This window comes from Gorilla gorilla, chromosome 14, assembly GCF_029281585.2.
Source record: "Gorilla gorilla gorilla isolate KB3781 chromosome 14, NHGRI_mGorGor1-v2.1_pri, whole genome shotgun sequence".
In the NCBI taxonomy this organism is placed as follows: Eukaryota; Metazoa; Chordata; class Mammalia; order Primates; family Hominidae; genus Gorilla; species Gorilla gorilla.
The window spans coordinates 119,386,189-119,458,277 of NC_073238.2; the positions used below are offsets into that span (position 1 = coordinate 119,386,189).

Below are 72,089 nucleotides of genomic sequence, written 5' to 3' on the forward strand. Positions count from 1 at the left end.
TTCATTCAAATATATGAATATATATCTGAATATAGGATATATAAATATAGAGACAAATACATTATCAGTACTCATTATTTTAGCTCATCTGGGATCAGAGGCTCACAATGTACAACTTCGTCGGAAGGCTTTTCAGTACATGAATTCTCTTCTGTAATTCACTCATATCAGGTACAATGTTGTACCTCCTGTTGTAGAAAGTACATCATCTCTCCCGAGAGCAGAATTTAGAAATAATTACCAATCTACCCTCAAAGACTCTCAATTGGAGATGTTTCTACATTTTTACCAAATATGATAAGGAGATAGATCTCAGAAGACCAATATTCACATTAAGAGGTGCTGAGGAAAACTGGAGAAAGTGACATTTTGTAAATACTTTTTGAAAAACTGTTAATTCAACCAGGAATGCAGTCACCAAGATCTTAGAGCTTAAAGGGGTTTTCAGAGAAGTGGGCCAACATTCTTCAAGCTGCTTTATCCTAGGGTTGCTTGTCATTTTTGTTATGGCAAGCTAAGAATTCAGGAAAAGGGTTGATGTAAACGTTTCTTGAAGTAAGCATAACCTTTAATAATTTGAAATGGAAGAGAGACAAAAGTTACAGTACGGATAAATCAAGGCAGCCAGAAATTAAGAAGCTAATATCTTAGTAAATAAGGTGGTATGCGGAAGTAAACTCTAGATTCAGCAGTTTCTTCCCTAAAGTACATAACACATTTTAAAGCTTTGTTAGTGAAGAAGCTAAGAAATTAAGCAAGACAGAAATTAAAATAGCCCAACTACCTTGTTAAATGGGGGGCCAATATCAAGTAAAACATAGACATACCTTGATCTAGCATTTCTCTCATAGCTATATGCTCAGCAACGGGGTGTATTTATGTGCATAGATAGATAATATTTAACAATATTTACAGCATCAACAGTCATAATGGCTCAAATTTGAGAATGTACCCAATGTTTCCAAATCAACAAAAAATAAATTTTGTGGTATACTCATACAGCAGTAGCAATTAGAATGAATGAACAAGTATAAAAAAGAAACTCAGAGGCTGAATCTCAGTGAGGGAAACCAAAAGAATATATACTGTGAAAAAAAGTTATATATATATGCATGCAAAACTAACATAGTGCTAGAAATTGATATAATGGTTATTAGGGGAACCCGAGTTGTGGTTTGGACAGCATAAGACAGGGGCTAATGATAATCATCTTTTCCTTGATTGATTTAAGTGATAATCGTAAAGAGAAATGTTACTGACTTTTACACTTGCGATTTGTAAACTTTACTAAATTTATGTTATACTTCAATAAAAATTTTACTTAAAACATTTTAGGGATGTTCTCTTATGAACAATAGAGATGAGGGATCCAAAAACTGTCATTGCTAACACATGACTTTAGTGCATGTATACCGGAATTCTGCTACAAGCCTCCTCCTTTTTCTCAGGCTTCCACTTAGGCTGCTCTGACTTCCATGTTAGGGTTGGCAAAGGATGCAAGATATTAAGTGACCATAATTTTATATGTAAAACAAAGTAGGAAAAACCTGTTTTGGGGATTAAAACAAATGGTGACATTTTTGGTGTACCCTAGAGCAGCATAATAAGGATAATGCCAAAGAGAGGTGGCCGGACTATTATGAAAGGGGCCCAGTATTGATATGGAAACGGAACTTGGGATAAAAGCAAAACAGCACTAGGAGTCTTTACTGTACTGGGAAGATGTAAGCATGGAAGATTATATTACAGGTGAATTCATGAGGTGCCTGGAAGAGGAGACAGAGACTTAGTTAGCAATACAGAGAATCCAACATGCCCAAAGAAATAGAAAGCATAACTGAGAGTCACATACGTGCGACACTAAAAACTCATGAATCCAAAGGATGTTGAGGTCTGAACAAAAGTTTGCAATGTTAAACGCAGTTTGGACCACATGTTCAGGTAGAAATGCAGACATCACTATGGATACCAATGTTGGTGACAGAATCATACCAAATAATTGGTATCTGTAATGTGGCCAAATGACCACCACTGGACTAGGTGCCTCACCATCATGCTTGCCCTAAAATCTAGATGCAACCACAAGGAGAAAAAAATAGGAAACACGAACTGATGTAGAAAATCTGCAATTAATGACATTTGATTTGAATCAGTAAGATTATGCTTTCCACTACTTGGTGGAATGGACCATTCAACATAGAAATAACTTTCAGGTGAAAATCAGTGTGGAAAGTCACATATTTTATAGTCTGAATCTTGCAGAATTTCACAAGGAAGAAAGATGAGCAAGTGTATCCCAGGATATCAGACAAGTCCAGGTGAACAAAACAGCAACAGTTAAGATGAAGAGTGTGTAGATGTAGGAGTGTTGGCAGATGAGGTTGGAAAGCTGTACGGTGAGAATGATCCAAAGATATTATTTGTATATATTACAGACCTAGGAATCTAATACAAGCCTTATGCTCCAATATTCGTTTTTTTTTTTTTTTTTTTGAAGATGGAGTCTCGCTCTGTCACTCAGGTTGGAGTGCTGTGGTGCGATCTTGGCTCACTGCAACCTCCTCTTCCCAGATTCAAGCAATTCTCCTGCCTTAGCCTCCAGAGTAGCTGGGACTACAGGTGCCTGCCACCACACCTGGCTATTTTTTTGTATTTTTAGTAGAGACAGGGTTTCACCATGTTAGCCAGGATGGTCTTGATCTCCTGACCTTGTGATCCGCCCGCCTCAAACTCCCAAATTGCTGGGATTACAGGCGTGAGCCACCGCACTCAGCCTCCAATGTTCTTTTAGTTATACCGTGCTGCACTAAAATATGAAAAGTGATTTTGCAATAAGCTGAAAGACACCAAAAAATAAGGATATGACTCAGACAATTCATAGTCTAATTGGAAAGATAACCTTTAGAGAGATAACCATAATACAAAGTAGTAGATAAGTGATAATGGAATATGTAACACAGGCATTGAAAACAAGAAATGAATCATGGAGAGTTGGAAAAATAAGGGAAATTTTCATGGAGCACATTTTGTGTTTCTACTTAAAAATTTTAGCATTTCAATGAGAATAACAGAAGTAGCCTTCTACACATAAGTTATGAATCCAACTATCACAGGGTGAGGAGAAAAGCAGAACTCCTATCTATGTCTAAGAACAGAGTTGCAGGGATACAGAAATCTTAATTGCCAAAATTTGGAACATTTTATCTGTATGCTGTTGATAATGAGGAGTTAGTAAAATACAACCAGCCTGTCAACACACATTTGTTTAGTGCCTACTTTTTTATCTTAGAAAAGCAGAGGTGAGATAATTTTTGGGAGTTAATTTGGTGATCATATTTATGAATCAGGAAGGAGTGGCATAAAATATTGAAAAGTTCTGGCCAAGTAATAAAGGCCCAGTAGATGGTGATGATGATTGCAATGGAAATTAAGGGAGAGACGGAAAAGTCATTAGGAGGGAGCTTCAATTACAGTTGTTGTTTGGTTGCATGCTTGTGGTTAAGATGAGAAAATTGGAGCTGAAACCAAAAATATTGACTAGAAGTGACCAAGATGACTATGAAAATATCAACAGAAAATCTTTGGGAGGAAGAAGCTGGTTATTGGGGAATTACAATAAAATTGATTTGAGGCATCCTGAGTGCAAATCTACAGAAGAGAACTGGAAATGGAGGAATGGTATGGATATGAACCACCTAGCAAAAAGTGGAAGCCATGCCAAGATAGAAAGATAGAAGGGTGTAGAAAAGGAAAAAAAATAAAAAACATTTGGAGTGCTGTCATTTGGAAGATATAGTGAAAATTTAAGTCCAAGGACAGGCTGCCAATTAGGGAGGTATAAGCAAATACTCCAAATGGTGAAGCCAAGGGCCACAAAGGTTATCAAGAGCAAATGGTCACCATTGTGTAAACTCAACGTAAAGGAGAAATGAGACTCAGAAAAACGTTCAATTTAATAGCTATGGTTTTATTAATTTTCCTCTACATAAACGAAAAATGAAAAGTGTGTTGAGTAGAAGTGATTTTCCACACATTTTTTTCTCTTGTGATTTAACTGTAAAAGTAAAAGGCAATAAATTGTTGTTTTTCTGAATTAGCAGAAATTCGACTGTGGGGAAGCTTAAAAACTCTTCTATATTTAATAGTTGTTTTTCATAAAGAAAGGAACTGATTTTCTTTCAAGCAGTGTTCATTGTTGTACACAGTAAGAAACACAAATACAGTTAAGTAACAATTATTCTACATTTTATGAGTACTTTGTTTAGAAGGAGTAATGCTGGAAGTCATTTAAAAGGCAGTAAATTCAATGTGCTTTGCTCTACTACAAATTTCATTATTAGTGAAGCTAAACCACTCTTCCTACAAAGAATGATAGTGATTACTGACTCACATGAATTTGGGAAGCCTACGTGAAAGAGTGAAGGAAGAGGGAAGCAAACGAATTTTGATCAAGAATAACAAGAGGAGGAGTGCCCTAGCTCTTATAGGAATGTAGTATAAAGTATAGTAATTTAATATATATATATATATATATATATATATATATATATATCATTGGTGAAGCATATTATAAGAGACAAGATCCAAATACAATTAATGTAAATATGGAATTTTATTAAATGATAAATGTAATATCACATAACACAAAGGAACTGATGGGTGAATTAGTAAATAGCATTGAGAATACTATCTATCCTTATGGAAACGGTAGTGATAAAAGTTCACTAACTTTACACTATGGTAATTTTAACTGAAATTTAACTATATATATATTCTATCAATATTCTATCAATCTGTCTGCCTATCAGAGATTTTATTTTCAAATGTGATAAAATTTGTAAGCATAAAATAAAACCAACATGACATTAATGAAGAGCTTGAAACACAAATAATTATTTAAAATTAAAAGCAACTGTGTTGCAAAATACAGCATATGCTTAGCTCAACGGTAGTATCAGTCCAGGGAAATAACTTATGACACAAATAACAAATAGTGTCTACATAAAATATATGAAAAACTATGAATTATTGAGAAAATGAAAACAACCATATAGAAATAGACACAAATCAGGAAGAAGTCCCAAAAATGGTTAAGAGTCAGCACAGACCTAAAAAATATATTAAACCAACATACCATATTTTTCATCCAGACTGGCATAAATTTATGGAGTTATCCTGACCAATATTGTTGAGAATATAGAGAGTCTGGCATTCTCATATACAACTGCAAGGAAAGTGATATAGTAGTAGTTCTTGGAAAAACCATGAGTAATTTTTTATTTTAAAAATGTGTATAGACTGTGTCCTAGTATTTCTACTTTCAAAAATTTGCATTTCTACAAGGATGTAGAGTTATTTGTATGAGAATTTTTTGCCATAGTGCCCAAAATAATAATGAGAACAGAATAATTATAATGAAATAATGTATATATAAACACACAGAGAAACACTAAGTATTTGAGGAGTATTTCCACTTAATAAGGTAAAAGATACATCAATTCTTATATTTAAAAAATAGCAAACGGTATGGCAATTTGGTAGAGTGCTAATTTTAAAAGAGGAAAACACTAGAGACAAGAAGAATGGGAAGTGCTGCTTTAAAACTGTTGATGTCAGATGGTTATAAAGGCTATGAGGATAAATGAAGGAGGAAAGGGGCATTGAGGGTTTGTATAGGGAGAATTGAAATTTAAATAGGGTGGCAGTAGAAGACTTTACATATAGGAGACATTTGAGCAAAAATCATACACAGTTGATGAGCAAGCCATGTGGATATCGGGGGCACTGAACACTTCCTGTCACCAAACGTTCAGGGAGGGACAATGAGGCCGTTGTGGGAGCGAGGAGAACAAGGAGAGAGGCACAAAATATGCCTTGAGACCGTTAAAGGGATGGGAATGGGGAAGATCGTTTGGTCTTGCAGGCAATTGAAAGAACGTCCCCTGAGGAAGAGGAGAAGCCACGGACACCTTTAAACAGAGCAACGAGTTGTATCATTTTAAAACATCAACTTTAATTCCCACGTTGAAAATAACTTTCAGGTGGGAACAGGGAAGCAAGAGGCTTCTCCGTAATAATCAAGGTAAGAAGTGAAGGAGACCGGGATCGGATGTAAGCGGGAAGTGTGGGGGAAGTGGTCAGATTTCCAATATCTGTTGGAGGCAGAGCCAAGAAAATGTCCTCAAGGACTGGAGGATTGGTATTAAATGAAATAGTACCATTTAGTACCCTGCCTGAGCGGCAAGGACACTGGAATTCCCATTTTCAGAGAGAGAAGAATCTGCAGAGCCAGCAAGGGAGGTATATTCCATCCCATCGTGCAGACTATGCTCTGTACAACATGTATCCACCTAGAGCAGCATGTTTGGAATACAATCTAGATCCTTTCTCTCCAGACCATACATCCTGAAGGTAATTGGGTTTGTCAGAATGCCTTAAAAAAAAAAAATCCAGTAATGCAGTATGCAGTTTGTTCCGCATCTATCCTAAGAAATCCATTTTTCTAATTCACAATCACATACAGTCCTTGTGATTTGATTGCAGTCCCCGCACGAAGGCAGAGAGAGGGAAATCAAGAGCTCAGTTTAGACACGAAATCTGAGATCTCTATTAGACACGCATGTGGAGTTGTCAAGGAGGCAACAGGTTTTGCTCATGTGGAAGGGAGGCTGGACATATAAATTATATCAATTTGGGGCTGCTCAGAATAAAGTTATGTGATTGCCTGATTTCACCAAACAAATGAATGTATAAAGAGCAAAGGGAGGCCAGAGTTAATCTCTGCGGCACGTAGATATTTGGAGTTCAGCAAATAAGGAAAAAAAAAGCATGGGAGACTGAGGAACAGTGTCCAATGAACACACAAAGCAAACTCTCATGTAAGAAATCTTCCAGACAACTTAAAGCAGCTCTCCCGCAAAATGAATTGTATCTCATGTAAGTGGTGTTTACAAGTATTAATCTTAAAATTCCTTGCATGAAATGTGAAATAATTAAGACCTTCTAGAAAATTACTTTATGAGACATAAGTTGAGAACTGGTCCATGTGAATTTTAGGTAACCCTGATATTTTTACATCTTTTACAGGATACATGCTTTGTTTTTAATGTAAAATAAGAATAATAAAAATTAGGACAAAATAATTTAAACTTTCCTGATATGAATTGGTAGCAAATAACAGATTCTTTTTGGCAGGAATGTGTATACATATATCTGTGTGTGTGCACGCACACATACACACACACACATATTGATTTTCTTTCTAAAACAATAAGTTCTAGCATTCTGCTGTTGATAGTACACAGCATACTAAGATTTGTAAAGTAAGATGTAGAATAAATATAGAGACATGATATATGAAAATATGAAGACACAATTTTCCACAAAATGATATGTCAAACAGAACTTCTCATATCTCCTGGGAACCAGCGTAAACATTATATATAGACTGAAGGATAAATTATATTGAGACAGATCTGGAAACGAAAATGACATTTGACAACTATCACGATCAAAAGTCAAAAAGAAGGAAATTAATGTTCTCTGTAGAGTTATCTCCACAGAAGTAAAAGTTTATTCAGAAAAAAATGCAGTCCATACTTATCATTATTCCTATAGACTTCTGACAATTGCCTTCCAAAAATACATGATGATTGTTTTATATACATAAGTATATATTTTAAAAACATTTTTTGGTAGAAAAAATAGTTATAAATTTCATATCTAATATAGAAAGTAGGTTATCAATATCTCATAGCTACTTAGATGTAAAATGTATTAAATGAGAAAAATCAGAGTCCTACCACATATAAAATCAAGACTGAAAGAATATTCTCTGCTTAAACACACATTAATATTAGAAGTATTACAGTTGAATATTTGAATTTTAGAAAATATAGGGTTATAAATTAACCTTATATTTATACTTTCATTATACGTTTTTAGCAAACAAGTATTTCCTATGATGTTGCTTTATTCATATGAGAAACTATGAATGTCAAAAATGCCCCCACTGCCCAAGTTACTATTATAGAATCTACAACAGAAACAAGAACGCTAACTTGATATAACAGTGATTGACCACAAACTCTGTGAGAAAAGGGAATTAAATACTATTACTAGTTTAAGGTGATAAAACAGAGGTTAAACATTCTTAAGAGGTTTCTCTAAAATTTGCAATAGTTGGCACAGGTATTGTAACTAAGTTCCAAGCTCCCAAGTAAAATTATTGCCTTTATATTATGTATCTCGTGATATTTGACCAAAAACATTGCTGTACAACTTCATCAGATACTGAAGCACCACACTTAACTTTGAATGACATGTGTCTAATCTCTAAAATCAAATGTATTCCCAAAGAGCAAGATTTCTCACAAATGATACTATGTCAGCATTTATGAAAACAACTACAATAAGAGACTTGGGGTTATTTGGATGAACATAAGTATGGCAAAATAAAATATTTATGTCCAAAATTAAAATATGGGAAGGTCCCCAATCTTTTGACCTTATGTGTTTTGATATACTTCTTTAAAAACTGAATAGTAAAGTAAAAGTGTACAGTTGTCATTTGTATTAGTTCACATTTATTGTAGTTTCTTACACTTTCAGGAATAGAGCAGAGCACTGAATGATATCCAAGTGGTCCATAAGTTAATTTATCTACATTAGTGTCTATCTTAAAACCAGAAAATGATTTACAGTTTGACAAGAATAAAGACCTATATGCACTCTATATATCAAGTCACTACAACTCTAACTAAATGCAATTCCTCATTCCTTTACAAGTGTATATAGCAACTATTTTTTCTGATTATAAAGGAATATGAAAACTCCAAAATTAGAATAAACATTTTAATTGTCAAGTATTGGAACTATATGGACATAACCACGATTAACATTTTAGTGTGTTTGTCTTATAAAATTTATCATATGACTTTGTTCTAATTGATGTAAAAACTCCTCATTTATTTTTGGTCATTTTTTGTTTCCTTTTGCCAATTATGTTATCTGGAAATAACATTTTTTAACTGCTCAATATCAAAGTTTATTTTACTCTTTTGTTATAGTTTTTTGTTGCAGAATTGATAGGAGCTTCTGGATCATACCACAGATCTGTGGTAGACTTCATACTTTAAAATAAATTCATTTTAATTTAAATGTCAATGACTGTTTGCAATAGAGGTGTTTTCCTTAATATGATCATCTCCTTGTAGCAAAAAAAGTTTTTCTTCAGAAACAGAAGTTATCTCTTCAGTATCTCCTAAATTACCATATTTACTTAACTCTCCCTTAACCTATTAACGTAAAAAATTTATATTAATAGCTATCCTTTATCAAATTGTGTGTTAATTATATAGAATAAGCAACACCTAGTAATAGATTTTTTTTCTTTTTTCTTTTTCTTTTTTTTAGACAGAGTCTCTCTCTGTTGCCCAGGCTGGGGTGCTGTGGCACGATCTTGGCTTATTGCAACCTCCATCTCCCGGGTTCAGGCGATTCTCCTGCCTCAGCCTCCTGAGTAGCTAGGATTACAGGCACCCACCACCACGCCTGGCTAATTTTTGTATTTTTATTAAAGACAGGGTTTCACCATGTTGGCCAGGCTGATCTTGAACTCCGGACTTCAAGTGATCCACCTCAGCCCCCCAAAGTGCTGGGATTACACATACGAGCCACTGTGCCCGGCCAATAGCTTTCATTATTAAATGAATTCTGGAATTATTCTATGTGCCAATATTGTGTTTAAGATCTTGCATTCATATTGTTAAGTAAAACCAGCCTATGGCTTTCTGATTTATTTTTCTTCTTATGAATTTATCATAGTTGAATATTTCCCTAGGATACTCTTTTTCTCCAATTTATGATGGTGATTTTCTTATCTACCTAATGGAAACAGTTAAAGAGTGGAGTTATGGAGTGGAGAATTGTTCCTCCTTTTCCCCTCCTTTTTTCAATTTGTTTTATACATACAGATAATTGAACACATTGTTGGAACAGGTGGCACAGAAATGAGGAGGAAAATACGTGGAGCCTGGTTCAGGGATCAAACACAGTCATCACAGAAATAAACATGAAGTGTTCTCCTGGCCAGGAAGACAAGGGAGATCTCTGAGGAAGTAACAGTAGAGTTAAAATTTGAAGGTAGGCTGAAGACAGTTAAATGAACTTGGGAAACAAGGGTGTTCCTGACAGAGAAAAAAACACGTTTAAAATCCTAAAAGAGAGAACCAGGAAAGAACAAGAAACAAGCAAGGCCCATGTGCCTGGAATATAGTGGGGAGGGGTGGCGGTGAAATACAACTTGTCAGCATTTACACTTAAAGGATGTTGTAGGTTATGTGTGAGTGTGACCTTTATGTAAGGGCAATGGGAAGCTGTTGAATAGGAACTATCGGGTGATCCTCTCCAATTTGCCTTTTAAGAGATAGCTCAGTGCACAGTGGTAAATTGACTGGAAGAAGCTTCAAGGCAAGTTTAGATGCAGGGACAGTGGTTTGAATGATGCCTCACTAATTGCTTCGGAGATAAATGTTACCTTGAAATCAAGTGATAGGTTGGGGGAGAAAAATTGTTGTGCAAGGATATACAGTGGGTATGGAGGCGTAGCAAAGGTGAATATTATTGCTCTGACTTGAATCACTAGAGAACTGTGGAACTGTTCACTGATACAGGCAGCACTGCAGGACCACCTAATTGGGTGTGGGCCATCATGAATTGAATTTTGGATGCTGCAGCAGAGCCTTTTGATTGGTTATCTTACGTCCTTTGTTTTACAAATAACACTTTGTTTTTGTAAAGTTGTGGCACTGTAGATAGGTAAGAACTGGATTTTCCATATTCTCCTGCATCCAGGAGTGACTTGGTCATTTCCAGACAAGGAAACTGAAATGGAAACTTTCTGGCTTGGGCTTCTAGGAAACCTATTATTCTAAATAAGTAATGACCTTTATTTGCACAGGCCTTTTGCCTTTTTCTTTTTCACTTATTCTTGCTTGAAATGAAGAGACATTCCTTAAAGAGTGGTAGCTTCTTATAACCATGGGGTGGGGGAAAGCCACACATTAAGGACAGTGCAGTGTGACTAAAAGAAGAGAATGGAGCATTGAACTATTGCTTTAGCACTGAACACATCAGCCTGGGGCTCATTATTGCCTGCAAAAAAATTACTTGTTTAACATACACTTTGTTAATTTCTGTTACATGAGACTGATAGCCATCCCAACTCCTGTTGCCCTGTTAAGTTTGCCTCTTCCAAGTAAAAGTATTTAGGAAGAAGGTAAATATTTGGTTCTGGGATCTTAAAAGACAAATCTGGCTTAGAGACCAAAACAACAACAAAACAACAACAATAACAACAAAATTGAAACCTATGAATATGTGGTAAGTCAATCCCCAAATATAGATGAGACTGCAGAAGGAGACAGAAGAAGAAAGTGAAAAGTGAGAAATGGCTATAAAGGATGATTTATTGGTTTGCAAGATTTATTGGACAGCTAGAGGAGAAATAATTTTACAGATGACAATAGACTAACAGCCAAACAATTAAGAAAAAAGTCAGTAGTTCTCATTCTGCTGGCCTTTCCCTGATTGGTCTGTCAGGCATTTCTTATGCCATGCAATGCATCTGCTTAAATGTCTATGATCCCTCATAATTTGATATTATATCATAATTTAATGAAGCTGACTGGTTTAAAGACCTCTTCATTGGGAGGCCAAGGCAGGCGGATCATGAGGTCAGGAGTTCCAGACCAGCCTCACCAACATGGTGAAACCCCGTCTCTACTAAAAATATAAAAATTAGCCAGGTGTGGTGGCACATGCCTGTAATCCCAGCTACTCAGGAAGTTGAGGCAAGAGAATCCCTTGAACCTGGGAGGCGGAGATTGCAGTGAGCCAAGATCGTGCCACTGCGCTCCAGCCTGGGCAACAGAGACTCCATCTCAAGCAAAACAAAACAAAAACCTCTTCGCTATCTGAGGACAATGAACATTTTTCAGTCTGCTTTCTTAATAATTGTACTGGCTTTTTCCGTGTCCTATAACTTAAGAGTATCTTTTCTTGCATCGTGTACATTTGGCATTGTCCTCTTTACTGGAAGTGTATTTGTCACTTTCCTTTTTGGAATACTATTCATCCATCTTTTCTCAAATCCCAGTTCCTCCATAAAACTCTCTTCAATTACTCCAACCCAGACTTCTCTCTTCTCCTAAGGCCCATGATACTAAATAGTTTCATCACACAATCAGGAGAGTTAATGATATGTGTTGTTCTCTCACGGTTTTATGAATATTTATCAGGTCTCCCAGGTAGATGTTAAGCACTCTGTCTTATATTTTTCTTTTGTATTACTAAGAGTACTTAGCAAAATTTTACCCAAGGGAGGCTTGCTCTGCTAGGTGAGAAAAATGTTGACATAGAAATTCCCCTGTTCTCCATCTCATCAAAGCTGCCCTCCCCCCATATATTCCTCTTCCCCAGATTTATTTTTCTGTGATCTACAATGTCAAGTACTTCACTAGGAATCCTGTTTCACCTGTGTAACCCGTCTCAGAGGATGGCTATGTATGTCTCACGGCGAGATAGGAAAAATTTCACACTACTAATACTTAAACTGTGCTTAGGTGTAAGACATGACTGAAATAAATTATTTTTCCTTAACAATGAGGATTAAAACTATGCTTTTTCCAGTTCCATAGGAACTAACCAAGTGTCAAGGTTTGTGCTAATACCACAGCCAGCATAGGCCGGTTGGGGTGGGGGGGAATTTGCGTTACTGCACTCCTTTATCACCCGTATGACACAGTTGGATTTTGCAGGTACAAAACAGGTTAGTTGAACCTTTTGCAATGGGAACCACCACACCTGTTATACTCTAAGTCTTTGATGTTGTGCTCATCTCTGCAGTTTTTCCTGAGATGCAGTAGATTCTATGATCTTGACTAGGGGCAGACAGCTTCAGGGATTAGCACTTGGCCTGCTTCCATATTAAGTTACTCCACAGGTCAGGGAGCCAATAGGAACACACTGGATTTTAAAGTGAGCCTCCCCAGTCAGTTGCTAAGAGTGTCTGTCACAATTGTACACTCCAGGGTCAGAGAAATGACCATAGGAATTGTCTGTTATCCCATTGGGCTTGCCGTAAATGAACTTTGGCCAGGGTTCAATGATATGACTGGCCTCCTCATTAGTGTATTCTATCTTGTCACAGTCAAGTGAGTGACTGCTGGGCCTTCAGGGAATGTAGTCAAGCAATGGGTTCTCCGGTCTCACATAAAATATCAAAACTAGTATCTCCTCCCGTGCCTCCTGAGCCATGCTAAATGTGCTAAGATGTGTCCAACATCCCTACCTCGTTTTCTGTAGGTTGCAGTCATGTCCAAGCTTCAAGAAAAGAAATGTAAGCAGTAGTAAAAAGTAGCTTCTTATCAGGAGCTACTCCAGGTGTCCTGGTTTCCAACACCTGTCTCCACCCAAATACATTCTCCTTCCAACTTTAAGTTCTGCCCTTTGCGCTTCAACACCCGGAAGAGTGACTCCTAACTGCGTCCTCTATGTCTTGCTGGTTCATAGCAGCTCTTGCCAGAAGTTGACTGCACTTTTTCCTCTGAGTACTGAGACTGTATATCCTTGCACAGGCTAAAATGTAATACTCTCAGTCTGGAGGCGTGATTTTTCCACTCAGCAGTATCAGCACCACCTGGAAACTTAATAGAAATGCAAATTATCAGCCCACCCAAGATCTAGTGAATCAGAAGCGCTGGAGTTAGGCTACAGAAATGATCCTAACAAATCCTCTAAGTGAGTCTGATGAAATTTAAAGTTGGATAACTGAGAAGTGGAGATCAGTGGTCATCAAGCTATGGTCCAAGGTCAAATTCCCACCTCTTGCCTGTTTTTGTGTGGCCTTCAACCTACAAATGGATTTATTATTTTTAAATGGTGATCTGTTCAACAGTTATATAAATGCCCACATCATGCCCTTGATTCAGATCCACAAAGCCTAAAATACCTATGATTTTGCTGTTTTCAGAAAGTTTGCCAACCCTTGGCCTAGTGCTAATGAGGGAAATTAGAACAGACTTTCGAAGGGAAGAACAAACATCATCTTGTGAGAAATCTGTCTCAGAAAATGTCTTTATATGGGCACCATCAGAGGTGAGAATGGTCTTTTCTACCAAGCGAGTGGGAGCTAGGTACCCTAGGTGACAATTGGAAGCAATTGCTGAGGATTCTCAGCTTGTCCACCCAAGTAGTGTCCCCATTGCAGGTCTCATGGCCATGGGTCTGCCTTATCACAGCCCTGAATTTAGTGAAGGTACTTACCAAGTGCTGCATTTAGTCTAATTATAGCTCTGCTAACTAATTGGGCTATATGTTGGGCCTGACTTTCAGCACAATGTGCCATGGAGCTGTAGGAGATAAGGAGGCAATAAGGGTTCCTTTGGTTGTTGCATAAAGGATTCCTGACCTTTATGGTGTACTTTGAATTGATAGCTACATTGAGCATGTCATTTTCTGTTGTCAAGGTGTCAAAAGCCATTTTAAAAAGCCAGTTCACTCTACTGTCTTTACACTTACCATTGCCTCCCTCAGTAACTTTATCTGTCAACCACCACATTAGCTCATCTCAAGTCATAATGGACATGAATCTTGCAATTGTGATGTTACTGCATTCTGGGAGATGCCCCCATTATTGTTACCACCAGCAGTGGTTCTGAAATGCTGTCAGATCAGTGAGTGATCTATTTCCAGAAATCTTCCAGTCTACCTTCTAGAAGGTACCAGCTGTCTTATGTTTGGTTCCATTCAGGTCCAGAGCTAAGGCTGGGATTATGTGAAGATTTTAGAAAATAATCTCAAGGAACAGGAGAGTAGACTGAAAAAGTAAAATGAGGAAAGAGAAGTAGCCAAAGAAAAGAACTGTTGTTGAGCTGAATTCTGCTCTAGGCATCTAGATCTCAGACCCACAGGGATCCTCCAAGGAACAATGTATACCCATAATTTTTCACTCTAAAAGTGGAAAAGCAGAGAATTTATACACTGGTTCTTGGTCACAGAGTGTCCCAGCCAGGGGCCACAAAACTTCTAGGTTTGAACAAGGGTCAAAATAACTGAGACCCTCCTGCAGGTGGAGGAGCTGCAGAAGACAGCAGATGTCGTTGAGGTGGGGCCTTCCCAGGCTACAGCAGCAGAACTTGATTCCATCAGAATAGACTTATGCGTGTGACCCCAGGGCCCTCAGCAATGTCAGGAACAGGGGTAGCTAGACAGAATGTAGATGAAGGAGAAAAATCTCTGATAAGAGATAAAGTATTTTTAGGCTCACAAAAACAGACAAAATATTTCAGAATACTGCTGTCTTTAAATGAACCCAGTGCTACACCAATACTGTCTCATTTTCTCACCTGTACTGGAGTCCTGTGGCTGCTGTAACATATTACCATGAAGTCTGTGGCTTAAATCAACAGGAATTGTTCTCTCATCCAGAAGGCCAATCAATCTCACTGGGGCAAAATCAAGGTGAGAGACCTGAGCTCCCTCTGGAGCTCCAGGGAGATTCTGTTCCTTCATCCTTCTTCCTGGGGTGACTGCCAGTATTCCTGGGCTCCTGGCCTTATCAGTCCAGTCTTCAAGGCCAGCATCTTCAAGCCTGAGCTTTGCCTTCCCGTTGATATTGTGTATGTGTGTGTGTGTGTGTGTGTGTGTGTGTGTGTGTGTGTGCATGAGATAGAACTTATGTCCTTCCACTTTCCTCTTCCAAGGGTACATGTGATTACATACAGTTGAACTCAGGAAAATCTCCCCATTTCAAGATCATTAGCTTAATTATAACTACAATCACACTTTTCTCACATAAAGTAATGTTTCCAATGATTAGAAACTGATATCTTTGAGAGTCATTTCTGTAGCCTACTACATTGTCTATTCAGAAGCAAATGCCAAGGCCTAATTTGAGATTTGAATAAAACATAGATATATTCTACTCCAAATGCCCATTCCATTATAGAAATTAAATTTAATTTTATTTTAATATTTGTTATTCACAAAGTTTTAAAAGGAAATATATCAAAATGTTCATATTTCTAGAATTCATACTTGCCCTTTATAAAACCAACTAAGAGGATGTAAGTATTGTTCTTAGCATGAGATGATGTTAGGTGAATAAAAGTGTCATGAGACGGAAATTTCATTCCCCCATTCAATTACAAATGGCCAATTAGGGGAATAAAGAAATGCTAAGAATACAAGATATGTATTGTATTTTACAGACATAGGTCTAAAAAATATTCAACCAACTACAATAGAAAATATTCTGTGATTATAGCCTATGGTAGACTTTTTAACCTGGTAAAATTATATTAGATGGTTCACCATGAGTAGTCGCATGTTTATACAGTAGAACTATTGCATAAACCTGAATGCAAAATTATACTCAAAAAAATGATGAAGGAATGTTTCCTAGTATTTAATGACAGAGACATTCAAAATGAACTAATACTGATAGTGATTTAATAGTTCTTATTCTTCTTTGAAAACCATTTTTAAGGAAATAAAAATTTCTGCTTAAAAAGTTATTTGTAATCAGAAGAATGTTATTTTCAAATACCTATTTCTCTGTTATACTTAAATTGCATATGATATATTTTGCCAATGTGTTTTTTTTATGAAGGTACCTTTTATCTGCACATAGATAATGTTAGGTATCACCGTGATTGTGATGACAGGGTTACTTTTTTAGTGAAAAGTGTGCAAAAATTCACATAAATTGTTAGCACTTAAGTTGCACTTGTCTTAAATTGTCAGTGTTCAGATTCTTACAGATTTTTCCAAGCATTATACTCCCTTTATTTTCTACATATTATAAATTTATTTATTTTCTACATCCTACGGTCTATATTATACTATGAACTTAGTGCAAAAGACAGTAAAATGAAAGATATTTGATTTGAACCATGAAGATAATTACACATTTAAATTCAAATTATAAATTAATAAGAACAAATTTCAAGTTAAATATTTAAAAAACGGTCTTTAAATTATTTTAAAATATACATTGAAAAGTCCTGAAGACAATAATAAATATTTAATGCAAATATTTCCCATATTTGGTTCAGTTGTAACTATAACTGCACAGCCTAGTTCTGTGTTTATTAGTTTAAAAGATAGTGTAGAGTAGTAATTAAAGAGTACTTATGAGGCCTGAATAATTGAACATCCAGCTGTTGAGTCTGGTGTTTGATATGGGTATAGGGAAAGGGGAGATAGTGCAATATTACAAAGGACCATCTCCAGATGGTGGGAAGGCAGCCTCCGCCCTTTGGGCATTTCCAGGACATCTGGCTTGCCATATGAATCCAGACAAGATTAAGGGAAAGATGTAAAATTCTTGAATACTAAGGATTTCTGATCAAGTCAAGACTTCCATATTAAACTCCAACATTGGCTAGAATTTAAACAAAGATGGTCTCCCCTGTTGACATGGAGAATATTGTTTATTACAAACCAGGGGCTCTTTGAAGGCAGAAATGGATCTTATTTTATAATTTATCATTAGCTCTGGAGCCAGCACATATAATAATGTATTGTGGTAATTTATCCTATTATATTTAGCTTATTTAGAATGAGCAACATACTGCCTGGCACAGAGAAAATATCCTATAATTTCATTCCAATCAACTATTTATAATTTCAGGTATGTTTTCTTGCTAAGGCTAGTCCCACATAGCCATCTATTTGTTTACCCAAGAAAAAGGCAACAAATAAGAGATACCTGAGTACCTGAGAAAAAGAGATTGTTTGCATCGGACAGAAAGAAAAACGTCCAGGCTAAAACAAAAATAATGAAAGTGATGAAGGGAAATTCTGCCTACGTTACTCTTTACAGTTGATGTAACTGAAGTTACTGATGTAACTCAAGTTAATTGTACCCCAAAATAATTTCAAATCTAGGGAACTGGGCCTGGCACAGTGGCTCACACCTATAATCTCAGCACTTTGGGAGGCTGAGGGAGGAGGATCACTTGAGCCTAGGAGCTCAAGACCTGCACAACATAGCAAGACCCCATCCCTGTTTTTAAACCTAATCAATCATTCAATAGAAATCTAGGAAGGTCAAATAGGCTCCTAATTTTTTAGACTCTTTTTGTTTTATATTCACCCAGGTAAACAGCAGTGATATCATTCCAGGAGAAGAAAGCAGATAGTGGAGGGAGCACAGGACTTGAAATGGAAGACAGATTTCAAGCCAGCATTTCCACTTGTGAGCTGTGGAATTAACTGCACTTCAGTCTCTAAAGACTGTAAGCCTGTGGGCACTGTACTTTTCTGAGCCTCAGTTTGATTTTGTTGTCTTTTGTTTGTGAGTTTATTGTTATTATAATCAAATGCATCTCATAGCAATCCTGGGAGAAATATATTCGAAAGCAGTTTAAAGCGCAAAATGCAAAATGAAAGTTAGTTATTATTGATAGCAGTAAGTAGAAAGTGAAGCTGGAGTTTGAGAGAGGAAATTGTTATATCTGTGGAGTAGATATCTTTGTTACCGTTTTGTTCAAATGAGGAAAACAGGTTTTAGAGAGGTTAAAGGTTATGCATTTAATTAGAAAACATGCAAATATCAGTAAAAGTCACCTTCGTTCATTTGGCTGCTCCAATCAAAAGACATGGACTCAACCTTGACTCTTATATACATGTATGAATATATTTAGTTTTTTATATATATAAACAAAATTTAATCCAAATCTTATAAGCTGTATCCTCAAAATATATCACACATTAACTCCCTCGCATCACCCCCATCTGCCTTATGCCCAAACCATCATTGCCTTGTTCCCTGCGGCAGCCAAAGGGATTTTTTAAAATAAAACTGACAGCCTTGCAACCATACTTGAAATTTCCAATGACTTCATCTTACACTGAGCAAAAAACGTCAATCTTAATTTTGTCCTAAAGGATTGAAAGCAAGTCTCCTCACTAACTCCCTTGTCCCTGCCCCTGATTCCCACCACTTCAGCCTCACTGGTTTCCTTGTACTGTGTACATGGCATTCTAAACTGGTCTAAAAATAATCTTTTAATTAAACCTGAGCATCCCATTAAAGACAAAACATACACTTCTGCTTTCTATATTTTTATTATTTTACTCTTCTTTTTCCTCTTAATAATGCTTTTTGCTATCTGACAATGCATTCTAATCTAATGTATGTCATTGCTAGTTCTTTCTTCCTCCCACTAGATTGTAAATACCCAGGAACAAGGAACAATTTAATCTTGGCTGGTTTTCCAGCACCTTGGAGAGCACCTACCTCATAGTAGGTATATTGGGTAAACATTCATTGAATGAACAAATTAGAAGAGCTGGATATTCAAACCCAGGTCAGTTTCACTCCAGTGCTCCTGTTCATAACCATTTTTGCACACTACTTTTAGTAGATATATCAAACTAAATAAAATAAATTAAATACAGATATTCTCAGATCTAAGGAAGTATGTACCATCTGGTATGATATGGGTGTTGCCTTGTTACAATTTCCATTTATAAACTCATCCAATTAATTACATGACAAGTTGAAGAAATGGAACTAGCCAGCTGTCTCATAAATGTGCTTCTTTCTTGGCATTGATATTCAAAACTAAAATATACCTGTCCTACCTCTATCTATGAGAGGTTTCTAAAAAGTAATTTGTGTTTAGTTTTTTTCATTATGGAGCTTTTACTTCTTCAATACTATATTAGATAACTTAACATTTTTCATATTGTTAAATAGCAAATACTATTAAATAAATTATTAATTAAACTAATTTTGTGCTTCAGAAAGAGATACAGGCGAGCTTTCCTTTATGCATTTTTAAAAGTACATGTGTTTGTAATTTTGCCAAAATACTGATATACTGAATATACAGAAATATGTCAAATGTAACTAGGTTGCTGTAACATATGCTTTCATAAAATGATTTTTACATATTATTTGTTCAGACAGCACAATACTTCTTTTAGTTAATTAATGTATGCTCACTCAGTTTAATTAAAGGACAACTGAAAGCAGGTTGGGGCAGGGGAAGAGATTATTGTTTATTTGTCAGTAAAACTGCATATATATGGAGATACTTATTAAATAGCCATTAAGTAATGTGCTTCTCAAATTAATATAGGCCATGATGTCTTACTGTTAGCAATCTCTGGTTTTAATTCAATAATGTACTTTCCTTTGTCATTATTGACCTTAAGACCCACTACTTGGGTTCAGAGTCAGTGACTATATTTGAAAAAGCAGCTAGAAAATAATGCCTTCTCATTGTAGTGATGCAATTTACCCAGAAGGAAATACACTTATTACTTTCCAAAGATGATCACAATAAAATCTGGAATCTGCACAATATGTATAAAAAAACTGTTGAATACAAGGACACCTCTTCCATTTAGAAATAAATGGGGTTCCCAAAGGCAGTTCATCTATTTCACTGGTTGCTAAATCACATATAACTATGAGGAGTTTAGGCACATCGTCACATATGCTTTTCTTTAAGCATGCCAGTCAATCCTTCAAAATACGTAAACCAAGATTATTCTTTCTTTGCTTTCATTAAGCATCTTCATTCAATATAGAATTTTGACCAGATTGTTCTATATTGAAAATCTTTTGATGGCACAAACTCTGTTTATTTCCCCAATGATATTACAACTTTGTAGATTTGTCAACATCCACGTTGTCCTTTCAAGATCTGAAAGACCCTTGCATAAAGTGAAATGATAGTTTTTATGTGAAAAGAAAAACAAAACAAACAAAAACATCATCCAGCACTTTTACTATGCACAATATGTGAGTTTTCAGCAAAATATGAGCCTTGTCTGAAATTAATTTGACAGAGACAAACATCTAGAATTGACTCTATTTTTCTAGCAAAGACTTGGAAGTTTTTCTACTTCATTAGTTGCATTCCATCTCCTTTTTGCTGATTATTAATAATTCCAACAATAGACAAAATTTACATTATTTCACATTTTGCCTTTTGGAATTTCTTGCACTTTGGATTAATTTATACTATATAGATACCAGTCTCTATAATTAATTTGTTTATTGCTTTTAACTTTTTTATGTTCATTTCCAATGTAACTCACATTTTTGTGGAGTAATGTCAACAAACATCAGTCTACACATTTGGGTGTAAATTAAGTTTAATTTGGTATACACTGATTTAGGAAATTAGATTTGCCAGAAACAATATTCAAGAAAATTTATTTGGAGGAAAACTTGTACAATATGTCATATTGTAGTATAGATTTTGATTATGTTCCAATATATCTAAGATAGACAATTATACATCAAGCAATAAAAGGTCTGTTTGCTGTTTTGCATACAAAACAAATGGCTTATCCAGTTCTCACTGGTTTGACTGATAACGAGGTTTCAAGCATTGCCAATCATATCACATGACTGAAATGTCAGGGTATGAAGGAAAAGATGTAAAGTTCTAAAATGTTATTTGTCTTTTTTCTTGTTGCTCTAATAACAATATACAAAAAAAAATAGTTAAATATTTGGGAAAACAAAATTCCCCAAATAAATAGAAAGTATATTTTATTCATAGATTTATCTATATTAAATGCTGTTTTCATATTCCTAGACTTATTAAGAAGCAAATTTTACTGATGTTGCCGAAATTATGTTAAAGCCACTAATTGAATAATGTATTTTCCTATTTGAGTAATAATACTGTGGAGAAGTTTTGACACATTTCCCGTGAGTCCCATTTTTTTCGTGCTAGCTATTTAGGCCTATACTACTTAGTGCAATAAATCACCTTCTACTAGAATAAAATCATTCTGATTACATTTGCTGATACATCATTTAAAATAGCATTTTAATGGATAAGAATGGATAAATAATGAAATATGCATTATATTTGATGCTGAGGAAACAACCTTAAAGAGGTCTCATCATGTTATTACTATAGTGTGCATGTGACTTCATCACTAACAGAGTATAAGAAATCATAAAGCAAACATACCATCTATTTCATATAGAAAAGGTCACAGCTGAGCATTGATCAAATTACTCCCTAGAGATTTACCAATGATAACTTTGTCTCTAATGCTTTAATATGAAAAATGAAAGAGGCTTCTCTATCTCTCCTCTGTCTTTGCAATTTATGCTTTGCAACTGCAGTCTCATTCTTAACAGTATCTGTTTCACTTGGAAAGCTGTCCATTACAGTCCTCCTAAGGGTGTGTAAGTGAAGCTCCCACTATCAAAACCCTCTGCTAAAGGGAATTCTTTTCCTTTGCAATATGTTCAACCTTTGCCTTTCAGAATACGCTCAATTCCCCTCACAGAACAATTTTTTTAGAACTGCATTTTGTGTTAAATTTAATACTGTTTATGTTTAACATTGATGTATCTAGTACAATGCCACAAATGGCGGCATCTGAAGATAGAGCCCCTGGTTAAGTACAGTTATGCCTGGAAACCATCACTCTTAATGATGTTCCAACATTTGCAAGTCATATTAAGGCTTTATTTGGGAGGTGCATTCACACACGCATGTTGGTTTATGGGTTTGGGACAGGTTGCTATCTGCCTCCCAGTTTCAGGCCTCTCCTTCTTCATGTGATAGGTCTAGATACCACCTGTGTACCTGGAAACTTGCAATTATATTTGTGGTTTTTGGCTGCTTTATAAGGGGACAGGCCTTGAGAATGTTCTGGCCAATGGCATGAAAATGAAAATGGTGTACCCACTTTCAGATGTGTTCTTAAGTGGGAGTCGGGGAGGGGAGGTGCTGTCCTGCTTTATTTTAAGTCTTTTATTCTCCCTTTCTCTTCTTTGGAAATTTGGTTTTATATTATTAATATGAATTCACTTTTTTGACATTTCTTAATCTAGTCTTAAGCATGAGGTTCTATTTTATGCATGCACATCTTCTCAGTTCATGCAACAAAGTATTAATTTATATAGGACTAAGAATTTGCTATTTATCTGAGATGGCTGAGACACTGCCTGCCTTATTAGCAAAGAAATGAGAATGATCTTGAGTGATCCCTCTCCTTCACCTAACTTTCTAAAAACCCTGAGTCCTCATGCCATCAAATAGAAGAGAATGGTAAAGTAGATTATGGGTTTCCCCACCCAGGTGCACATGTGGCTGGGGTTGAACCAGGCCCCTGCGGTTCTGATGGCTCTTGCCTTGCAACTTTTTTTTTTTTTTTTTTTTTTTTTTTTTTTTTTTTAATACAGGGATGCCCTCTCTCACCACTCCTATTCAACATAGTGTTGGAAGTTCTGGCCAGGGCAATCAGTCAGCAGAAGGAAATAAAGGGTATTCAATTAGGAAAAGAGGAAGTCAAATTGTCCCTGTTTGCAGATGACATGTTTGTATATCTAGAAAACCCCATCGTCTCAGCCCAAAATCTCCTTAAGCTGATAGGCGACTTCAGCAAAGTCTCAGGATACAAAATCAATGTGCAAAAATCACAAGCATTCTTATGCACCAATAACAGACAAACAGCCAAATCATGAGTGAACTCCCATTCACAATTGCTTCAAAGAGAATAAAATACCTAGGAATCCAACTTCCAAGGGACATGAAGGACCTCTTCAAGGAGAACTACAAACCATGGCTCAATGAAATAAAAGAGGATACAAACAAATGGAAGAACATTTCATGCTCGTGGGTAGGAAGAATCAATATCGTGAAAATGGCCATACTGCCCAAGGTAATTTATAGATTCAATGCTTTGCAACTTTTGCTGTGATTCCTGGATGAGTAAAATCCTGATTCCTCAGGGAAGTCTCCTTTAGGACAACCTCTTCTGAAGTGGATTTGAAAATCAGACCTCTTGGTCCTTCACTGCCCTGGTTCAATGACCCTCCTCGATCTTTCAGGGGACCAAGCCACTGAGGTTGACTGAGTCATTGCTGGTCCCAGGGATTTGTTTCTTGCAGACCTAGAAGCATAATCCTCTTCCCTCCTCTTTGAGCAGCACTAGACGTCTAGAAGTTAACATCTCCTTTGAATCCTCAAACCACTAAGAGCTTATTACCCTCTTCCTCTAAAAATCCCTCTAGCTTGCTCACCACCCTGTGAGAGCATATTCTTACAAGCTATGTGGAGCCTACATTTCTGAGGGAGAAATTCTGCAGTGACTTACCTTCTAAGAGCAATTTATTTGGTGCTTCCAAAGTGCGCAAATGTGTGCGTGGAGTGGTTGAGCAGGAGTTATTGAGCTATTCTCAGAGTTTCCATGGTGGTTGTATTAGGCAGGGTTTTCCAGGGAAACAGAATCAATAGTATGGATATATAAAAATAAATATGGTATTTATAGAGATAAATAATAATAATCTCTACAAATCAATATAAATGTAAAATAAATTAAATATCTTTATTAATAAATATAAACATAATGTATTAATTCTAATATAAATATAAACTATAAATATAAAAATAGCATATTTATTTTCTATTTATATTTTATATATAAGTATAAAATATTATATATTCACTAATACTATATATTAGACAATGGTACCAGGAAAACCCAATAAGCTGCCTCAAAACAAATGTCTCAGCTTCTTTAGACATTGCCGGGGAAAGCACAATGTATATATAAAATATTAATGTTATATATTTAAAATACAAGCATAAAATAATATACAATAACTACTTTATAGTGATATTATATTTTAAAATATATGATGAGATATATATTTATTTTACTTGCACATACCTTTTAAAGACTCAGAGTTTTACAGAAAACTGTTATCCTGAATAAATATCTGGAGGAATGAAGGAGATATTTTGTTTGTTGATTTGTGTGTTTGCTTATTGTGTTGTTTATCTTTGTTATAAGAAACAGGAATTTCCCACACATTTGATCTTATTGCCATGATTTTTCACAGTATTTTATGTTATTATTGTGTTCTGTAGTATTATTGGTATCTTGAGTTGAACCCCAGCTGATAATGATGCTGCTTTGCCTCCATTCACCTTTTCCACCTAATTGTACTTTCTGCAGGAATTTCTTTCTTTCTTTTTTCTTTTTTTTTTTTTTTTGAGATGGGAGTCTTGCTCTGTCACCAGGCTGGAGTGCAATGGTGCAACCTCAGCTCACTGCAACCTTCGCCTCCCAGGTTCAAGCAATTCGTCTGCCTCAGCCTCCCAAGTAGCTGGGACTACAGGAGCATGCCACCACGCGCAGCTCATTTTTATATTTTTGATAGAGATGGGGTTTCATCATGTTGGTCAGGATGATCTTGATCTCTTGACCTCATGATCCGCCCGTGTTGGCCTCCCAAAGTACTGGGATTACAGCCATGCATCACCGCACCCGGCCTACCCCAGGAATTTCTAAATAAGCAGAGACATTTGTTTTGAGGCAGCTTATTGAGTTTTCCTGGTGCTGTTGTCTTACATATAATATCACCTGCAATTTATTTATAAGAACATCTTATGACAACTTCCCGTTCTTATTTTTGACGTTTTGTAATGTATATTTTCTAATGTAATTGGCAAATTGTAATTTTGATGAAAATTTATTTTCTGAGCACTGTAATATTTTACTTTTGTTTTGCTTATGACAGATTTATTAAGCTTTAGTTAAAAAAATTCCCTCAAGAAATTATGATGTCCTAGAGGTAAAGTTAATTACTTTAATATCCAAACTCTAACTGGAGCTTGATGTGGAGTGTCGGGGTGGAGTTTATAAAACAAGAACAACTTCAGTTTTACTCAAAGGAATGGAGAACGTTTTCCAAAGGAAACAAGAACTGCATAATAAAGCCATTATTTTATGCCCCAGGAATAGCAACATTTTCACACACACACAAAAAGCATGGACTTCGTTTTCATGTAATTATCTAAAAAATTTAAGATCATTATTATGGGTTAAATTGTGGTTCCACAAAAGATGTTAGTATCGTAACCCCCAGTACCTCTGATGGGATCTTATTTGGAACTAGGTTTTTTGCTCATAATCAGATAATATGAGGTCACTAGAGTGGCCCTAATCCAATAGAACCCACGTCCTTATAAAAGGAGAAATTTAGACACGCAGAAAGAATGCCATGAGGAGATCAAGGCAGAGATTTAAGTGATGTGTCTTCAAGCCATGAACACCAAAGATGCCCAGTGACCCCCAGAAGTCAGGAGAGAGACACGGAAGAGATTTTCCTTCAGGACCTCGGAAGGAACCAGCCCTGCAGACGCCCGGACCTTGAACTTCTGGCCTCCAGAACTATGAGACAATAAATTTCTGTTGTTTAAGCCACCAATTTGTTGCACCCTGTCATGGCAGCCCTATAAACTAATACAATAATAATATATTTGTTCTCTACATTTGAATTATGAAAGTTCCTTCACTATCTGCTGCTGTCTCTTAGTAACTAAATCTTTGATCAAATGTGGGCACTTCACAATATAGTTGTTTTCTGTACAAGATATCTGCATCCTCTTTAATTAATAAATATTGTGCATATATACCTCCTACTTTTCAAAGATTTCACCACTTTTCAAGTGGATGAAGGCTGAAGATAAATTAATGTGATGAAAAGAAAATAACAAGCATGTTATTTATACTTTTAAAATCTATTAGATATTGGAGTTTCAAAATTAGTATTATTTTAGTAGCCAAGGTGTTAAGCTTTGGTAGAATAATAAAGAAAATATTATATTTCCATATGCCCTTAGGTATATTTCACATAGTATATTTTATATAGTTATGTTTTACAAGTTTATTATAGGTACAGTATTTTAAAGCAATTCAAACGCAAGATGCAAACATATTCTCCTGATAACTGCAAATTATAATTTTATTATAACTTTGCATTACTGTATATGGTTATTAAATATTAAATGATCAATTAAAGAATAAGTTAAATACAAATCAAGATATAAGCCAGGAAATCTATTCTGAAGAATTAATTTATCAATGAATAGTGCACCTATGCATTTTGAAATGCATAGAAATTAGCTAATTAGCTATTCCCTAACCACTTGCATTAACATGAGTTCGATGATTAACAAACCACTTTGTGTCAGTGCTTTTAGCCTGTACTATTTTAGTCTTCCAAATACATTTGCTAAGTCTAAAACTAAAGTATATTACTAAAGTAACATTAGAGAAGAAAAGGGTTTAAATATCCTTTTTCTAATATTTTAAAAATATTTAATCAAACTGGCTCAATATCTCTATGTACTGCCAACTCTTAACTGCATATAACTGTCAAGAAAGATAAGATTACATATCAGATATTGTTGTACTTCTGCCCTGCCTGGTGGTGAGATCTTATCAGGGTGAAGTTCTTCAATCTCTCTCTCTCTTTTCCTCTCTTCTTACTGTAAGAGGGAAATGCATTACAAGGTCTTTAGGCCATAAGCAATGTTTTATCAAAAAATTAAAATATAAAAAAGGAGAAAAATCGTTTCTAGGGATTCTTTTTTTCAGGTTCATCAAACATCATATCTTTTCTTTAAAACCAAACCAAAGTAGCCTGAATAATGCATGCTTAAAGACTTTGAGAAGATAGTTTTGTGGTTTTTCAAGGTTGCTGTATATCAAGGATACCCAGTTGAAAGCTCAGCTTTCAGCATAAGCATATTACATCTCATTGTGGACTAAGCAGAATCAGGTGGTACCCCCATCGCACACCTTCACATTATGAAAGTACATCTGCCAATTTATTTTAAATAACTCATTCATTCTGGATCCTTTAGAAGGGTGAGAAGACTTGAAATCAGAGTCACATCAAAGTGTTTGCTGAAGAAACACAATGGTACAATCTTTTAGTTTAAATTTTTTATTTTATCAATAGAATCCAGTATCACGAAGAAGTCTAGAGATGTGGATTTTAAGTATACAAATCCATGCTTCTAAACGCATCCATTTCTTAATTTACAGGAATCAACTTTTTTGGTTTATTGTGGTGGGGGCTGGGGTACAGTATGATGCTGAAAAAAAATCAAGAAGTAGCTTTTATGTCAGGTTAAAAAGCTTGGAGTTAATCATATGAATCCTGAAAAACCATTAAAATGATTTAAGTGGAGGAAGCACTGATCAGATTTGGGTGTCAAATCCTTCTGGTGGCATCATAAAGGATGGATTTAATTTGGGTAAAAGAATGAGGCAGGATACCCTGAATAAAATGATTAAGAAGTTCCAAAATTATACCTACATATTATAGTATTAATAATATATCACCCTGGATTCAGACATGTTCAAGTTTCACATGTTGCATTTTAAAACTTTCTTTATTCCTACTTTCTGAAGGTGTTCCTCCTTCTCTACTCCTGTTGATCTCATACATTTTGTGGAATGTCGTAACTAAAAAAAAAAAATCAATTGTGTCCTAGGTTTCTCCCTCTACTCCACGTCTTGCTTCCAATAAAATTCAGATATCTCGTCCATTCCCTCTCTTCAGTCCATATGCATTCCTATTCTTATACTATCATTCTGTTCTTCTTGGTCTATTGTAATCAAGTCCAAATGTGTAAACCTGTTCCAATCACCTCCAGCTGCTTCAGCTGCTTTCCTTCCTGACATTGTTGCTAAGAATCCACTTTTCTCTCCATTAACTCACATTTAATTATCTCGTTTCCCTGCATGAAAACTTTGAGACTGTCCTATAAGGTCCATTCTCCATCTGTCAACAGCATCCTTTCCAGTGGATGCAGTGATTGTGCACTCTGTCTAATTAAATCACACCTCGGCCACTCCCTGAGCATATTGTGATGCTTCTCATGTCACCATGCCTTCAACACACATTTTCTTGTAGTTGGCTTACACATTCCTTCCTCTTCGACCTTGTAAAATGATCCTACACAAGGAAACTCAAAAGTCATCTTCTATTTAAACTTTTCATGTTTTTTTTCTAGTATGTGGTCCACAGAATAATGGACTCATCATAGTGTCCAATACTTTCCCCTAAACACATAAAAATGCCAAGTTACGACAAAGGAGAATTAAGATTGCAGATAAAATTAAGGTTGCTAATTAGTTGACCTTGAGATGAGAAGGTTATCCCTGATTATCCCAGGGCAGCCAACCTAATGACAAGTGCCCTTATAGGTGGAAAAGGAAGGCAGAAGGGGAGTCACAGACAGCACAGCATGAATAAGTCTTGGCCAGATGTTGCTGGCTTTGAAGATGGAGCAAGGAGGCCATGAAGGGAACCATACGGAGGAACCTTTGAAGCTGGAAGTGGCAGAAATTGATTCAAGCCCCCAAAGGCTCCAGAAGGTGCTGACACCTTTTTGTTTTGTTTTGATTTACCCCAGTGATACACATTTCTGACCTCCAGAAATGTAAGATAAATTTGTATGTGTTTTTTAAAACACTAAGTTTGTGGCAATTCCTTATAAAAAGAATAGGGGACTACTACCCTGTCAAATTAACATCTGTCCCTCTAAGGTGAGAAAGGCATACAGAAATGATAGTACATGCCTGTTACTTTTCTAGATGCTTTCACTTGTCCCTCATTTCATCTTTGCAACCCAACTAAGTAGATACTATTATCACTTTAAAGATAAGAATATTATTGCTTAGAAAGCTTTGGTCATTTGTCAACCTTAAGAAAGTTAGGTGATAAAGCCAGTGATGGGGAGAATGGGTACCAATCTAAGTCGGTCTGATGCCAAATATAACACGATTTCCTGTTGTGTTATTCCAGGTTTTTTATTTAAATTCTCTTATGCACTGATTACAATGACTGGGGCTGAGATAAGTTTACTGACCTGCTTGAGATCACACAGCTGGTTGCTCAGAATCCAAACACCATGGCTTTCCCACCATCTCTATTGCCAGCGTGCAGGACCAGTCTCTGAAAACCTGACTTGATATCTATGGCACAGCTGCCTCATTTTGGCAGAACTACATAGGGAAACAGGGAGTGCAGATCTGTTTTACATCATCTTGATGGAAAATGGTTGAAAGAGACACCATTGGCATGAATTCCTCATTTCTCCATCATGAAGCAATCCTGGACTTTGAATTATTTTAAAGGCAGGCAGACTCATTTAATGGTTGCCCAAGTTTATTCTCCTAGCTGTGAAACATTTTAGTGCAGCTGCTAAAATATTTGGGGAATATGCAATTGTGTGTCCTTCCTTTGGGCATAATGTATTACAGATGCATCAGAAGGTCTTGTCTGTTTTCTCTAGCAATTATTTTTCCATTCTCACTTCCACCTGCATTTTGAAAGCAGGCAGGCGACTATAATAATAAAATATTATGTGTATTTTAAAAAGGACACAAAGGTGGGATAATTATCTCTCCTACCCCTGTTTTTCTACCAATAACATTCTTCTACTCAACCTTCTCAATACTGTCAGTCAGTGGATTATTCTTTAGAAACACAAACATTGATAAATCACTACTATTAAATTGGAAACATTTGTGTTAGTTCTGACTACTAAAGAGATATAATAGGTATTATTAGTATTATTAAAAGGAACGGGTGAGTAGAGCTTTTAGAACTTTCTTGTGTTTGGGAACACCTAGTCTTAGAGAAATCGTTTCATTTCCAAGAATGAGAGAGAGGCATGTGGAGAGGAAATTCCATAATCGTTACTGAGTTAAAAGTGCTAAAAAAATGCTACAATGGAAAAATGGAAGCTTAAAACATGTAATTGCACCAGGAATATGCTCTCTGTATCCCAATTTCAGTATGTTACCCTTAGGAGTTTACTGGAAATTTTCCTACACACTGAATAGACAGGTAGGTAAAATCAGAATTGATGGACAATGGCTTCATAAGGCAGCCATGTGCATGATGTAATATGAATTTGAAATTTTGACTACTGCCTGGAAGATAATGTTTGTGATGAATTCTCAAGATGAGAGAAAATAAAACTGTGCAAATAGGAGCTGAGTGGTCTGGTTTATCAACTAAATCCAGTTCAGATTGATATTGAGCCCTGATGGAGAGATGATCACCCTCAATGTCTGATGAAAATGTTTACTTGAGATTATTTATGGAACTCTGAGACAAACAGTGTTATTTAAAGGAATAGATAACACAGGGATTCACAGAATTATGGAGAAGATCATTCTTCTCATTTCCATGCAAAGCACAGCACCACTGGGACCCTCCAAGGTTAAAAATTGTTTTTGGGCCGGGCGCGGTGGCTCACGTCTGTAATCCCAGCACTTTGGGAGGCTGAGGCGGGGGGATCACGAGGTCAGGGAATGGAGACCATCCTGGCTAACATGGTGAAACCCCGTCTCTACTAAAAATACAAAAAATTAGCCTGGGGTGGTGGCGGGCGCCTGTAGTCCCAGCTACTCTGGAGGTTGAGGCAGGAGAATGGCGTGAACCCAGGAGGCAGAGGTTGCAGTGAGCCGAGATCGGGCCACTGCACTCCAGCCTGGGTGACAGAGCAAGACTCCGTCTCAAAAAAAAAAAAAAAAAAAAAAAAAAAAAAGCTCCCTCAGTTAGGATCATGTCAAGCTCATAAAGGACTCCAAGAGCCCCGACCATCGTGGGCCTCAGCAGTTGCTCTTTAACCTGAAAAGGCTGAAATGGGGAGCAGAACATGAGAGGAAGAGCAAAGAGTGGAAGGAGTGGCTGTGGCTGAGCCAGGCATTTGGGATCATAAAGAAGAAATTTCTTGGTTACAACTGAAGGGTTGAACTCAGCTTTATAGTAAAAAGCCCAGTTGAACCAAACTAGCCCTTAGAGAATTCAGTCTGGGAATGCTACGAAAATACTGTAAAACTATATTCAGATTTTATAGTAATTCACATAGATTTACTTTTTCTACAGATTATCGGTATTCCATTTCTAAATAACACAGAATAAAGAAAAATTAAAAATACCCCATTAATACATTAGAATTTGTTGTGACTTATTTGTATCTCCATTAATAAAACACATGGAAAAGTCTACAGGCATTGACTTTAAATGGGAGTGATTTATCAGTTGCCACAAAATTTATGCAGAGGAATTAACCATTGTGGTGATCAACCTGCAATGAGTGTTTGCAGTGTAACAGAACATGACTACATTTGTTATATGTGTTAAGCCTTCTAATCCTCTTTAAGATATATACTGTTACTCTCCCCAAGTTTTCATATGAAGAAAATGAGACAAGAATAACTAAAGTAACTTGTACATAACCCAATAGCCAGTAAGTCACTAAGCTGGGCTTTTAAACATACCAACCTAGCTCCACACAGTTACTTATTTTACTTTATTTTCCCACTTCTAAATATTTTTAGCTGATGATAAAAAAATAAAATCCACAAAATGGACAAGAGTAGTCATTGACTTTTTATGAATATGCATATGTATGCTATAACTAAAAGTTATATTAAGCTCTGATAATCCCTTTTTAACTTTTTAATTAAAAATGCAGATATTTAAAAGAAGTGACAAAAGTCGGAGAAAACCTATGTAGTGTTCAGCCAACTTCAATAACTATCAAATCGTGGCCAATCCCTACCCACCTCCCACCCCCATATTTTTCTGAAGAAATTCCCAGACATTTGATTGTATTTGAAGATGTAGTTAATGGGAAGTTTCTACAGACATCCAGGTGTGAGATATCTGGAAGTAAGAATAAAGTTTGGCAGACACTGTTAAAAAACAAAAGAGAGAGGCAAAGGCTTCCAACAGGATTTGGAAGGCTTGCAGATCAGAGGGCGTATGGCGAAGCCAAAAATGACTGTGGCCAAGTGGGTCTAGCGGAGACTCTGTGGGTAGAAGCAACTTGAACTATGTAAAGTTAAGTCATTCAGTGATGAAAACAGAGGTGTTAACGTTTTTCTAAAAGATGAAAAAGCGACCATTCCTCAAATCAATTTGTGTGTAGATGATCATTAGGCCTCATTTCTCATAAACCACATCTCTTAGCAAGACTGGTTTTCCCACTGGGGATCTTCAGATTAGCAGACAGCACCATGAGGTGAATGTGCAGAACTATAACTGAATTTCAGCGACTGGAACCCTCTAATGGCTAAGAGCATAATGCCATAGTTGCACACCCTGCATGCAGTGGTAGAAATAAGGTGATAATCATTCTCCCTAAAATTCTCTTTCTGACACGTAGAACTAAAAGAACTTTAGTGTAATGGAAGGTTTACTTTTACTATTTCTGACACAAATTTGAGTGTTATACAACAGGAAGGGTTTGACACCGTACTTTACAATGACAAAGGGAAGTGAGTGGTGAGATCTGCCTGAATGTGATATTCCCCTTGGACTTTACCATCCCGATATCATCAGAAGCTGCCACATGGTGTGAGTTGCGAAATGGAGATTAAGGTAGAGCAAACATATTTTCACCGCAGGTTAAGAACATAGAGTTCTGGGAATAGAGACCACATATGAACTAAGCCTTGGAAATCTATTGATCTATTTGGGCACCCATAGTTTCCAGCTTCCTGAGTGTTATGGGTGAAAAACAACTGTGTTATTTAGCTATATTCCAACAGATTGAATAACTAATAGGTATACATTTTAGAAGCTGGGTTTGAAGTATGGACATCGTGTTTAAAGCTAGAATATACTTTAAAAAGTAATGAAAATATAACTGTTTTCCACATAAAATAGATAGTGAAAACAGAAAAGAAAATTTAATTTGAAATGCTAAGCATTTAAACTATGAATTATAAAGAGGGCTAAAGAGTAAAGTGATGAGGATATTAAAGCACGCTAATACAATATAGATATTTATAATGGCAACATAATATGAATCATCACTATGGTATTTTGACAGATTTTCATGTCAAACCAGTTCCAAAATACAATCACCACTTTAAATTCAATGCTTCTTTTGAATAGAGAAAGGAAGAAGACCAATGAGTGGGGAACAAATAGACAGATTGGATTTTAACTAAGGAAAGTGTTTCTGGGAAATGTTTTACAAAATGGTGCATCATTATATCCAAATGCTAACACTTCATTTTTTTTCAAGAAAAGGAAGCAAAATAAAATAACTTAAAATTTAAAATTATGAACAGATTAGATTTACCAGAATGCAGTTTGTGATTAATTACTGATGATGAGGATGACAATGACAACAAGGAGAATTTGGATAATCGAGACAGTGGTGTCCATGGTGGTGGAAGCAATCTGAATTGAGGATTGTACAATTTAACACTTTTAGAAATAAATGTGTTGTATTGTAACTACTTTATTATTATTATTATTATTATTATTTTGAGACTGAGTCTTACTCTGTCATCCAGGCTGGAGTCCAGTGGCACTATCTTGACTCACTGCAACCTCCGCCTCCCGGAATCAAGCAATTCTGCTGCCTCAGCCTCCCAAGTAACTGGGATTACAGGAACCTACCACCTCACTCGGCTAATTTTTTTTAAAATATATTTTTAATAGAGGTGGGGTTTCACCATGTTGGCCAGGCTGGTCTTGAACTCCTGACCTCAGGTGATCCACACACGTTGGCCTCCCAAAGTGCTGAGATTATAGGCATGAGCCACTGCACCCAGCCTATTATAACTACTTTTAAACTCCAGATCTTGTGATTTATTTATTCATTACTAAACTTAATTACATAATTAATAAGCATTAATGAATTAAATTTATTTTATTGGTTTAAAAATTAAGGCAATGGTGTCATATGATTGCTTGTATCTAATATTATTAACCTTCTTGAAGAAAATCTTATATTGGCAAAATGAGCACTATACAAATATGGCATAGTGAGAATAGATCATCTTGTACTGTTAACTGAAGAATACGTTCTTTATCCATGCTAAGTCTACTAGTGAAAGGTCTTGGAAATGTAGGCAACACATTGGTTTGTTTCTGGTTGTTATCTCACATGGCCTATATAATCTTTGGGAATTTCCCTGATGCAAAATGCAGTAGTTTATTTTGAAAGCTACTGCTGGGGCTGAGATAAATGAGTTTTCATATAAATACTAAAAGAGCTCTGAAACTTTTATGTTAACAAGAGGAAACTTATCAATAGCTATGTGCATCTACTCCCAAAGCCTAAAGAAGCTGTTATTAATTGAAGACATGATAGTGTGTTAGAATAAATGATTCTGGTAACAAAAAATAGTTCTAATTTGAAAATACATCATTGTGTAATAAAGCACATTCACATCATGATGTAAATTTATCTTAATCTTCTAAAACACATCCAATATTTAGTTTACAGGTAACAAAAGAAAAGGAAAAGGAATATTTGGTTTGCTGATCATCTCATTATAGTTGTTCCGTTGTGTGTGCTTTGCTGGTTTCCATGTGAAAATAGTCTAGAATTTGTGCATGACTGAAGACTTTTCAGCAGCAGAAATTTCATGCCATAGATATTTTTTATCAAAACTGTTTTATACTTCTTGTTCATATTACAAATAGATGACAAGCAGCTGAGACCATATTTACCCACTCCAAGGAGCAATAATTTGCAATCAAGCTGTCTCTAAACTTGCTCTTTCTTAGGTTTATAAATAGTATGTTCTGTGAAATTATTAGAAGTAAATAATAAAGAAACAAATTTAATTCATTGTGATGGCATCTTCTAAAACATAAGTAATATTGATTTGGGATTTGTGAAGATATTAAGCAGTAATGAAACTTGAATTCTCCATACTGGGCAGTCTTTTGATTAGCAGAAAAATATGGTCATGACTTTAGAGTTTCTCCCCAAAGCTCTTAATCGTATCATTTCCACCCTTCATTGTCTCTTATTCTTTAACACTTATACTTAAGGAAAAAAAAAGGGAAGAAGACTTCCAACACAGATGAAATAAAAGTGTGTTCAAGTTTCAATAGAACAAAGTTCTTCTGGGACTGAATTTAGTATAAAGCAGATTCACCTCAAAGTCAATTCAAAAAATGGTATTATTGAAAGCACCAGAAAGGCATAATTATAGCATTGTCCTGTGGTCTGGACCCTGAGGCCAATTTCAGAGGGAGACTTCATTGAAATATGAAATCAGATGTAAAATGCACCTTTTCAAGGGCAATTTCATTAATCTTATTGGCACAGAAAAGTTGTTTTTTTTTTCAGCTATTATACTGACTTAATCCAATTAGCAAAAGTGACCTTTCTTATTACAATGAAGATTTCTAATATGAATACTTTATTAAATCAAAGGATAAATGAAGACTATAAGTCCATATCTATTTTGTATATCAAATATGAAAGATAATATGACTATGGTTTAATAAAATATGTTTTAATATTTAAAAATATTTCTCTTTGATTCTAACATTGCTGGAAGATTAATTAGTTTTATGAGAGGCTGAGTGATGACTGTGTCATTAAGCTATTCCTGTAATCATCATAAGGCTGTGTTGGGCCTTCTCTGTGAGGAATGCTGTATTTTAGTCTGGATATGATCTTAGCATATCCCCAGTTCCCTAAAGGAGAGCTGCAGAATTCTATGGCTAATCCCAATCCAGAAAAATATTATGTCACATCACACAGTAATGAACATTATCCAGGAAAAAATTATTAAAATGGGGTGTTTTTCATTACTTCAAACAGAAGATTGTAACTTTGCAAGCAAGTCAGTGTATCCGATTTCTCACACCTCTTTACCTTTGACCTCCTGCGTGTGTGTGTGTGTGTGTGTGTGTGTGTGTGTGTGTGTGTGTGTACTGCATCTATACTTTGTCACTGCATGGTTTTCTAAACAATTGCTTTGTAGTATCTAAGAGCACTTAGCAGTTTGGCCTTTTTGTGGCATTTCAGTCTTGCATTGATTATATTTGATTTCCAATGCTGTAGATCAAGGGATAAGTGGGCACAAGAAATCACATATATTGAAGTCCTCACAACATTATTATAACCCTCTGTTTTAAATTAGGAAAGGCACCTTCTTAGAATTGGTGTCTACATTGTCACATCTTCCTTTGCGGTGCCCACTCTTTCTTCAAATTACAATGGCCTGGCCCATGACCAATCCTGCTCAGACACTGTGCAAAGGTGAGGCGTCTTTCTGCTTATGCCTCTGCTGGCTCCACTTGTTGCAGAAGCACTGGAGCACCTGGAGCATGGGACAGAGGGTACTGTGTGGGCAGAGGAGCCCAAGGCATCCCCATCTTCTTCCTGGACAGACCCCTTACCTCACTGTTTGATGAAGCAAGAGGAAGCAGCTCTGCTTCCCTACTTCATGTCTAAATGATTTACTGTGTTCAAAGAGCTCTCAGGACATTCACAAAAGAGAAGTGGTTCTCCTTATTTATTTTCACTAAGAGCAAGATAAAACTGCTCCCTAGGTATTAGGTTCATATTGCTTCTACATGATTTCATGCATGGGCTCCCAAACTATAAATTTAACTCATAGAGATACTAAAACATGGAAACAATAAATAGAAAGCTCTTGGTGAATCAATATCAATATCACGTTTTAATTTCTCCTATGTGATTCAACACTTGAGGACCCTTTTCATATGGGGTCCATTGCGATACTTTTCCTATAGTAGTCACATAAACACACACTGTTGATGTGTTATGCATGATTTATACAACAAACATATTCATTATGAAACTTCATAATTCCTCAGAAGTAGCAGTGTTGGAACTCTACATGCAACCTCTCAAAGCAGTGTTTTTGTGGTTGTTGTTTTGCTTTGTTAACGTTTTTTTTTTTTTCTTCAGGAATGGGCAGATCTTTTTTTGTGTATTATGTATGTAAGCACCTTATTTAATAGTGGCTTGCATTTATGGCCCACATTACCAAGAAATATCCATCTTTAAAAGTAGAATCCCATTTGGCCCTGTTATCTAGTCACCTGTGAGAGTAAGGCAGTAACTGAGCGTGACAGAGGATTCACAGAGTCATGCCTGCTGTCATGATGGGTAACCTGGGGACATCCGTGCATCAAGGGAAATGTTTCATTATATTAGCCAGACTGTTTAAATTGTTATTTTCCTTTCTTTCTCCCTTGTTCTTTCACTTGCCTTCCATCTTATTCCCATTGTAGCCTGCTCTCTTTATCTAAGAGCATTGAATCAATTTGAGTGTTTATGTAATGTAATGTAATGCCACCATTCATATATTTGCACATCAAACATGATTCCTCTTTACTGGGCAGTCTCTATCTATTAGGTGATAAATCATAAAAGGCTTCCAAATCACTAGGTATAGATGGTGGTTGGATAAACAATTTTCAAACATTATTTCAAACATAATACTCCAATGTATAAGATATACATAGACCCATTTTCCAGATGAGCAATCAGAGAATACAAGAAATCTTCCAAAATCTGTAAGTGTTAGAGCTAATATACAGATTTAGTTTGGCAGAAAGAAATATGTCTTTGTTTTGTCTCGTTTTGCTTTTTACAATTAATAATAGTTTTTTTTTAAAAGGAAAGCTAATCGTAACTTACTGACAAATTGTTAATTCAAAAGTAATAATGATGGACTAAAAGATACTTTTTATTTTTTTTGAGATGGAGTCTTGTTCTGTTGCCCAGGCCGGAGTGTAGCGGTGCAGTCTCTGCTCACTGCAATCTCTGCCTCCTGGGTTCAAGCAATTCTCCTGCCGCAGCCTCCCAAGTAGCCAGGATTACAGATACCTGCCACCACGCCCAGTTAATTTTTTGTATTTTTAGTAGAGATGGGGCTTCACCATGTTGGCCAGGCTGATCTCGAACTCCTGACCTCGTGACCTGCTGGCCTCAGCTTCCCAAAGAACTAGGATTACAGGTGTGAGCCACCACGCCTGGCATAAAAATACATTTAATAAGCTCTGACTATATCCAGGCATATTTTAGATAATATACAGTTAGAAAATAAGCATATATCTACCTTCATATAATTTAAATTTTCCTAGTGGGAGACAAATAAAACACGTAAGTAAAAACATAATATGTTAGATAGTATAAGTGCTAGGACAAAATAAATAAAGAAGGGGGGGTGGGTTCTAAGAGTTGGTGTGTGTGTGTAAGTCAAAGAAAAGAAGAAATATGCTATTTCAATAACACCTGTTATTGAGTTGATAAGACAATGAACCTTTGTTCATGCAAAGAGGCGAGAAAGGAGCCACCTTTGATTGAGTGCAGGCTGTGTGTTTGTAGAACAGTATAAAGAGACAATGGGTGGGAAATTGTGCTCAATTTCAAGAGTGGAAGGAGATGCAATCATAAAGCTATGAAAGGTCATTGTGATGACTTTTATGCTGAATAAGCTGGGAAGCTACTAGAAGGTTATGAGCGAGGAGTGACACAGTCTTCTTATTTTGAAATAATAACTCTGGGTGCATTGTTGAGAATTGACTATTGGGAACTAAGGGGGAAATCAGGGAAAAGAAGTAGGATGCTATTTCAATAACACCTGGCAGGAATGATGGTTTCCTGGACTAAAGCAAGGTTGAAGGACCAATGAAACAGAGAAGCCATTAAAGAACTATGGGGGCAAATATTGGAAAGATTGTCTACGTGGATTTTAAAGTCATCCAAATTTATAGTAAGAACAATAAAAAAGAATGAGACAATGACCCAGGTAATAAAATATTGAAGGGATAGAGGAAAGCAAGCCAAAGACTTGGATAATTGTGACAAGATAGCAAGTAGTAAAGACTTTGAGAGCCATGAGCTCATGTTGGGAGCTCCTAGGGAAAATGGAGGTCTCTACCCTTTCCCTCCTTCACTTTTTTGGCTCTGTGACAGGATTTCCTAGACACCCCCTGCTTGTACTTCTCTATTATCTTTTCCCAGGAAACTTTTTGTCCAGATGGCCAGTTGTTATAATCTGATATTCTCTTCACCTGAACTTTATTTTCCATTCATTTTTCTTTCTATTTGGAGACATTTCTACTTCATATCCTCTCTATTTCCTGCAATTTCACTTTCTCTGGTTTCTATTAAAGGGATATGTGTCTCTCCCCAAAATGTCTTCTTTCGGTGTTTGCTTTTTCTGAGCTTCTTTCTCCCCCATATATTATATTTATTTCCATTGTGATCAACATGCTTTTTTTCCCTCTGCACAAGCTGTGCTTCCTGCAAAAAGACCTGCCCTTTGTTTCTTAATTATCTTTTCAGGTAATAACAAGTTAAAGTATGCAAGTGAGGAATAAATTGCTACTGCTGCTATATTAAAAAGGAGATATGTAATTTAGGTTTCTTTGGCTATTTTCCCCAAGACCCTGTCCTTCTTCATTGTCTCAAATAGCACTACTTATATTACAAATCCAGTCAAATCTCAATCAAGTTCATTCCAGGTAGCCTGAATAATCTTACTTTTTTTTTCATGCTTTCCTCTACCTTGACTTTTTCCATTACTCTTAGAAAAGATGTATCATAAACACTTATATTTTCATTTAAAATAAAAATTATAAATTTGAGTCAACTATGGTAATTTGCATTATGGTAAATATAAAATGAATTTTGTTTTATGAGGATAGTACATCACAGAAAATGAAAGGTAACCAAACAATTCTTTTTTCTAGCTTGTTTTGTAATTCGGGGCAAATATCTTCATATCTCTAGGACTCAGTGTCTGTATGTATCAAATGTGTTGGCAAAATGTGTCTCCTTTCCCCAGGCTTCCACATGGCACAGTGAGGACGGAGGGCTGCTGATCACCTCTTAACAGGAGAAGGTCAGGGCATGCTGGGTCCTGCTCACCACCTGTGTACTGGCTGTGCCTCAAAAGATGGGGAGCAGCTTAGCCAGCCACAGACAGCCTGGCATCCAGCATATCTCGTTTGCCAGCACCTTGATAGGAGCACCAGGTCCATACTTCATCTTCTTCCTGTGTCCAGGCAGAGATGGTGATCCCCATGCCTGAGTTTATTCCACTCCCTTCTTCCACTCTGCAAGTCTCATGCACCCTCCCAGGCAGGCCCTCCTCCTGGCCCATGGGGATTAGAGGTAGGACCTTGTGTAGAAAATTCAAGTTTTTTTTTTCTGCTGACTCTGCTCTTTCCACAGATAGGTTTGCAAGTTCTAGATTCAGGGTGCAAGTAGAAAGTGCCTATCTGGGGCCAGGCACAGTGGCTCACACCTGTAATCCCAGCACTTTGCGGTCAGGGGTTCGAGACCAGCTTGGCTAATATGGTGAAACCCTATCCCTACTAAAAATACAAAAATTAGCATTCTGTGGTGGCGGGTGCCTGTAATCCCAGCTACTTGGGAGGCTGAAGCAGGATCATCGCTTGAACGTGGGAGATGGAGGTTGCAGTGAGCCAAGACTGCACCATTTACTGGTTTTCTTGGTAACAGAGTCCTGATACTGAGGCAGAGTATTAGCTCCTCATCTGGCCACTGGGAAAGCTGATATTTTGGAAACAATTTAGTCTGCGATGCTTCAGTGTACAATAGGAGGCCAAAGGCCAAAGTAGATAGATCAATTCAAAGGGCACTGTATTATAGCACTTAGGTTATATCTCTGATTTATACCAAGGAGGGGCTTGGCCTGTGTGGCTTGGAAGCTTGCATTGTAGATCTAATCAAGAACTACTAGCTGTCCTGCCCAATTTTTGTTTCATTTCACTTTTTGTTTTTAAAATAAACTTTTTATTCTAGAACAGTTTTAAATTTATAGAAAACTTGTAAAGTTTGTACAGAGGGTTGCTATACACTCCCTGGTCCAGGTCCCTTAATAACATTTTTGTTGCTTTGATATAAATATTAAACCAACATTGATACTTTTTTATTGACTAACATTCATTTTTATGGATATTACATAACTTCCTTACTTGCTGTCTATCACAAAAAGGTATAACTTTTTATGTTCCAGGTATACCAGATTATTTTTATTCATCACATTTTAGGTGTACTTCAGATGTAAGAGCTTCTCAGATTTTCCTTCTGTTTTGGTGACCCTGACAATTTCAAGGAGTACAGGTTGGGTGTTTTGTAGAATGTCCTTCAGTTGGGATTTGTCAATTTTTTTTTCTCATGATTAGACTGAGTTTATGTGCTTTTGGGAGGAAGACCACAGAGGTAAAGTGTGATTCCCATCAAATCAAGGGTGCACACTATCAATACGTCATCGCTGTTGATGTTGACCTTGATCATCTCTCTGAGACAGTTTTGATCAGGTTTCTCCACTCTCAGATAACTCCTTTTTTCCTTTCTTTACACTATACTGGTTAAAAGGAAGTCACCATACGTAAGCCACGTTTAAGGAGTGGCCTCCACTTGCAAATCACACATTTTTTCCAAAATATCTTCCCCCAAATGTGTATTAACCTTTAAAAAAAAGAGAGAGTGAAAAACAAAAACTTATAGTGGAGAGACTGAGCAGGCATTACCTTTTCCTCTGAAAATGGGATCATTTACATGCTCCTAAATTTTAAGCTGTCCTTAAAGTTCTGACCCTTAGTCCATGGTAGCTAGCTGTTTTCTAAGATATTAAGAGACAGACAGGAAAATGTGTTAGGAACTGGAGGGACCTGGATTGGTCCTAGGCAATGCCACTCGGAATCTCCAAATATCAGGCAAATTATACCGTCTGTAAGAGCCTTGGCTTTTAGCAATCTTAAGCCTGAATTAGTAAGACTATTCTCAAAGGGGCTTCCTTGTCAGCATTAAATGAGATACTATAAGAGCTCTTATTTTCTTGAGTAATCTTGACAGCACTTATGGAGTGCTTGCTAGGTGCCATGGTGGTCAGCACTTTACATATATTTTGGTATTTAATTTTCACCACAACCCTCAGTGATAGATGCTATCCTTGGTACCCACATATACCAAACAAGGATAGTGAAGATCAGAGAACTTTATAACTTGCCCGAGGTTTGAGAACAGGACATTCAGGAAAACAGACAAATAAAACACCTTCAGATTTCATTCTTTGCACTTTGATTCCAGAGCTTGTGCTCTTAATTACATAAAAACATATAAGTGCTCAAAAAATGTTTGTGGTTTGAGGCAGTATAGATGAATCATTGAGAAAGGACTCTAAAGAGAGAAAGGTGGGTGTGCCTCCCAGCTCTGCACCTTGCTCGCTGTCTCCAGGCATAGATTCCTCATCTACAAAGCAGTATAAGAACGGATACCAAATTAACAGAGCTGCTGCAGGAATTAGATGAGTTAATACATGTATCAAGAACCACTTAGAACAGCCTAGTGTGTATAATGTAATCAACATATATCACTAATTACTTTTAGTGCTGGTTTTGCATTCTTTTACTTACGTATTCATTCATACTTCTCTTTTGTGATGACTCAATGAAATAAGTCCAATAACAATATGAATTTAATAATTACCTGAGGTATTCTTCAGTGTTTTGGCCACACATCTGTGACTCTCAGCCTTTTAGGTACATTCTGGGATTCCACTTTCTGACCAGCTTTGCAGGGACAGGAGGGAAGCATGATTAATTCTGGCCAATGAGCTGCTGGGAAGGCATTGAACTTTAACATTTAATTGTCAATAAAATATCATTTTTATTTTTTTTCTGCAGTCTGCTAAGCAACTTCTTAACTTGCCTGGTATCCTGAGTGACTACAATGAATAGGTCTTCCTGCCAATTTGCTCAAGAAACAGGGAGCTGATAGAGTTTGTAGTTTCTTTCAGCATCCTAAACAACTCTCTTGTCTGAACCATCACCTGACTGATTGAATTGTTAAACAGAGCCAAACCTAGCCTAACCTGAATGATACGTTTAACAAATGTATCATTTGTTACAACAAAAAAAATAATTCTCATCATAAGGAAGCAGTGCTAAAAGTTGCTTCAGCACAGATGAAAGCTACAATCTGTGCGTTGTGCTTTAAAAGACCACATTCATTTACATTGCAATTGCTCATTTGAAAAGCATAAATGTGTAGCAGTATGAGTTTGGGGACAAATATATAAACTAAGCTTTCACAGAGTTTTTACTGAATTTTAAGGAATACAAATTGTGCAAAGTAATGCAAGAATTCAGAGACTCAGGAAGCCAGCGTATGTAAACATAACTGAAAACATACCTGAACCCCAACAATCAGCCCTGGGCCTTTTGAAGTCAGAGTCTTGTAGTTGAATTTTTTTCTCTCTTCTTAGTATAAAGTCACTGACACTGGGAAGGCAAGACACACATTTCAAGCAACTTAAATGTTTTAGAATTTGTAGGTGTAAAACTCTATAAATAATGAAGCATATATTTATATTTTCAACTATAGCATATTGTTTAAACTTAGAGTATTGCTGTAATACAGAGAATCAACATATAACTTTTCTTTCACTACATACACACACACACACACACATACAAAAAGTGAATCCTTGGTTTTTATGATTTTAGATTAAAGTAGAACAATGTTTTTGTCCCATTACTTAATCATATCTTACTCCCAGTACAATTTGTTACTGGCTTAAGGACTTAATGAATATTTGTTTTTAATATAAGTTACTCTCCCCTCACTCTGAAAATGCTTCTATTACAAGGCTCTATATGCTGTAATAATAGGTCAGCTCAATAATACTTTTTAATGAATATGGTGAAATACTAACCTCTGTTAATTAAGGCTATGGACACAGCTGTAAGAAATTATATAGTAACACCTATGAGCTTCCTATCAGGTCAGTTACATAAAACAAAATGAAAGCTACTTTATCACAGGCAAATAAAAGCCATATAAAAACCATATACCAGTAGGGGATTAGAGGTTTGTAAATGAGGAGTCCAACTTCATTCAATGTAGGACATAAACCATATTTATTTTTTTGGTACATAATATGAGCCTTGGGAGTTCTTTCTGATTCTAATCCAAACCTTTCTTAGTATTACTTTCCAAAAATTTTACCTGAGCTATTCTTGAAGTTGCTAGTTCTATAAAAGGTAACAGCACCACACTTCCAGTCAGAAAGCTTCAATTCTATTTCTAGACCTACTCTTGATTAGTTGAATGTCCATAAGTTCATTAAACTCTCTTTAATGAACTAAATGAATCTCTTTAATGAACTAAATCCAGAGAAGGATTTAGTTTCCTTCTCTGTAAAATGAGAATTTTGGATCAGATAATTGCTCACAGCACATCAAACTCCAAGCTGTAAAACTTTGTTCCAGATTCTCCAATTTGATGTATAAGTGGCTTTATCTGAACTCTGATTGTTTTCTTTATCAGTCTTCTCTTTCCACCAGATATAGGTTTGATCCAGTGTCCTCTTAATTAGAGTTCTTGCATTAAAACGTGATTTCCAGAAGATATTTTGCCAAACACAACCGAGGAAGATGATCTTTTTATAAGCATACTTACAATGAACTGATCAGCTGCTCAGTAAAGACTGAGACTCTTTGACACATGCAATAGTGTCACCTCCCATCATAGACTTGAGCCAGCCATTCAGAAGGAGATGAACCGGGCCTGAATAATACAAACAAGGAAACCAAGATGTGACTACAACAGTTATTATCTTTGACATATACTTCCCCTAAGGAGAAGAAATCAGAAGTTAATATCAGAAACACACAGTAAATTATTTGTTATACGTTGCACGTATAACTAGTTGTTGTTATTTATGTCATAGAATGCATACAATTCTCAATTTATAGTTTGGTTTTAGTTAATCATTGTATTCTTCATTAGACTTGCACATTTATTATGCCCAATATCTCCTCTCCACTTCCTGCTACCCCAGAATTTAGTCCTTTAGCGCTTCTTGTTCAAACCACAATAAGTCTATTCTATTCTATTCAAATTTTTCTTCTTCCTAACTGTCCTCCATATTGTTGCATTTCATTTTCCAGAATAAAACATTAAACATTAGAAAAATATTTAGCAATCCCACTACTAGGTATCTACCCAAAGGAGAATAAGTCATTATATCAAAAAGACACCTAAACACGTCTGTTTATTGTAGCACAGTTTACAATTGCAAAATCATGGAACCAACCTAACTGCCCATCAACTGATGAGTTGGTAAAGGGAATGTGGTATATGCACAACATGGAATACTACTCAGCCGTGACAAAGAACAAAACAACATCTTTTGCAGCAATGTGGATGGAACTAGAGGCCATTATTCTAAGTGAAGTAATTCAGGGATGGAAAACCAAAGACTGTATGTTCTGATTTACAAGTAGGAGCTAAGCTATGGGTACGCAAATGCATTACAGAGTGGTATAGTGAACAGTGAACACTAGAGACTAAAATGTGGGGCAGGTGGGAGGAGGGTGAGGGATAAAAATTACACATTAGGTACAATTTACACTACTTGGGTGATGGGGGCACACTAAAATTTCAGACTTCACCACTAACAATTCATCCATGTAACCAAAACCATGGTACCCCTAAAGCTACTGACAATTTTTTAAAAGACAAAATATTCTCACCTAAAACCGATTAAAACTACTTGTAAAGTGGCTTCTGCACAGTTTTCCATCTCCATTTTCTTACTTCTCTCATCCCAACTTGTGGTTGTATAATACTGAATTACATGCATCCCCATTCATCCCATCAACATGCTTGGATGGGTGACTATCCGTGGGTATGGGTTTTAGTGAAGCAGTTCCCTCTGCTTGAAATGCGTCCCTTCCTGTGCACAGCTATCCCTCAAGGCTAAGCTATGAATATCATCCCTTCTTCTATGAAGTGTCTTCTGTTTATCTGAGTAATGTTTTTTTTTTTACTTTTTCCTTTATAACTAATGTTACAGCAAAACATATATCTAAACACTTTCTTTTTATGATACATATATGTTTATTATGCCTAACCTATGTCTCATATATATACATATGTATATATATATATGTATGTGTGTGTGTATATATATACACACATATATATATATATGTGTGTATATATATATTCTTTTGCATTCTCAGCACCCAGCAAAGCACTTGGCACATATCAGGGTCTCCACAATCTTGCATACATTTAATAAATATATTACCTTCAGGAACTCATAAATAGTTAATTCAGATTGAGAAGACATGAGGATGTAAATTACATTATTTTACATTATTTTGTTGGAGAGGTTGCATTAGAAAAGTGGCATCACACCGAGTGGTTTCTGAGCAGGCATTTATTTCTGGGATGCTCCAGGTTACATTTACTGTAGAAGAGCCACACTGAGCTCATTAAAAAGGATGCATATTGCGGTGCTGGGGCACTGAAAATGATACTCAAAATATGGTGCTTTGGTGCCCTGCATGCATTGAATTGAAGAAAACGGAAAGGCCTCAGAAATGAGCCTCAGAGCCAAGCTCCTTCTCTGACCTTCCCCTTTACAGACTCCCTTCTCTGTCTCTCCAATTCTTTCCTGTAGCATCAGGAGGGAGTCTCTCTGGAATTTGTCAGACTAAGGAAGCTTCTTTCCAAAACAAATTAGATTGTCTTATTATTCCATCCCTAGGAACTTCATCAAATAACCAGGACAGATTAACCATCAAAGATGGGATAAAAGTGGAGTCTCACCACACCCAGACAGACTGTTGATTCCTGAGAGGGCAACTCTGAGAGATTACCTGGGAGGTGTTATCTGGATTACTGGGTAATTATTCTCCTGTCATTCCCCTCTGCTTATGCACATTAAATAACTTTGGTGTGCCTTTTTCTCCTATTAATCTGCCTTTCATCAGTTCATTTTTAGTGAATCTTTAGTGGGCAGAAAGGAAGCTTTCTCTCTGCCACTATAGGAGTAATGATAACACATATGCAATTTGTACTAGAACGGGCCTGAAAGTTGTAATAAGAAATAACATAAAATTATGTTTGTATATTGTATTGGTCCATTCTTCTGCTGCTATAATGAAATACCTGAGGCTGGGTAATTTATGAAGAAAAGATTTTTAATTGGCTCCCAGTTCTGCAGGCTGTACATAAAGCAAATGCCAGCATCTGCTTGGCTTCTGGTGAGGGCCTCAGGAAGCTTTCAGTTATGGTGGAAGATGAAGGTACGATGGGAACACCACATGGGGGAAACGGGAGGAAGAGAGAGGGAGCAAGAAAGAGGGAGGGAAGGGGTAGATGCCACATTCTTTGAAACAACCACGTCTTACATGAACTCAGAGCAAGAACTCACTCATTACCATTAGCAGAGCACCAAGCCATTCATGACCAAAATACCTCCCACCAGGCCCCACCTCCAACATTGGGAATCACATTTCAACATGAGATTTGGAGAGAACAAACATCTAAACCATATCATTCCACACCTGGTCCCTGAGATCTCATGTCCTTCTCACATTGCAAAATACAATATTCCCTTCTTAGTAGTCCCCCAAAGTCTTACCTTGTTCTAGAAGTAACTCAAACTCTAAAGTCCAAAGTCTCATCTAAGACTCAAGGCTGTGTTTCTTCCACCTATGAGTCTGTAAAATCAAACAAGTTGTTTACTCCCAAGATACAATGGTGGTACAGGCATTGCGTAGATATTCCCATTCCAAAATGGAGACATAGGCCAAAATAAAAGGACAATAGGCCCCACAGGAGTCCAAAACCCAGCAGGGTAGACATTAAACCCTAAAGCTCCAAAATAATCCTTGGCTCCATGCCTTGCATCCTGGACACACTGGTGTGAGGAGTCGGCTCCCTAGACCTTGGGTAGCTCTGCCTCTGTGGCTTTGCATGGTGAAGTCCCCATGGTGGCTTTCACGGGTCGGAGTTGGGTGCCTGTGGCTTTTCCAGGGTTAGTGTTCAAGCTTCCAGTGGCTCTACCATTCTCAGGTCTGGAGAGTGGCTGCTCCCTTCCCATAATTCTGCCAGACAGTGCCCTGGTGGGAACTCTGTGTGGGAACTCTAACCCCACATTTCCCCTTATTATTGTCCTAGTGGAGGTACTCTGTGGGGGCTCTGCCCCTGCATGAGGCCTCTGCCTGGGCAACCAGGCATTCCAATACATCCTCTGAAATCTAGGAGAAAGCTGCCAAGACTCCTTTGCTTTTGCATTCTGTGTGCCTACAGGCTTAACACCATGTGGAAACTGCCAAGGCTTATGGGTTGCATTCTCCAAAGTGGCATCCTGAGCTTCACCTGGGACCCTTTGAGCCACAGCTGGAGCTGGTGCAGCCGAGATGCAGGGAGCAGTGTCCTGATGCTGAGCAGGCAGGAGTGACCTGGGCCTGGCCCCCAAATTATTCTTTTCCCCTAGGTCTGTGGGCCTGTGATGGTGTTATGGGAGCAGGACAAGGAAGTGCTGGGTAGAGAAGGTCAGGGTTCCTAGTGAGGGCTCCACCCTTGGGCCTGTGTCCATGGACCAAAGTGAGAACAGGCACTCCTGTTTTCATTCACAAATGTTGTATTTTCCAAGACCACTATGGCCCACCACACCCCCATCCTGTGCCCAGAAAATCCCAAGACTGTAGCGGGCACACACACAAGTGGCTGGACATCAAGAGGAGCAGAACACATGGACAGACACCAGCAAGCCATCAATGGTGGGAAGATGTGGAATTCAGCCGAGGGTGGTCAGAGGAGAGTCCAGCTGCTGGGTGGCCCGACTCCAGGGGAAGACCACCTTCCCATTCCATCCCCCTTCTGGCTCCCCATCCATTTCACTGAGAGCTACCTCCACCACTCTATAAAACCTTGCACCCATCCTCCAAGCCCACATGTGATCCGATTTTTCTGATACACTAGGGCAAAAACCTGGGATACAGAAAGCCCTCTGCCCTTGTGATAAGGTAGAGGGTCTAGCTGAGCTGATTAACACAAGCTGCCTGCAGACAGCTAAGCTGAAAAGAGCACACTGTAACACATGCCCACTGGGGTTTTGGGAGCTGTAAACAACCCTAGATACTGCAGTGGGGTCAGAGCCCCCAAACACTCCCCATGACCTGCCTGTCTGCATGCTCCCCACTAGGGGTTTGAGCAGGGGAGCACTGAAAAAGCCAGCCACACCCCTGCGAGGGGGAGAAGAGAACACTCTCATTTCAACAGGAGGAGCTTTTTAGGAGGTTTCTGAAATACCTTTGAGGCCTTTTTCGATGGTCTTGGGTATTTGCACTTGGCTCCATTTAGTTACACAAATCTCTCTAGCAAGTGATTGCTCTATAGCTTGCTTGAATTCCTCTCCTGAAAATGTTTTTTTTTTCTTCTCTACCACATGGCTAGGCTGCAAATTTTCCAAACTCTTATTTTCCAGACTTCTATGTGTATTCTCATTAATGATAAATTCCAAATTTAAGTAATTCCTTTGTTCCTGTATCTTGCCGTAGGTGTTTAGAATCAGCCAGACTTCCTCTTGAGTGCTTTGTTGCTTAGAAATTTCTTCCGCTAGGGGAACATCACACACCGGGGACTGTTGTGGGGTGGGGGGAGGGGGGAGGGATAGCATTAGGAGATATACCTAATGCTAAATGACGAGTTAATGGGTGCAGCACACCAACATGGCACATGTATACATATGTAACAAACCTGCACGTTGTGCAAATGTACCCTAAAACTTAAAGTATAATAATAATAAAATTTAAAAAAAAAATTTCTTCCGCTAGATACCCTAGGTAATCAATTTTAAGTTCAAGCTTTCATAGATCCCTAGAACATTGACACAATGCAGCCAAATTTTTGCTAAGGCATGACACCAGTATCTTTTGCTCCAGTTTCCAATAACATCCTAATTTCCATGTGAGACCAGCTCAGCCTGGACTTCACTGTCCATATTTCTGTCAGCATTTTGGTCACAACCATTTAAACAGTCTATAAGAAGTTCCAACTTTCCCTCATCTTCCCATCTTCTTCTGAGCCCTTCAGACTCTTCTGATCTCTGCCTTTTACTCAGCTGCAAAACCACTTCCACATCTTCCGGTATCTTTATAGTAACACCATACTCCTCAGTACCAATTTTTCATATTAGTCTGTTTTTGCATTGCTATAAGGAAATACCTGAGGCTGGGTAATTGATAAAGAATAGAGGTTTAATTGGCTTACAGATCTGCAGGCTGTACAAGAAGCATGGCCCCAGCATCTGCTCAGCTTCTGGTGAGGGTCTCAGGAAGCTTCCAGTCATGGGGGAATGTAAAGGGGCAGCAGAGGTGTCACATGATGAGCGTGAAAGCAAGAGAGAGGGAGAAAGACAGAGAGAAGGGGGAGGTGCCACACTCTTTCAAACAACCAGGTCTCGTGTAAACTCAGAGTAACAACTCACTCATTATCCTGAGAAGAGCCACAAGCCATTGAGGAGGGATCCAGCCCCATGACCTAAACACCTCCCACCAGGCGCCACCTCCAACATTGGGAATCACGTTTCAACATGAGATTTGGAGGGGAGACAAACATCCGAACCATATCACAGACCATTCATTCTTTCTTCTGCATATTATTTTTTCCTCCTTCTTGTATTCTTTCTGTTAATTCCACAAAAGGCTGATTCATCTGGAAACATACTTGTACTTACCTTTGTAGTTCTGTAAAAAGTAAAGTAGAAGTTCCTCTTCAAAGGCTTTCCTCCCCATCTAATTAGGAATAAATAGTAACTTCTCTTAGAAGCAAAATTTATTCAAAGACCTGTGGTAACATTCTTAAATATCTGCTAGCAGTAATAAAGAAATCAATGTACTTTATGTTCTTAGCTCCCACAATTTAGCCTAAATATTCACCCTGGCATGCTTATACTGGTCCAAGCAGGCATTAGGTCATAGCCTGTTCCTCTTCCTTATTTAAAGGTGTTTTTACCTTTTTCAGCACTCCACAAGTTACTTCCTGCTTCTTTTGTTCTTCTCTGCCTTTCCCTCTTTTAAAAAGTTCTAAGTTGCTAGCCAATCAGGACAAATACAAAATATGAGGTCCCGTTCCAGCCAGTGGAAACGGGACACAGCAGTAGGGTGGATGCGTCGGGTTATAAATGACCCTGTCTCCTTTGTTTGGTGTACTCTCCTGGCAAAACTGCTGGCGAGTGTACCCTTTCTGCAAAAAGTATAAAAATGGCCTTGCTGAAGAAATTAAATTTATGTTCAAATACTATTTCTTTATGGCACCAGGGAACAAGCATTTCAAACAATTTTGTATCAATTCATGTGAAAAATTATCTAAATAAATATGTGAGGGGCCCATAAGATTATAAACTCCTTACAAATAAAGAAAGTCACAGATTTTACATGTGAAGTCCACATTTCACAGCCTTTGACAGTTAATAGATATCCAATGTTTATTTACTGTCATAAGTGATCTTAAAATTTCTCCAAGGATTAAAAAACTGTATGAATGTGTTCCTGTATACAAACTAATTTAGCAGTACATAGCTATATTGTATGCATTATATCCTCTCAGTGTATAGAGATTATTTATAATTCCTTGATTATATATTTTCAATGAGACATTTTCGCATTATATAAAGGGATTACTTAATGTTATTGCATAACAAAACCAAATAGCCAGTATTCTATTTCTGCAATTATACATATTAAAAGATATTCATTATTTTGAGTGTATTAAGGATTAATTAACTTTACATTCCCTGAAGGCCACCGATTTAGAAATTCTTTGTAATTGGAATCTGTGGATTGTAATAAGCTCACTTTCCTTAAGCAAAAAATCAAATCCATAAATGATAAACAAATGTGACACATCCCAAACCACCTCCTGCCTTGTTGCATATTTATATCAATAAAAGAGCAAAATTTTATGTTAAGAGATAAATTTAATCGTGACCAACTACATTAAAAAATATCTGAGAGGCAATATTATTTGACCATAATAGAAAATTAAATGCTCAAAATCTGGTTTGGGCTCTGTTATAAATTTATTCAATGACCCTCTAACCTTACTCTGTGTGTCCTTTCAAAATTCGTGAATTGGAACACAAAAGCATGCTACTTATCAGAGCAGTCATTAGAATACATTAACATTTGGAGCACGATTTTAGATCTCTCTTTTAGAATAATTTTAGTATGCAAAAACTATTGCTGAACTATTCATGTCTGTAAACTTTCTCTCTTTATTTTGTATTATACTTTGTATTTCCATGATACATTGATCTAATATATTTAATAATTTCTTGGGGACAATCTTCCATTTGTCTATTCTTTACTCCGTAAGATGTGTAAACTCATTATGTGATAATGCACAATTCTCTCTTTAGTTTGGGGAGGGCAGAAATCTCAGCTTTGGCACTACTGGCATTTGGGAGTGCATAATTATCTGTAATAAGGGGGTGATCCTGTGAACTCTAGAATGTTTAGCAGCATCCCTGGCCTCTACTTCTAGATGCCAGCAGCATCTTCTTCACCCTATTTAATGAGAAATGTCTTCAGATATTGCCAGATGTCCTCTAGAGTATTTGAGAACTACTTCAGTTTTCTTTACATATTTTTCAGATACAGTTTTTATTGAAGTCTCAAAGAAATTTATAAACACATGTAGTGGCCAAGGGAAAACTTTTCCTCCACCCTCTGAAGGTTTACTGAAAATGTACTGACAATGTACAGATTAATAGAAGAAAAGGCATACAGATTTATTTAGCATGAGTAGCACAGGAGAATTGCGGGAGACTGACTACCCTATTACCCAATGAAGGAGAGAGATGCTTATATACCCTATTCATAGGGGAGAGGGAAGAGGGGGAAAATGTGGGACATTCTTTTGAAGAGTAAATGATTATTAGGGAGAATGAATGGACAATGGGAGACAGAAATTAACTTGTAAATGATGCTCTTGGGAATTTGAATGAGCTTAAGAGGCAGATATTATCTTATGGAAAAGTTTGTCTGGGTTTAGTTGCCTTCTTCAGTCTTCTTTTGCGAGATGTATGATGAGGAGAAAGAAGTTCTAGTTCTTGTTGAGATAGGAAATCTCAGAGAAAAGTCTCATTCTATGCTTTGGGAGAGACAGAGGCTTGAGAGGCAGGGGTAGGTGGAGTAGAGAAGGAGAAGTTAGAGAGATTTTAAGGCTACTTCTTTAGTTTAGCCTTTCTAAGTGCCATCTTTTGGAAACTGCCTTTGCAAAATTATTATCAGCAGGAAGTTTATGGCAGTGAGAGAGATCTGATCTAGGCCCAACCCCCTCATGGCTTTAGCCCCCGAGCTGTCTTTGATTATTCCTGGGCTAGCTTTGGGAGACATTTCATTCACAGTTTAAAGGATAGTAGCCCCTCCCGCAAACTCAGCCACCTTTGTAGAGCTGACAAGAGGTTGCCAGGCTAGAAGGAGCAGAAGACCCTGAATCCGGCTAAGGTGCAGCCATCATTCTGGAGATAATAGGATATGAAACTTCTCTAATTGCTCCTGCAAATATCATCACTATTGTAGAAACTAAGATTGGCCTTTTGAGGTCCTTTCTGATGTTTTTGCGTTGTCTAACACCCATGGCTCCACCAGGACCTGATGGCTCCCCATGGACCCGCCAACCCTCCTTCTGTGGCCTCACCCAGAAGAGATCCAACCTGCAGGAGGACAGCTTTAACCTACTATGATTTCATCTCTGGCCCATCCAATTAGCAGGAAGCACTTGTTACCTGGCTAACCCTACCACTTCGCCCAAACTGCTTTTGAAAAACGCCTAACCAATATCAGCTTTGGGGGAGACTGATTTGAGTAATAATAAAACCCTAGTCTCCCATACAGTTGGCTCTTTTTGAATTAAAATATTTCTCTGTTTCAATTCCTCTATCTTGATAAATCAGCTCTGTCTGGGCTGCAGGCAAGGAGAACCTGTTGGGTGGTTATATTTTGGCATATCATTTTTTGAGACCTAACAAATGATAATAAAAGAATAGTCATCGTTCTAAAACACAAAATGGAAGAAAAATGTAATTAGTGTAGGTTTGTTGCCTCAGCATGCAGCAAGTCAATACACTGAGGTGCCAGGTTGTAGCAGAGAAGGAGGTTTAATCGTAGGGCCACTGAAAGAGTAGCTAGGAGGAAAGTTAAAAATCTATCTCCTAGAAGAGTTTGAGACTACGGTTTTTAAGGCTTTTCGAGCAGGCCGAAGTGTGAAGATTGTTGACTGGTTGAAGGGTGCAGGGTGAAGCCATAGGACAAAGAAATAAAGAATCTGTATTCTCATACTGATTCGGTTCCTCTGTGTGGGACTTCAAACTGGTTGTCGTCAGCTCTTCTACAGGAATTCAGGGTTTGTTTAAGCAAGTCTTAAATAAGAACTTTATGATTCTAATGTCAAAAATCTTATCTATACAAATAATGGGGAAACAAATGATCATGCAGATAAGCACAGGGGTCGTGTGTGCATGTGCGTGTGTGTGTGTGTGTTTATAACATACAATATACAGGATATATTGTAATATATAATGAGTATGTATCTTCACATTGAAAAAATCCTCAAAGAATATACTATCAAATATCAACAATAGCTGTCCCTGTTTAAGGGGATTTCAGGTGAGTTGGAAAAGGGGGATTTCGGGTGACTCGGATCCTTTTCTTCCTTTTGCTTCTCAGTATTTTCTAAATTCGTATGCAATGACTTTGTACACATCACTTTTGGTTATAAGGAAATAGACCAAAGTAAAGCCTGATTAATACTTAAATATAACTGCATTTCTGTCTACAGTTCTTGAGGTGAGGACTGCTTCAGTTCCCCTTTGTCTTCTTCATCCTCAAACCTAAGGTTTTGTAATCAATAAGAAAGGAATCAGACAATGACTGATCTGGTTGCTTCCTGTTCACAAGGGATGTAGACAGGAAGACCACGATCAGGATTTGAGGAATACAATTACTTTGCATTGACCTATAAATGCTTCTGTGTGTCAGGTCTAGGGTGCCAACTCAGCATGACAAAAATGTCAGTGCTTGTGTTAATAGTCCCTGTTATCTGTTGGCGATAGAAAAAATGTGCAAAATTAGAATAATGGTAATAGCAATAGTTTATAAGGGGAACAAAAACCAGTTTCCCATTCCCCTGGAAACCACATAAAAGGATCATTAAGGGGATCAGTGGCATGCATGTCTTGTAACCATTTAGCTTGTTTGGAAATTTCTCCTGTTCACAATCAGCAGTATTATCAATTGCAAAGATGACTCTTTGTTATGGTAGGAGGAAATATAATGCAATATGATTATTCAGAACTACTTGGACCAGAGAGTTTAAATCATTCTGCTAGCAGGTTTCTTCAGTTCAGCAGTTTAATGTTCTGTATTTTGGGGTATAGCTTCATGAGCCCCAACTTCTCCCTGTCTGAAATTTCTTTTGAGGTTTTATACACTGAAGTCTCCATTGGTGGATAAATCGAGTTAATAGCTGAGTGGTGAAGAATCCCAGTAAACCAGTCTCCCATTCCTGGGCATAGGTCAGTTCCATTAAACAGCTACATCTCATTTAAGGAGACGGCATTGCAGACAAGCTTTCAAACAGAAGAACAACAAATGTCAATGTTTGGAGCAACTTATAAACCAATTTCCTTAGAGTGGGCAGGGAAGTCGTTTCAAGTTTCTGGATGTTAGACTTCTTCAGTTAAAAATGAAAGTAGGAGGTGGCAATATGACAGATTTTTCTTGACTGTAGTTTGTGTATCACAAGGTATGCTTGCATAGCCTCAGGAAAAGGTTGTAGAAATTTCATTGAGTTCAACTCAGAAAAAATGGAAGAAGAATTTGGAAACATTACTTTGGAGACAGGTAGCAAGGACAGAATTGACTATTCAGTCCAAAGTGTAGGAAAATATTAATAATAAAAACTCAAAAATGATGAATAAGGTTAGAATCTAATAACAGGTGTATTATAGTTTTCTTCTGAAACATATTTTTTGTCTCTCCGGTTTTCCATTTTATGCATGAATAAATCATGGTAAGAACAATTTATTTTTAAAAATTAGCTTTATTATACTTGGCCTGATTATTTGCATAAAATACAGCAAGAATTATTATTGGACATACAGGCTGTCTTAAAATTGGCTTTGTTGGAACTTTTTAATAAGGAATTTCATATTAGACTTTTAAAAGTGTCAAGGCTAAAACCAAAGTTTTGCCATCAGACTGTCTGTACTCTGTATCAGTTGGGTGAATTTCTCTCTTCTCTAGGTCCAAAAACAACTTGTGGTTCCTGGACTCATCAGAAAATAACACTCTTTTCTTACCACAGGTCAGAAACCTCATAAAGAAACTGCAGAGAGAAGGTAGTAGGCCAATATTTCCAACTGGCTTTTTATTGGCTCTGTAAAGGCAACTTTAATTCCTCAAAGCAGTGTGATCATATCAGAAAATATGTCATTCCTGTTGAAGCCTTAATAAAATGACCAGTGTCTCCAATTGTGTCCCGTTACCAAAGAAAACATCTTCTTACTGAACTTACACAAGTAACTATATGGCCATAAATTAAGAATATTCACAAATAGTTTCTAAATTCTGGTGAAATCAGGTAGAGCAAATATAAATAATTCAAGGTTTCATGCACAAATATATACTTTACCCAATTTGTTGTAAGCTATACATAGCTCAAAAGGAAAAAACAAAATACAAAATAACATTTTCTTGACTTCCAAAAGTGGAACATAAAAAGAATCAGCAATATTTCAAACTAAAAAATCAAAAATTTCTCATATAATTAATTCTTGTTCTGCTTCATGATGATTTGCAAATATTTATGAATGTATGTGGTTTTCATTATAGTTCAGAAAGATTCTATCTGCTCCTATGGTATGATTTCCAAAGTTATCAGAAACCTATATTCAAGAGTACTGTCAGAATCTTTAAAAGGCAAATTTTGGGATGTAGCCAATTATAAGTTCCTTTCTAAGAAGAACCAAAATAAAGTAACAATTTTCTGTGTGAGATAAAAGTCTTAGAATAATCATAGTTAGAGAGGTGAAATTGACAGGGAAATGTGGTTATTTCTGTGGTTTATGACAATTTAACCTAATAATATCAGTTATTATTGATAACACACACAAAGGCATATTACAGTTTCAGAAACCTCATACAATTTTGAAAGATATATTCATAACACTTTTATACAAATACAACCCAAAAAGCTAAACATTATTTCATATTTAACAATGCTTCCTATATTATTTTCACATGCTAAATAAAACTAATATGTCTGTCTCTTGGACTTCCAGGTGCCCTCATATCTAAAAAGTTAATTTGAGGTAAAAAATATGGAATTTAGGATTCAAAATTATGATTTTGAAATGTTTTTCAAATATCAGAGGTTTTAAAACACTTGATATCACAGATAGGATCACAGTTTAGTGTAAAATAAGTTGTTCATTTATCCCAAGTGATAATTCAAAGACTTTAAAAAGCAGAAACCTTACTCTTTAATAGAGAGGAGACTCAGATTTCCAAACAATTAAAATATCTAATAAAGATAGCATGAGGCAAACTGAATTCATCTCTCCCTTTCTCACCTCCCTTTTATTCTTGTAGCTTATTCAAAAGGTGAACAACAATGTTTGCTATCTCTTACTATAACTACATAAAAATCTTGTTCAAAAGAGAAAACCAGATTTTACTTTTGTTAGTGTATTATCAATACTAAAGCTAATTTTAATAAAATTTTAGGTAGATCTATTCAATCCCAATTATCTTTGACCACACAAAATATGATTTCTACAAACATTTTATAACCTTTAATAATTTTCCCATTTTCTTGCCCAGCTTTTTATATCTATTTAGTTTTATCTATAATTCCTTTTCTGTCAATTTATAACTTTCAAAACCTCTAAACTAGACAAAATTACTTTCCCTTTACCAAAAAAACACATTTTCACTTCTTTATAAGATAACAGGCAAATTAAGCAAGTGCCAAAAATATTAGAAAACAACAGTTTTATGACCTTACGGGATGTAGCAGACAGTATAAACCAGTCTGACAAGTAGACCCAGGGGAAAAAAAATGTCTACATTAAATTTTGAATATGTGTCTATTTTATTTTACCAATAATCTTCAAACCTTAATGATTTATCAAAGATTACTAAAATCACATAAACTTAGAAAGCATTTAGGGTTTGTAACTTAAATTATGAGTGCCATTTATTTACATCAATTTGATACCCATGTAGATAGTACACAGACACACACACACAAATATACATGTAAAAATACAGACAGACACAAAGACTTGATAATTTTTATTTGAAAATTTGAGCCATGAGACAGATAAAACTCACTAGTTTAAAACTGTACAGTTGGATTGAATTATGCCTTTGTTAATGGGAAAGGTTAACATTTATGTTTCTTACATAGCCGATGCCCTCACTGATTTTTGGAGAAAACAATGTAGCAAATTTACATCTCAGATCACACAGAGAGGGTTTAAGGTTTTTTAAGAAAGAGTTTGAGTGTGTTAGAGGAACACTAAAAATGGAGATACACAGATAAGCCTAGAGGGAATTCAGAAATCTTTTTTAAAAAAAACAACTAGCTCAATATCAGAGTGTTATATTAAGAAGACCGATCTAGCTGTATAGCTGACTTTTAAATTGGTTCACTGGGCTCAGGAGGAGCCTACACTGAATCCCGGATTCCTAAAAAGAGAAAATTGCTATGGAATCAGGCCGTATAATGCTTTCATGGTGCACTTTGTTAGGAAGATATTTCGCTAGGTGTTTGAACTGTGCCATTTTCTATGTAAATATGCAAAAAGTAAGCATCTGTGGTAACGACTATTTACTGTAAACAACTGCCCTCCATCAGCAATTTGCCAGCCATTACAAAAAAAAATCTGAAACTTGTCTTTTTCTTTTTGACAATACAGATTGGATACCAGCCTTTAATTCAGCTGACTTCTGGCCATATAGCTTCTTAAAAGAAAAATCTTTCAAATCTCTTATTATTCAAATTTTAGCTGTGACAAGCAGCTGATATTTCTAACTTTCAAATCTTTTTTTTTTTCACCAAAGGTACTCTCCCAAGTGAAATACATAAGCCTTAACCAAGGCTTAAGGTTCTGTCTTAACCAAAGATACACAAATCATCTTCAGAGAAGTACAAGGCAGTCCACATGAGATGCAGAACCACCACAAAGTCAGCTTAAATAATGGAAAGTTTGGCTAGCTGCAAGTGGAGTCCAACTCACATTCTGTCCAGCCATGTTCTCTAGGGTCTCAGCTTCTCAGCTGACCGTCTACATACAGAGGATAAGAAGTCCCATATTTCCCCACAGATGGAAGAAAAAAGGAAATAAAAATCTGCCCATGGAAAGGAAAAGAATCAGTATTTGGCCTTCCTCAAAAATCAAAAGTCACACAAATACCAAAGTCACACAAATATCAAACCAAAACGACTGGCTTCTTGATCAAGTATTGAACCCAAGCTGCAGTGGTGAATGCACATAATTATAAGTGGACTTCATTACAAATACCACATATAATCAAAAAACAGGCAATTCAAGCACACAAATTTTAACTTTGATTTAGGTTACACTTTTTCATTTTAATTTTGTCAAGACAGTTTCTGAAGCTAGCCATCACCCTATTATGCATCTATTTTAAAATTTAATCTTCCCATCAATTGTTTAGATGAAGAGATCTCTAATTTTTTTTAGATTTGATTAAAAAGGTCCATTTCCTGGCCATTGATGATTAGAATTTCTAACGATGTACTTAATTTCTGTAGTGACCCAGTTCAATTGCTTCTTTCAGAAGAAGCAATCCCAAAGATTCCTCCGCCCTCTTAGAAATAGGTTAACGTAGCAAAAGACTTTCATTGTTAAAGCATTAATCAGGCAACAACAGTTGAGATGACAAAAACTCCTTTTCAATGGGGCTTCTTATGGCAAACACTCCCAAGAACTTGACACATTCAGAATAAATGTCTTGGGTTCCCAGCCATTTCAGTCTTCATGACTAAGCACATTTGAAATAAATATTTTAAAAAACAGACATGACCACCTAGCAATCTCCTAGATGTTTTAGTAAATATTGCTTCAAAGTATATCAAGGAATATTTCTAAAAGTTACATCACTATTATGAACTCAACTTTTAAAATATCAGAAAGAGAATATTTACAATTTTCTTAGTAATAATTAATCCATAATTTTATAATTGAAAATGATTCAGAAGAACCATTACACTAAAGTCACTTAACAGTCCAATCATGTATCGTAACACACCCACACAAATCAGCACATTGATTACATTATACACAAGCAGTGACAACACTATGCATCCAAAATTATAATCGTTCTTGGAAACTCCAGCCACAAGACCACTTTACCCTTTTCCTATAGCCAAATATTTTCTCATTAACTTAGATCTCTCAGTGCTAATAATCATAAATTTACATATTCCATCATAGGAAGTGGCATTCTGTGACTAAATTCTCAGGCTTCTTATTGTTTCAACACTCTCCATGCTCATTTCTGCCACTGCTTTTTTATGCCTGATGTTCGTCTTCCCTTATATCCTAGCAGACTTCCTTGTACCTGTACATATTTCGTAAATCCTTAAGACTGGGACAAAGTCTGAGGTTAGCCTTGTGGGATACCCTACTGGCTATCCCAGTCTTCACTTACCTTCTTGGCCAACTGTGTCTCACTAAAATAGAACTCAATAATAATCTATTCTTTTTGTTTCTGTGGTAAGTTCCGATCTAGATATTTTTCAGTTGCACTGTTTTATTTTGTACTAAAACACTGAAGCTGATTCTTACTAAATGAATCCTAAAAATTTGCTTATTAGCTAATTGTATTTTATTTTCTGTAAGTTGTCTGTTCATTTCTCTTTTCCTTTATTGAAGTAAAATTTTAAAATAAATGTTGTATATATTTTTGGTGCACAATGATGTTTTGATATATGTATATGTTGTGAAATAATTATTGAATCGAGGTAATTAATATATTCATCATCCTACATAGGTATCATTTTTTATGTGTGGTAAGAATATTTATGATCTAGTCTCCTGGGAATTTTTAAGATAAGAATTCTGTAGGTTATCTCTTCACTCTGTTAATTGTTTTCCTTGCTTTGCAGAAGCCTTTTAGTTTGATGCAATTCAACTTGTCTATTTTTTGCCTTTGTTGCCTGTGCTTTTGGGGCCATAGCCAAACAATCATTGTCCAGACCAATATGAGGAAGATTTTTCCTATGTTAACATCTAGTAGTTTTACATTTTTGGTTCTTATGTTTAAGTCTTTAACCACTTTGAGTTCATTTTTGTATATAATGTGAGATAAGGGTCTAATTATATTCTTCTGCATGTGGATATCCAGTTTTCCCAACACCATTTATGGTGGAGACTGTTCTTTTCTAATTGTGGGTTTTGTTATCCTAGATGAAGATCATTTGGCCATAAATGCATAGATTTTTTTCTAGGCTTTTAATTCAGTTCCATTTGTCTACAGGTCTGCTTTTGTGTCAATACCATGTTGTTTTGATTACTATAACTTTGTAGTATATTTTGAAATCAAGTAGTATGATAACTCCAGCGTGATTCTTTTTTGCTCAAGATTTCTTTAGCTATTTAGGGTATTTTGTGGTTCCATATTAATTTAGATTTTTTTTTTTTACTACTGTGAAACATGCCATTGGGATTTTGATAGCGATTGCATTGAATTTATAGTTCACTTATGTAGTATGGACATTTTAACAATATTAATTATTTCAACCTATGCACATGGGATATCTTTCAGTTTATTTGTGTCTTCAGTTTCTTTAATCAATGTCTATTGTTTTTAGTTTATAGATATTTTGCTTCCTTGGTTAAAATTATTTTTAAGTATTTTATTTTTAAGTATTTTATTTTTGAAGCAATTGTAAGTAAGACTTTTCTGGCTGGTTCAACATATGTAAATGATATTAAAATAAAGAATTTTAACATATATGCTTATCTCAGTAGACGCAGGAAAAGCACTTGAGAAAATTTAACATCATTTTATGATAAGAAATCCAGCAAATTAGGTATATAAGGGTTATACCCCAACTGAATGAAGGCCACATATGACAAGCCCAACATTAACAACATACAAGATGGTGAGAAGCTGAAAGCTTTTCCTCTAAGATGGGAACCAAGACAAGGCTGCCCTCCTGTTGCCACTTGCCAACTCAAAGTGAATTAAAGACTTAAACATAAGAACTCATCATGCAAACCACAGATATGGTAGGAATTAATATCTCAAATATATAATAATTAAATATAGTCCTAAAAGTCCTATTAATCAGGCAAGAAGACAAAATAAACAGTATCCAAATAGGAAAGAAGATGTAAAATTATCTCTGTTTGCAGATAGCAACGTCATAGATCTATGTATATAAAACCCTAAAGACTCCACCAACAAACGTCAGAAGAAATAAACAAGTTCATTAATGTTTCAGGATACCAATTTGGCACAACAATTAGTAACATGTTTATACATAAACAACAAACTAACTGTAAAAGAAGTCAAGAAAAGAATTCTCCACTAGATTTAAAATGACTTGATAGTAGGCAACTATTTCATAACATTGTAATCTAAGCAATACTCAACAGAGTGTAATGCATATAAAAATTCCTTCAAGGTATATTTAATTTTGTTTGAGAGAAATCTAAAGCCACTCTAAAGAAAAAAAAATACCCACATACACACACACAGTAATATATTGGTTGGTTCTCCTTAATCAGACATTAGAATCCAAGGAAGTAAGAACTCAGTGAGGACTGAAGTAATGCAGTAATGGAGGAAAACTTTATCAATTAGGACATCAAGTTGTATTGTTAAAGAATGTTTTGCATTCAGGTGATGAGAGGAAAGTACACATTCTTTATTATTTCATAGAAGAAAAATTAAGAGTGTTTGGGATGCTGGGTAGAAGTTTCTAGAAAAATCCAGAACAAATATATTCTTCAAAGATTAGAGGCCCAGCATGAGGTGTATCCCTCAAGGTGGTTTGCTCTGACCATTTTGAGGAGGGCTGATTTTAAGAATAACTAGAAACGAGCATATGGAGAGAAGGCAAGGAAATTGCTAAGGAAGGGTTTACCAGCAGAAGATTTCAGAAACGTTAGAAGAACTTTATGTCCTGAAAGTTAAAGATTTACCTTTTAGTCCATGGGTTGTATGCTCTAGGTGCTGTGGAAACTCAAGTTTATAGATGAGACTTCTGAAACCCTTCTTTATCAAGTTAAGATTGAGAATCAAAAGGCAGAGTGTTGACCAAAAAAGAAAAAGTAGAGTGGCTTCATTTGTAATTTACGTTTTATATATTGCATGGCTAAATTCAGCTGGTATGCACTGGTGCCTCCATTAGGTGATTCATGGGCTTGTTGTTTTGTTCTGATAGGGTGCTACTCGTACCATACCAGGTATTAAATATTTTAATAAATATTTAAATATTGCCTTTGCATATAGCTGATGCCCTATCAGCATACAACTCAGGTCCTTTCTTGCTAACATCACAACTCATAAATAATCATTAAAAAATAATGTACACTTTCCTACCACATGTTTTTTAGTGTTATGTAGACAAAAATTGTCAAGATATTCTCCCTCAGACATATTATTCACATATATTAAATGGTGATTCTTAATGCATGTTATGATGCAAATTGGTTTTGTTCACCTTTAAATTAAAATCCTTGTTTCCACATATGTGACAGGACCTGCTTTTTGGAGTTGTGTTGCATTGATATTATGCCACTTCCAGCAGCGTCATTTAATAGAGCAATTTTTGTCAATAGCTCCTTTTGATTTCCCTCTGAGCATAATGTTTCTGTTAACTTAGCGGCTGACTTTACAAGCTTCCAGGTAATGCAGTGCCTGATACTTATTATTGGGGGATGTGTTGATTTGAATGATGCCTGAATGATCCTGCTCTCCCTTCCCTATACTTAGTGGAAAAATAAACAACTTTGTCCTCTAAATCATGTTTTTGGACTTGTTATGAAAGAATATAAAAACAACTGGTTTAGCAAAAAGGACAGTGTATTAAAAAAAGAGATCAATGTATCAATGACATCAGTACACAATTTGGTAAAGCTTAATAACAGAGCACATATTGGGGAATAGGAGTAAATGGATCATGAATTCAATAAAATCAATTTTTTTCTCATGTTAATGGTTTTTTTATGAATATTTTTTCTGTTCTGCTGCTTATGAGAAATCCTCATCTTTATTTATCACTTGTCAATGCACATATAGATTCATATATCATTTTGCCCGGAATTTGTCCTTTTTATGTTCATGTTTTACAAAGTTGTAGTATTTATGCTAAAATTTTCATCATTAGTTCTATGCAGCAATGATTCCTTTGTGAGCCACTCACACAATCTTTGTGACTCAGATGTAGAATGCAACATAATAATAAAAAAAGATATCAATATTAACAAACAATAACATAACACACAAATCATATGAAAATGTATTTCCTAAGATGAGTAGCATATTGTATGAATGGAACATAACCCAAAACAAAGCAAATACTGCAGAACTTGTAGTATATGTTCCAACTTGAGGCAATGGTTATTATAAATACAAGCAAAAGAGTATATGAACAACCTCGTTTTAATGTCTTTTCATGTTAGTGGTACAAAAGTACCATCATCGTTCTCATGTTTCAAGAATCATTCATAGCAGAAAAGATTAGGGAGGAATGAAAATTGGTCCACATAGCACTCATCACAGAGGAAGAACATGAGCAAGGATAGAAGTACTTCTTTTGTTGTTGTTTTTTGGTTTTGCATGTTTGTTTGTTTGTTTTGAAACAGAGTCTCGCTCTGTTGCCCAGGCTGGAGTGCAATGGTGCAATCTCAGTTCACTGCAACCTCTGCCTCCCGGGTTCAAGCAATTTTTGTGCCTCAGCCTCCCGAGTAGCTGGGATTACAGACATACACTACCACGCCTGGCTAATTTTGTATTTTTAGTAGAGACGGGATTTCACCGTGTTGGCCAGGCTGGTCTTGAATGCTTCACCTCATGATCCACCCACATCGGCCTCCCAAAATGTTGAGATTACAGGTGTGAGCCGTCGCGCCCAGCCCATGCAATTTTATAAAGATGTTTCTTATTCTGTGATTTTTACAGAATTATACTCAATTATATTTGTATTCACTAGCTTTTCTGATATTAATGTGTTCAACATAGTCTCACCTGTAGAGAAGCAGACATAGTATTTTTTTAAATGCCTGACTTTTCTGCGAGAGCACTCCAGGTATATTCTCCTGCTCATTTTGAAGTAGATTCTAGATGAGATTGACTGTACTAGACTCCAGAAAACTGATGCCCCCAGTCTTTGAGCTGCATGGTTTTTTTGTACCATATTTCTTTCTCATAGAATGTGAAGACATTTCATTTCCCTTTCCTCGGAAGCAGTATTGATAGTAAACTAAGATTCCCTTCAGCAGCTTCTGGAGTTGCTTTTTATTTATAGCAGGCAAAGAAATAGGTAGAAACACTACTGGTGACAAATGATAACAATTATGTCCACTTTTCTCCTTTGAGATTTACAATATATATTCTGTTCTGACCTCCTGCATCTTTGGGATGTATGTGAAACTGCCTACATCTACATTTTGTTCCAAAATTGTGAACCCCATCATCTCAGTCACTCTCAGGTTGGTTACATGAGTGCCAGGGACCCTTTTCCTAGGAGGAACATTATTCCCTGTACAGCATTCTGATTGCCAAGGTTTCCTGAAACAATTTCATAGAAAAGTTAAGGACTTTATTTTATGCAACTTTGTTGATCCTACTTCTAATGATATGACTCTCTTATGACCTTCAGAAAGAAACAAAAAGACAAACTCCAACGTAGTATGTATTATATCAATCTGGCAGACAAAAATAAACATTATACTGATAGATATGGGTAAATTATCAACAAATGTTCATATATTACCTATTTTCTTCAGATTTATTTTATTCTTATCATGACAAGTCTATCACATATATGAAAATTTGGTAAATAATAGATATTACACACTAATATCTAGTAGTATCCCTTCTGGAAAAATGCAGCATTATATTATTTATTAAATATCCTATATAAATCTGCAAGGTAGTCATTGCAGCTTAGCAATGCGAATGCCATGATTTACGGAAGTTAAAATAATTTGTCCAACTCACTGTTAGGCTTGAACCCGAGTTTGTTTGTCTCTTTAGTTCCCAAAGTCATTCTCTAATCTCTGTGCATCAGGCTTAGTTGCTGATCCCTTGGCTTGATTATTTAGATGTGTATTACTCTCTATGTCTCTATATCTAAATAATTTGCCCCTTCAATTGAAGCTTCTCAAAAAAAAAAAAAAAAAGACAAGTGTGGTAAGCAGAATTCTAAGATAGTCCCCAAGATTCCGGCCCCTGCTGTGCGAACCCTGTATGATCTCCCCCTTGAGTCGGGGATGGACCTGTGAAAATAGTAGAACAGCCATCCTCCTGGCTACTTCATTTTTGACAAAGATAAGGAATAGTCATTCCTGTGATGTTTTACATTATATAAGATTCCTTCATAGAAGCCTGGAGTGAGGTTGTCCTGCTGGCTTTTAAGACGTGTGATGCCCCATTTTGGAAGAGCCACATGGATAGGACCCAAGAGTGTCTTTCAAAAGGAGACAGTGACATAAAACTTATGAGATAACTGGAACCTCCACTCTGCAACCATAGGAACTGAATTCTGTGACAAAAGCTTGGAAGAGGGTCTTGAGCCACCAAAGAGGACCGAGTTCCATCAGCATCTTGATTTCAGGGTGTCCATTTGTTGAAATGCACAGCAGAACTTTTCTTTTACCCCTGCCCATATTCCTCATTCAAGAATGTGCATACTAATTTCTTGTTGTTTAGAGCTTCTATATTTAGGAATTTGTCATACAGCAATAGAAAATGAGTCTAGCAATGTTCATCCCCTGTCTCACTTCCTCCCTTCCTCTTTTTCTTCTTTTCTTTCTTCCTGTAAAAAGTACATATAGTGTCTAGAAAATTGACAGGCATAGGAAGAGGCTTTAGATGCTTGATTTGATTTGGATTTGTGTCTAAGCCCAAATCTCATGTCAAATTGTAATTCTCAGTGTTGGAAGAGAGGCCTGGTGGGAGGTGATTGGATCATGAGGGAAGATTTCCCCCTTGCTGCTTGTGCAATACTGAGTGAGTTCTTAGAAGATCTGATTGTTTAAAAGTGTGTAGCACCTCCCCTTTTCTTCTCCTCCTTCTGCTCCAGCCATGGAAGACGTGCCTTCTTCCCCTTCCCCTTCTGCCATAATTGTAAGTTTCTTTAGTCCTCCCCAGCCATGCTTCCTGCACTGCATGTGGAGCCATGAGCCAACTAAACCTCTTTTCTCTATAAGTTACCCAGTTTCAGGTATTTCTTTAAAAATGTGCGAACAGACTAATACATGCTTAACTACTTTTTACCAAGTAAATGCCACTCAGGGTGGACATCTTTTTGTGCAAGTCAAGGAAGCTTTTGATTTCTGCATTTTGATACTAATGTTTGCATTGGAAAATACATTGCAGATCTACTTAAATCCTTCATTTGTCCTTGCATTTGTATTCATATTCAAAAGTTGAAGGGACTCGAGCTACAAGAGAAGGGACAGGAAGACAGCGTGGATATGTGAGTGTCACAGTGCCACCACATCCCCATACAAAGGAATTGCCATTGTCAAGTGGCAGCCACAGGAGGTGGACCCTGTGTCAGGAGAGGCTGGAATAGAGGAAAAGAAGAGAAAAGACAAAAAGAACCAAACAAGTGAAAAACATGAAACATGAATTTGAAAGTTTCAGATTTATTGGCTAAATTATTTTTATGTCTACTACCTTGAAGGGTGGAGGTTTTCTAAGGCTATTGTGTCAATATTAGAAACCTCAGAGTGACATCTGCATCACAGAGATAAAATTACACGGAAGACATATGCAACCAGGGAGCACTGAACTATTTTGTTTGGAGCCGGTTGAGCTTGAAATGGATTTTAGAAAATGTGGTCCCATTCCTTACTTTGTAGTTAGACATATCTTATACATAGCTATTAAAAATAAACAAAGCCACATATTTGAATTGCTATATATGTTTTGTAATAAACATAAAATATTCCAACTGAATTGTGCATTCTTGACTTACCCTTCACTATCCTTCCAATATATTTCATGACTAAATGAGATAATTACTGAAAAGCACCCCTGAGAATATTTTCTGCAACAATTTTATGTTTTGGGCGTCCTGTGTTTTGCTATTGAGGCTCACACCTGCAGATGAAAACAGAAGTAAATTGCTGTCTTGACATTACTTCTGAATGTTTTGAGCAGCTTAGATCAAAGTTTGACATTCTGAGCTGTTTGATTCTCTCAAGGGAAAGAGTTTTCCCAGTTGAGAAGCTTCAAAAGTAAACCTCCACATCCCAAGTCTCTCTGAAAGAAGTTTAGAGTCTTGATAAGATTATTTTCAGATACCTTAGCACTTGTATGAAGATAACAAATAAATTGTTTAAATAAGGACCTCAGGCGAGGATTGTAGCCCAAATCCTATATTGTGTTCTGTGTTTAGAAAACATTGAAAAAGCAGTTATCATACTGTAGAATGTCTGCTTTAACCAATAGAGCTATATTGATTCCTATGAATTGTGATTTTTTTAATGTAAATTTTTTTCTTTCCACAGACACATTCTTATACAGCTTTTTCCCATTTCTTGTACAACAGTCTTACACAATTTTTTGTTGCTTCCTGATCTTTTATTTCCAGAGAGTGTGTCGAATGCCACATCATATTTGTATATTCCTTTTGCATACAGTTATAGCTTTACAGATTAGAAAACTTTACAGATTATAACTGTACAGATTAGAAAACTAAAAGTCAGCGTAGTGAAATGACTCACCATCATATAAAAAGTATGGAAAGATAAGTATTAAATTATTAGTTTCATCTCAGTTAAAATGTAAAGTCAGTACTGCTCATGATTATATCTGTGAAGTAATTAGTCATTTTCAAAGTATTGGAGTACTAATTAATAGAAAAGAAATTGGAAAAACATTTACACTTATAGAGATATCAGGAAATAAGCATTAAAGAGCCTAGATCGATGTGGAAAAGATCCGATTGCAAATTAATTAGTGAAGGCATTTTTGGAGATTTTCTTGAAAATCTTCCTGACATTCTCACAGTTCTTGCTAAATACATTCACACACTATTGTTGATTTAGTGTAAAAATAATGATAGCCTGGGTGACAAGCTTAAGTAATAATAATAGACAGTATTCTATGTTTTTTCATATTTTGTGCATTTATGAGTCTTCACAATTATCATATGAAATAGGTGATATTATTATCTAAATTTAATAGTCAAGACAATTGAGGAAAAGAGAGCTTGGTAGTTTGCCTGTGATCTCACAGCCAGTAAAGGAGAGCAAGATTTCAACTAGACAAGTTGACGTCTGGCTTATTGATTGAAACACTAAATGTCTTTTGTAGATTAAGCCATAAGAAATTGCCAATATTAAATGATTTTCACCTATAAAAACAGTAATTTCCTATGGTTTAAATGATGATTATTACCATCATTTTTCTATGTTAAATGCAAAGTTGCTATTTAATCTATCTCTGTAGTGCAGCAGTTAAACTTAAGGCTTAAAAAATAATGTATTGTCTATTTAGTTTATCATTAGTTTATTTAATTATAGTAAAGTTGTTATAGATCTTGGATTAGTCAGTTCAAGTGGTAAGTAAGCTGTTAATCATACTTATTATCTTTCTGTCAATCATGCAGCATTGTCTGTTGGTGGAGTATACTTAGGACCCCTAAGTGGAGTTTTCTTCTCTTGCTGTCTGTGCAAGTCAAATAAAGACCATGGCTCCTGCGGATGTAAAACTGAATATAATAGAAAGTCTCAGACTTAGAACTTCAAACTAGGGAGCTTCTTATTCTGAATTTAGAGGATTTGCTTTATTAAATCTGTATTCATAATGTCATCTTAAATGATTTGCCAATGCTTTTCAAGTAGAATTAAGACATTTTCAGAAGAATTATCATAAAAAAACCTTCATTTATAAAAACAAAGAATCTGTCATTAGCCATTAATTTTTATCTATTATGGGCTGAGATTTTGATAGATTTTTCTTAAATCCATATAATATAAGATATTTTCAGAAATCTGGAAGAGAAAGTGGTCTTCAAAATACTTAAAGTGAAACTTAACATTTACGTAATACTTTGCTATATCTAATAGACAGCTTATACTAACTTTAAATGAAGTCATACCAACATCAAATTAAATGATATTTTGAAGTTTATGTTGTTTAATAAAATCTGTATCTTGGCCAGTTTTTGATTGCATGAAAGTAAACATAAATAATACTTTATTTAAATAGTAAACGTGCTATACTTTTTTTTTTTAACATCACTGAACTTCAGGACAACAGCTTAGTGGTAGAGCTGATTAATGTGTCTGTCATGTGTGAATTGAAGCAGGAAAGTTAAGCAAACAACACTAGTGTGGGGTCCAAAACGTCATTGTGCAATTTTAATATGTGCATTTAAGAAGGAATAACTGTTATTTCAATGACACAATTCAAGGACATCAGTCAGGGCTTGCACCATGTTGTAAAAATCATATTCATTAAGTTTGGACCCCATCATTTAATGTTAGACAGGAAACAAACTTATAGTGACCCAATCAGCAATGAATGGAAAGAAAGAATTTGTATTAGTTCAGATAATGGCAATAGAAAATGATGAAAGGGTCAAAGGGTGGTAATTATTTATATGGAGAAGACAAAGCTAGGAAATTATTTAACATAATATGGTTTGCAACTGGATAAAATATTTTAAAGAGATTTGTCAAACTGATGTTTATTTTTTCAGTGAAGTTTTATTTTCATTCACCAAAAAGAGTTTTATGTGTGGAGATATGTAGTGTTTCCTAAACACTAAATTTGGCTTGCTATTTGGTACATATTTAGTCACTGATGGAGTGATGAAAAAAAATATTATTATTAAGACAAAGTAAAAATAACCAATGTTACAAGGACTTTCAATAAAATATTAGCTTTTTAAAAAATATGAAAATAAATTTTACAATGTTGAAAGTTTCTTCCACATATTTAATAGTTATCAATTAAATAATGTTAATTATGAGTTAATATAATTTTATCTATTTTTAAACCAGTGCTATTAAATCAAAGCAAAGGTGCCTCTAAACAGTACATTGTATTTTATATAACAAAACATGTCTTTCAAGCATCTCCAGCAAAACACAGTATTAATGTGGCTATAAAGTAGTGTCAATTTATGAAAATTTATAGAAAATGCCAGAATGTTTTCAATATGCTTAAAATCAAATAAAAAGATAAGAATTATGACTGTAAAAGCTAATTAGAAATAGAAGAAAACAAAGAATTATAAAACAGATATGATTGTCTAAAATACTTGCAGATAACATGTAGGTAATGACATTTCAAAATGCTTCCAATTTATATTATTATTATGTAATATGAAAAAATAAATCAGAAGAAGGGT

General features: G+C 36.2%; 1 long non-coding RNA gene across 4 annotated transcripts; it reads left to right on the forward strand.

Annotated features, from left to right (window-relative positions):
- Positions 1 to 5,646: 5,646 nt before the first annotated feature.
- LOC129526279 (uncharacterized) lies at positions 5,647 to 47,307 on the forward strand. Of its 4 annotated transcripts, none has more exons than XR_010130700.1 (3): positions 5,647 to 6,082; positions 10,000 to 10,143; positions 18,165 to 20,059. It is a non-coding gene; the product is annotated as an uncharacterized lncRNA (long non-coding RNA). The 4 variants fall into 4 exon arrangements; XR_008670911.1 differs by lacking the exon at positions 18,165 to 20,059 and adding an exon at positions 47,206 to 47,307 and having other exon boundaries at positions 5,908 to 6,082; positions 9,975 to 10,143; XR_010130698.1 differs by lacking the exon at positions 18,165 to 20,059 and adding an exon at positions 47,206 to 47,307 and having other exon boundaries at positions 5,908 to 6,082.
- Positions 47,308 to 72,089: the final 24,782 nt, after the last annotated feature.